Raw genomic sequence first — 72,089 nt, forward strand, 5'->3', positions numbered from 1 at the left:
ATACTAACTAGCTTCTGCTGGACCAAAGTGATGTTAGGGGAAACTGGTCAGCAGCTGTTGTACCGGTAGCTGGAACGTATTATCTCTGCGAGCGTTAGGCTTGCTTTCAATCTAACCATTCAAAGGAATATCTGTAGTTTGAGCACAAGTAGATTTCATAACCCCGACTCATTTGCCTAGGATCTCAGTTTTCTGTGAAAAAAGACATATTTTAGGATGTATTAATATAAATTTTCCTATGCTACAGGTTTCATATTTCCATATGCTTGAGTAGCATAGTTACCTGCGTTGCTAATCTGCTTAGTAGTCTATTTCTGTTTTATATCTTTTGTGTGAAGTATATTTGTGTCTATTGTACCTATGTGACGATATAGACAAAACAAGAAAAGTTTTATATCGCCTCGGTTCCGAGAGTTACGGAACCTGTACAGAAAACTGGAATAGAGATCAACATAAACATCACTTCCGCCCTTTTTATTGCTCATGAAAACCACACATTGCATGTTGCACCACCATACGGCGAGACCTTCAGAGGTGGTGGTCCAGATTGCTGTACACACCAGTACTTCTAATATCCAGTAGCACTCCCTCTTGCATTACAGCATACCTGTATTCGTTGTGACCTACTATCTATAAGTTCATCAAGGCACTGTTGGTCCAGATTGTCCCTCTCCTCAACGGCGATTCGGCGTAAATCCCGCAGAGTGGTTGGTGGGTAACGTCGTCCATAAACAGTGCTTTTCAATCTATCCCAGGCATGTTCGATAGGGTTCATGTCTAGAGAACATGCTGGTCGCTCTACTCGAGCGATGTCATTCACAAGATGTGCGCGATCGGGGCGCGAATTGGCGTCTATGAAGACGAATGCCTCGCTGATATTCTGCCAATGTGGTTGAACTATCGGTCGGAGGATGGCATTCACGTCTCGTACAGCCGTTACGGCGCCTTCCGTGACCACCAGCGGCATACGTCGGCGCCCCATATTTCCCCCCCAAAACATCAGGGAACCTTCACCTTGCTGCACTTGCTGGACAGTTTGTCTAAGGCGTTCACCCTGACCGGGCGATTGTCTGGTTGAAGGCATATGCGACACTCGTCAGTGAAGAGAATATGATGCCAATCCTGAGCGGTCCATTCGGCATGCTGTTGGGTCCATCTGTACCACCTTGCATGGTGTCGTGGTTGCAAAGATGGACCTCGCCATGGACGTCCGGAGTGAAGTTGCGCATCGTGCAGCCTATTGCGCACAGTTTGAGTCGTAACACGACGTCCTGTGGCTGTACGAATAGCATTATTCGACGTGGTGGCGTTGCTATCAGGGTTCCTCAGAGTCATAATCCACTGAAGTAGTAGCCCTTGGGCGGCCTGAGTGAGGCGTGTCATCGACAGTTCCTGTCTTTCTGTATCTTCTCCATGTCCGAAAACATCGCTTTGGTCCACTCTGAGACTCCTGGACACTTTCCTTGTTGAGAGCACTTCCTGGCAGAAGGTAACAAGGTGGACACAATCGAACTGCGGTATTAACCATCCAGGCTTGGTTGAACTACAGACAACACGAGCCGTGTACCTCCTTCCTGGTGGAAGCAACCGATCAGATGTCGGACCCCCTCCGTATAATAGGTGCTGCTCATGCATGGTTCTTTACATCCTTGGGCGGGTTTAGTGACGTCTCTGAACAGTCAAAGGGACTGTGTCTGTGATACAATATCCACTGTCAACGTCTATCTTCAGGAGTTCTGGGAACTGGGGTGATGCAAAACTTTTTTTTGATGTGTGTACTATGTAACAGGTCAAACGTGTGAACATTTTTTCGTTGCGTTAAGTCTGTATGTGACGAATAGTGGGTCTAGCGTCGCTAAATTCATTAAATAGTGTATTATTTTTTGTGGAGTAATTTGCAGTAGAAAAAGTTTTAGCATCAGTATTGCATTAGCATGTTGAGCTACAAAGTGGATAGGGGAACCCCATCACATGTTAAGTATGCAAGTGGCAAGACACATTCAATACCTTCGCGATAACAAAGGAAATGCTACTTACTGAAATACTTATGAATTGATGGGAAATATTCTTACATCTCCACACTTGATTATGAAAAGTGTCTTTCTACGAGAGTTGAATTTCTACTGACTTATTAAATGCCACATGACTATTGAAAGATGTTTTTATGCTTTGCTTTCTACATAGTTGCTTATTTCACTATCTGGTTTCCAGCTGTGTTGCAGCATTTGTTTTATAAAATAAAATTAAATGAATTTGCTAATGTGAAAACTTTCTGTCAACAGATCTGTTAAATAATGATTGTATGATCCACATTCTTCAAAAAAGGAGCACTTGGAAAGGAAAGAACAATAAGAAGGGACTAATAACAGCAACTGCATACATAATTTGGTTTTCAAGTACCTGGTATTTTTTTTGTAGAATAAGTTGTTGTGGTACACTACTTTAACGACATAGACATTAAGATGTGAATAGACATTTCCCTGATCTGGATTGTTGTCTTAGTGTACTAATTTTTTCTGCTTGTGGGTTTGTTAAGTTAAATATATGGTACTGCATTTGCAGAAGCTATTTGCCAGGCATAGTGCTACTGAATTTCACTTTGTATTACTCTGTTGAAGCCAGCTTTCCTACTGATTTATTTTTCTTGTTGCTCCACATTGGCTCATATTAGTTGTAATGTTGCATTTGCTCTGCTAATTTAGATTTACTGCTGCTTGCTTTGCCAACTCGCATTTGTTTGGCATTGCTGTTTGTGTTAATCGTTTTGTGATGCTGCATTGCTCATCCCTTAGTTTATGCATCTGAGCTCAGTAGATTTAAGTTAGCTTAAGATGGGGGGGGGGGGGTCTATATAAGAGTTGTGATGAATTGGAAGAAATGCATTGAATTGAGAAGCTATAAGAAAATGGTTTGATCAAAAAAGTAGTGTACAGTGGAGAATAATTATTTTGAAAGAGGATATGAACAAAAAAGTAGGGTTTAGTGACAACAGGCTTAGGTAGGATTCTCTTGGGAATAGATAATGAGGTAAGATAAGGAAACATAAATAATGAGGTGAGAAATATATGAACATATAAATACAGAAAGCATGCTTGGTGAGGAGTTTTTTATGTGTGAACAAATGTTGAAATAAGAGGAAAGATCTATGGAATGGAGTTTTGGGTTGGACTGCAGTACCAAATGTTACACTGAAAACAAACCCTGTCCTTTCCTTTTGTGTTATTCTGCTATGTGTTTGTGTACCCTTGTGTATTTGTGTTTTTCCTGTCTTTATGTGTTTAGCTAATAAGATTTATGTTGTAGAATATTTCTAATACTAAGCTACATTCACTATGATGAGGAATACTGTCATCCTCAAATATAATATGCATTAATAATATGTAACTTACTTTGTACAGATAGTTAGACATTATTTTCAAAAGCTATTCTGATCTTTTATGTATTTACTTATGTCATAATTCCTGTAACACTGATGTGCATGTTTATTTCTATTCTTTTGTAAAGCCTGTATTACTACAAATGTTATCTGTATTATTATGTTTTTAATGATGTTTTCTGTACCTTTGTAATTGTATTCTCATGTTATAAAATTGTAATTGACACTAGTTCATCAAATTAAGTAACTCGTAACCATTCGAATGACTCTGTTGTGGGTTTGCTCTGTTGTCGCCCATTACCTGTCTGCATGTCTAGAGTCAGCATTGACTTTCCGTTAGAAGGACAACACTACATCTTCAAGACTGCATGGAAATCCACTACTTACGTGTGAATTTTCTATTACTGCTCAGACTTTGAGAAAAAAAAAGAAAACTGTAATTACTATTGTGATGAATGATCAGGACAGTCTTTATGAGAACAATTTTAGCTTTTTACTAACATTGAATTGTTGGCCACTGCCCAAAACAATTTGTAAAAATTTTTTTGTGGGGAACATGGGGGCAATGTGAATAGGCTGTTTTGGTTATTATGTTGGTAACGCCACGTAGTGCTCTGTATGAAAATCACTGAATGTGCTGTGTTCAGCCTGTGGCTGGTTTGTATTGTTGGAATATTTGCTATTGTAGCGTTAGGCAGCGGAATGTGAACAGTGTGTAGGGTTGCGCAGTTGGAGGTGAGCCACCAGCAGTGGTGGATGTGGGGAGAGAGATGGCAGAATTTTAAGAGCGAATGATCTGGACAAGTGTCCGCCAGAAAGAGCAAATTTGTAATACAGGAAATCATGAACTGATATATATATATATATATATATATATATATATATATATATATATATATATATATATATATATATATACACTCCTGGAAATTGAAATAAGAACACCGTGAATTCATTGTCCCAGGAAGGGGAAACTTTATTGACACATTCCTGGGGTCAGATACATCACATGATCACACTGACAGAACCACAGCCACATAGACACAGGCAACAGAGCATGCACAATGTCGGCACTAGTACAGTGTATATCCACCTTTCGCAGCAATGCAGGCTGCTATTCTCCCATGGAGACGATCGTAGAGATGCTGGATGTAGTCCTGTGGAACGGCTTGCCATGCCATTTCCACCTGGCGCCTCAGTTGGACCAGCGTTCGTGCCGGACGTGCAGACCGCGTGAGACGATGCTTCATCCAGTCCCAAACATGCTCAATGGGGGACAGATCCGGAGATCTTGCTGGCCAGGGTAGTTGACTTACACCTTCTAGAGCACGTTGGGTGGCACGGGATACATGCGGACGTGCATTGTCCTGTTGGAACAGCAAGTTCCCTTGCCGGTCTAGGAATGGTAGAACGATGGGTTCGATGACGGTTTGGATGTACCGTGCACTATTCACTGTCCCCTCGACGATCACCAGTGGTGTACGGCCAGTGTAGGAGATCGCTCCCCACACCATGATGCCGGGTGTTGGCCTTGTGTGCCTTGGTCGTATGCAGTCCTGATTGTGGCGCTCACCTGCACGGCGCCAAACACGCATACGACCATCATTGGCACCAAGGCAGAAGCGACTCTCATCGCTGAAGACGACACGTCTCCATTCGTCCCTCCATTCACGCCTGTCGCGACACCACTGGAGGCGGACTGCACGATGTTGGGGCGTGAGCGGAAGACAGCCTAACGGTGTGCGGGACCGTAGCCCAGCTTCTTGGAGACGGTTGCGAATGGTCCTCGCCGACCCCAGGAGCAACAGTGCCCCTAATTTGCTGGGAAGTGGCGGTGCGGTCCCCTACGGCACTGCGTAGGATCCTACGGTCTTGGCGTGCATCCGTGCGTTGCTGCGGTCCGGTCCCAGGTCGACGGGCACGTGCACCTTCCGCCGACCACTGGCGACAACATCGATGTACTGTGGAGACCTCAAGCCCCACGTGTTGAGCAATTCGGCGGTACGTCCACCCGGCCTCCCGCATGCCCACTATACGCCCTCGCTCAAAGTCCGTCAACTGCACATACGGTTCACATCCACGCTGTCACGGCATGCTACCAGTGTTAAAGACTGCGATGGAGCTCCGTATGCCACGGCAAACTGTCTGACACTGACGGCGGCGGTGCACAAATGCTGCGCAGCTAGCGCCATTCGACGGCCAACACCGCGGTTCCTGGTGTGTCCGCTGTGCCGTGCGTGTGATCATTGCTTGTACAGCCCTCTCGCAGTGTCCGGAGCAAGTATAGTGGGTCTGACACACAGGTGTCAATGTGTTCTTTTTTCCATTTCCATGAGTGTATATATATATATATATATATATATATATATATATATATATATATATAATGACTTTTGAACATTATTATGTAAATACATTGTTTGCTCTATATCAGAATCTTTCATTTGCTGACTATGCCTATCAGAAGTTAGTGCCTTCAGTAGCTAGAATCTTCTATTCAGCTGGCAATAGTGGCACTCACTGTATTGCAGTACTTTGAGTAACGAAGATTTTTGTGAGGTAAGTGATTCATGAAAGGTATAGGTTATTGTTAATCAGGGCCATTTTTTGTAGGGATTTTTGAAAGTCAGATTGCATTGCGCTAAAGATATTGTGTGTCAGTTTAGTGTTGAACAGAATAAGTAAAGAGAGTAATGACTGAGTACATTCAGTTTAGCTCAGGTGTTTGAAAAATCATATAACGTAGAGGTTTATCAGGACAGTAATTCATTAATTTTTCAAAGGAGATGTTTCAAGTTGTGTGGAGGTGGCATGGTGGCTGACGTGTGTGTCTATCTCCAGGAGTGTGTCTATTTCCAGGACTCGGGGGCCAGGATGGCAGCAGGTATACGAGATGGAGTGGTAGCTGATGTGAGTGTCTAGTGCCAGGATCTGGGCCAGGGCAGCAGTAGGCATGAGGAGGTGTAGCAGTTGCTGATGTGTCTATTGGTAGGATCTGGGCCAGGGTGGCAGCAGGCTCGAGGAGGTAGAGTGGAGGCCGATGTGAGCGTCAACAGGGGTGACAAGGTGGAGCGGTGGTCGATGTGAGTGTTTATTGCCAGGGTCTGGGCCAGAGTAGCAGCAGGTGTGAGGAGGTGTAGCGGTGGCTGATGTGAGGACGTGGGCCCTCGTGGAAACACGTGTGGGGAGGTGGCATGTTGTCAGATGCTAGGACCTGGCCCAAGCTGGCAGTAGGAGCAAGGAGACGGCACAGTGGCAAATGTGAGTTTCTATTGCCAAGACCTGGGCCTGGATGGAGGCCAGGGAGGGGAGGTGGCACGGAAGTGGATGTGAGCAGCTATTCCAAGGACTGGGCCAGGGCGCAGCAGGCAAGATGAGGAGTGGTGGCTGATGTGAGTGAATATTGTCAGGACCTGGGTCAGGGTGACAGCAGGTGCAAGGAGGTTACGTGATTGCCGATGTGACCATCTATCGCCACGTCCTGGCCCAGGGTGGCAGCAGGTATGAGGAGATGGCGCTGGCCACAGTGAGCACCTATTGACAGGACCTGCGTTTATGTGGCAGCCGGCACGAGCATGTGGAGCAGTGGCCCACGTGAGCATCTATTGCAACGACCTGGGGAGAGTGGAAGCAGTTGTGTGGAGGTGGAACAGTGGCCGTTGAGCATCTAGTGGCAAGGTTGGCAGCAGACGCTAGGAGGTAGAGTGGAGGCTGATGTGAGTGTCTATTGCCAGGATCTGGGCCACTGTGACAGCAGGGGCGACGCGATTGAGCCGTGTTTACAGACAGGACTTGGGACAGGGTGGCAGCAAGTGTTGGGAGGTAGCGTGATATCAGATGTTAGCGTTCATTAACAGGACCTAGGCCAGGGTAGCAGAAGGCGTGAGAAGGTAGAATGGAGGCCGATGTGAGCACCTATTTCCAAGGCCTGGACCAGCGTGGCAGCAGGGGCGACGCGGTGGATCGGTGGCTGATGTGAGTTTTTATTGCCATGACCTGGGCCCGGGTGGAAGCACGTGTGGGTAGATGGTGTGGTGACAGATGTGACTGTCAATTGCCAGGGCCCAGGCACGGAAGCAGCAGGTGTGAGGAGGTGGCCAATGTGAGCGCATATTGCCAGGATCTGGGGCAGGGTAGCAGAATGGGCGAGGAGGTGGAGCAATGATTGATGTGAGTGTGTATCGCCAGGTACTTTGCCAGGGTGGCAGTAGGCGCGAGGAGTTTGCGTGGTTGCCGATGTGAGCGTCTGTTGCGAGGTCCTGGACCAAGGTGGCAGCAGGCAAGCGGAAAGGGAGTTGTGGCCAACGTAAACCTCTATTGCGAGGACCTGGACAGGGTGGCAGCAGGAGCGACAAGGTGTAGCGGTGGCTGACACAGTGTTTATTTCCAGGGAAGCAGCAGGTGCGAGGAGTTTGCGTGGTTTCTGATGTGAGTGGCTATCGCCAGGTCCTGGGCCAGGGTGGCAGCAGGCGTGAAGTGGTCACGCGGAGGCTGATGATAGTATTTATTGCCAGGATCTGGGCCAGAGTGGCAGCTGGCACAAGGAGGTTGCGTGGTTGCTGATGTGTGTGTCTATTGCCAATTCCTTTTCCATGGGGTCAGAGGGCATGAGGAGGTGGTGCAGTGGTAGATGTGAGTGTTTATTGCCAGAACCTGGGCCTGGGTGGAAGCAGGTGTTGGGAGGTGGTGTGGTGACAGATGTGAGGGTCAATTTCCAGGGCCAGGGTGCCAGGAGGTATGCAGAGGTGGAGAGGCAGCTAATGTGAGCTTCTATTGCCATGACCTGGTCCAGGGTAGTAACAGGAGCTAGGTGGTGGAGCGGTGGGTGATGTGAGTGTCTGTTGTGAGAACCTGGGCAGGTCACAGCAGCTGTATGAAGGTGGCATGGTGGCCGAAGTGAGCATCTATTGCCAGGACTTGGACCAGGGTGGCAACAGTATCGAGGAGGTGGATTGGTGCCTGATGTGACTGTCTATTTCAAGGGCCTGGGCCAGGGAGACAGCAGTTGTTGGGAGGTGGCTCAGTGGCAGATTTGAACGTCTACTGCCAGAAACTGGGACAGTGTGGCAGCGGGGGCAACGAGGTGGAGTGGTGGGCAATGTGAGCGTATATTGCCAGGACCTGGGCCAGGGTGGCAGCATGTGCAAGGAGGTTGCGTGGTTGCCGATGTGAGCATCTATCACCATGTACTGGACCAGTGTGACACCAGTGGTGATGAGGTGCTGCAGTGGCCGATTTCAGCATTTATTGCCAGTTCTTGGGCCAGTGAGGCAGCAGGTGGGAGGAGGTGGGCAATGTGGGCAATGTGAGTGTTTATTGCCAGCCCCTGGGCTTGCATGGAAGCAACTGGCGCGAGGTGTCATTGTGGCAGATGTGTTCATCAGTTGCCAGGGCGTGGGCCTGTGTAGCAGCAGGTGTGGGGAAGTGGAGCATTAGCCTCATGAGCGTATATTGCCATGACATGAGCTAGGGTGGCAGCAGTAGCAAGGAGGTGGTGGCTGATGTGACTGTCTATTGCCATGTCCTGGGCTATGGTGGCATCAGGCCCTAGGAGGTGGCACTGTTGCCGATGTGAGCGTCTGTCGCCATGACCTGGGCCAGGGCGGTAGCAGGTGGGCGGATGTGGATCGGTGGCCAATGTGAGTGAATGTTGCCAAGACCTGGCCCAGGGTGACAGCAGGTTTGAGGAGATGGTGCGGTGGCCAATATTAAATTATATTGACAGTATTTGGTCCAGTGTGGCAGCATGTTCGAGGAGGTAAAATGGAGGCCGATGACAGCCTCTATTGCCAGGACCTCTGCCAGGATGGTTGCAGGCGAGAGGAGGTTTTGCGGTGACTGAGGTAAGTGTCTATTGAAAGGGCCTGGGCCAGGAAGGCAGCAGTTGTTGGGAGGTGGCTCAGTGGCTGATGTGAGCGTCTATTGCCAGAACCTGGGCCAAGGTGGCAGCAGTTGTGGGGAGGTGGAGCGTCTATTGCCAGGACCTGGGCGAGGATAGCAGAAGGCAGGAGAGGGTGGCACAGATGCCGATGTGAGCGTCTATATCCAGGATGCGTGGCCAGGATTACAGCAGGCACAACGACGTGGAGCAGTGTCTGATGTGAGCATCTACTGTCAGGATTTGGTCCAGGTTGGCAACAGGCGCGATGAAATTGCGTAGTTGCCGATGTGAGCATCTATCGTTAGGTCGTGGACCAGGATGGCAGCAGGTGTGGGGAGGTGGCGCGGTGGCTGGGTTGAGCATATATTGCCAGGAGCTGTGTTAAAGTGGAAGACGACACATGCATGTTGAGCAGTGGCTAATGTGAGCGTCTATTGCGAGGGTGGCAGTAATTGTGTGTAAGTGGCATGGATGGCATCAGGCGCTAGGAGGTGGAGCAGTGGCTAATGTGAGCGTTTATTGCCAGGACCTGGTCCAGGGTAGCAGAAGGTGTGAGGTGGTGGAGTGTCGGCTGATGTGCGTGTCTATTGCTAGGATCTGAGCCAGGGTGATAGCTAACTCGAAGAGATGGTGCAGTGGCCTAAGTGAGCATCTGTTGCGAGGACCTGGGCACATTTGCAGCAGTTGTGTGGAGGTGGCACAGTGGCCGATGTGGACCTTATTGCCAGGACTCGGGGCCAGGATGGCAGCAGGAACAACGAGTGGAATGGTTGCCGATGTGAGCGTCTGATGCAAATATCTGGCCCAGGGTAGCAGGGCACACGAGGAGGTAGAGGGCAATGTGAGGGTCTATTGCCTGCATCTAGGACAGTGTGGCAGCAAGGGCGACGCAGTGGAGCGGTCGGCTATGCGAGTGTCTTTCGCTGGGTGCAAGCACTTGTGTAGCAGTGGCACGGTGGCCAATGTGAGCATTTATTGACATTATATGGGGCAGGGTAGCAACAGACACGAGGAGGTGTAGCGGTGGCTGATGTGAGTATCTATTGCCAGGACCTGGGCCTGTGTGGAAGCAGGGGCGACGAGATCGCATGGTTGCCGAAGTGAGCATCTTTCGCCAGGTCCTGAGCTACGGCGGCAGCAGGTATGAGGAGATGTCGTGGTGGCCGATGTGGGCATTTATTGCAAGGGCCTGGTCCAGGGTGGGAGCAGGTGTGGGGAGGTAGTGTGGTGGCACATGTGAGCGTCAATTGCCAGGGACTGGGTCAGGGTGGCAGCAGGTGTGAGGAGGTCGAGCGGTGGTGAATGTGAGTGTCTATTGCTAGGACCTGGGCCTGGGTAGCAGAAGGTGCGAGAGGTGGAGCAATGGCTGATATAAGTGTCTATTGCCAGGACCTGGGCCACAGTGGCAACAGGCGTGAAGAGGTTTCGTGGTTGTTGATGTGAGCGTCTATATCTAGATCCTGGACCAGGATGGCATTAGGTGTGAGGAGGTGGCTGATGTGAGTATCTATTGCTAGGACCTGCGTTAGGGAGACAGGCAGTACGAGCAGGTGGATCAGTGGCCAATGTGGGCATCTATTGCGAGAACCTGGGCAGCATGGCAGTGGTCGTCTAGTGCAAGGACTTGAGCTGACGTTGGCAGCAAGCATGACGAGGCGGAGTGGTGGTTGATGTGAGCTTCTATTAGCAGCGCATGGGATAGTGTGGCAGCAGAGGCGATGTGGTGGATCGGTGGCTGATCTGAGTGTTTATTACCAGGACCTGGGCCAGTGTGGCAGCACTGGAGGTCACATGATGGCAGATGTGAGCGACCACTGCTAGGGCCAGGGCCAGCGTGGCAGAGGGGCAAGGAGGTGGAGCAGTAGCTTATGTGTGTATGCCAGTAGCTGGGACAGGGTGGCAGCAGTTGGTTGGAGGTGTCGCGGTGGCCAATGTTAGTGTTTATTACCAGGACCTGGTCCTGGCTGGTAGCTGGTGTAGGGAGGTGGCGTGGTGGCAGATGAGAGCGCCACTTTCCAGGGCTGGGCCTGGGCCTGAGCCACAGTATAGGCAGGCATGAGGAGGTGTAGCATGGTTGTCGATAGGAGCGTCTATTGTGAGCACCTTGGCCAGGTTGGCAGCAGTGCGAGGAGGTAGCGTGGTTGACGATGTGAGAGTCTATTGATAGGATCTGGGAGAGGGTGGCAGCAACCCTGATGAGGTTGTGCAGTGGCTGACATGAGCGTCTATTGCCAGAGCCTGGGCCAGTGTGGCAGTAGGGGCAATGCGGTGTTTCGGTGGGTGATGTGAGTGTATACTGGAAGGACCTGGGCGTGGGTGACGTCAGGTGCAGGGAGGTTGCCTGATGGCAGATGTGGGTGACCATTGTCAAGGCCTGGACCAGGGATGGCAGCAGGATAGGGTGGTGGAGTGGTGGCCAATATGAGCATCTATTGCCATGACCTGGGCCAGGGTAGGAGCAGTTGTGAGGAGGTGTAGCAGTGGCTTATGTGTGTGTCTATAGTCAGGACCTGGACCAGGGTGGCAGCAGGTGCGAGGCAGTAGTGTGGTTGCCGATGGGTGTGAGTATTGCCAGGTCCTTGTCCAGGGTGGCAGCAGGCAGAAGGAGGTGGAGCGGTGGCCAATGTCAGCGTCTAATTTTAGGACCTTTGCCAGTGTTGCGGAAGGCGCAAGGAGGTGGAGCGATGGTTGTTGTGAGCGCCTATCGCCTGGTCCTGGGTCTCGTTGGCAGCAGGTATGAAGAGGTGGCGTCGAGGCCGATGTGAGCATCTATTGCCAGGACCTTGGCCAGGGTTGCAGCAGGCTCGAGGTAGTAGAGTGGAGGCTGTTGTGAGTGTCAATTGCCAGGTCCTGGACCAGTGTGGCAGCAGGAGCGACGACGTGGAGTGGTGGCCGATATTGGAGTTTATAGACAGTACCTGGGCCAGGATGGCAGTTGGCGTGAGGAGGTTGCATGATTGTCGATGTGAGAGTCTGTCGCCATTACCTGGGCCATGGTGGCAGCAGGTGTGATGAGGTTGCACAGTGGCCGACATGACCGTTTTATGCCACGCCCTTGGCCCGTGTGGCAGCAGGGGCGCTAAGGTGGATCGGTGACTGATGTGTGTTTATTGCCAGGACATGGGCCATCTTGGCAGCAGGCGCCAGGAGGTAGTGTGGTTGCCGATGTGAACGTCTATAGCCAGGTCCTGGGCCAGGGCAGCCACAGGTGTGAGGAGGTGGCACGGTGGCCGATGTGAGCATTTATTGGTAGGACCTGGGCCTGGGTGGCAGCAGGTGCGGGGAGGTTGCGTGGTTGCCGTTGTGTGTGTCTATCGCCAGGTCCTGAATGAAGATGGCAGCAGGAGGGAGGAGATTGCATGGTGGCCGATGTGAGAGTTTATTGCGAGGACGAGGCTGGGTGGATGCAGGTGTGGGGAAGTGGCGTCGTTGCTGATGTGAGCATCAATTCCCAGGGCCCGGGCTAGCATGGCAGCAGACTTCGATTGGTACCCAATGTCAGCATCTCTCTCTAGGCCTGGGAGAGGGTTGCAGCAGGCTCAAGGAGGTACAGTGGAAGCCGATGAGATCGTCTATTGCCATGACTTGGGCCAGTGTGGCAGCAGGAGCGAGGAGGTGGAGAAATGGCTGAAGTGAGTGCTTATTGCCAGGACCTGAGCCAGGGTAGCAGCAGCTGTGAGGAGGTGTAGCGATGGCTTAGGTCAGTGTCTATAGCCAGGACCTGTTCAAGGGTGGCATAAGGTGCGAGGAGGTTGTGTGGTTACTGATGGGGGTGTATATCGTCAGGTCCTGGTCCATGGTGGCAGCAGGCAGGAGGAGTTGGCGCTGTGCTCGATGTCAGTATTTATTGCCAGGACCTGGGCCTGGATAGAAGCAGGTGTAGGGAGGTAATGTGAAGGCAGATGTGAGTGTCAATTGCCAGGGCCTGGGCCAAAGTGGCAGTAGGTGTGGAGAGGTGGAGTAGTTTCCAATGTCAGTGTCTATTGCCAGCACCTTTGCCAGGGGGCAGCAACTCTAGGAGGTCCGTGGTTGTCGATAGGAGTGCCTATTGACAGGACCTGGTCCTGTGTGGCAGCAGGAGCGATGATGTGGAGCGTTGCCAATGTGTTTTTTTTTGCCAGGACATGGTCCAGGGTGGCTGCAGGCGCGAGGAGGTAGTGTGGTTGCCGATGTGAACGTCTATAGCCAGGTCCTGGGCCAGGGTAGCCACAGGTGTGAGGAGGCGGTGCGGTGGCTGATGTGAGGGTTTATAGGTAGGACCTGGACCTGGGTGGCAGCAGGTGCGAGGAGGTTGCGTGGTTGCCAATGTGTGTGTCTATTGCCAGGTCCTGAATGAAGATGGCAGCAAGTGGGAGGAGGTTGCATGGTGACCGGTGAGATTTTATCGCCAGGGCCTGAGCCAGGGTGGCAGCAGGCTTGACGAGGTAGTGGTTTCACAGGACCTCGACCAGTGTGGCAGCAGGGGCGACGAGGTGGAGCGGTGGCCGATTTTAGAGTTTATTGCCAGTACCTGGGACAGGATGGCAGGAGGCGCCAGGAGGATGCGTGGTTGCCAATTTAAGCCTGGTAGCATTGCTGAATACTGAGAGAATAATAGAAAGATAATCAGAAGTACAGAGGGAAAATTTTTGTTATCTGAATTTCTCGTATATGATGTTCCCAGTATCTGGGATAATATCGACAATGATGGTTATGACAACATGTTTATTGTTCACTGAAATCACTACCCATAATTAGTATAGAGCCTAATGACCTATGATGCAGATGTGGAGAATGAGAAAAGACAAATAATTGTGGGGAATGTGTTTTGCAAGCTCTGATTAAAACAATGCTGTGTGCACTGGACATCATTGTCCGTGATGCTTGCTTGTCCAAGATGGGACCATTGTAAGAATTTATGAAATATAAAATGAAAATGATTTCATAAATGATTTCATGTTCCAACAGTATTCCATCACTTTCCAGGGCCTCAGCCAGGGTGGTAGCAGCTGTGGGAAGGTAGTGCGATAGCCAATGTCAGTGTCTATTGCCAGGACTTGGGCCAGGGTAGTAGAAGGCGCAAGGAGGTGGAGTGCTGGTCGATGTGAGCATCTACTGCCAGGTTCTGGGCCCAGGTGGCTGCAGTCTCAAAGAGGTAAAGTGGACGCCGATGTGAGCGTCTATTGCCAGGACTCGGGGCCAGATATGCAGCAGGCGCGACGAGGTGCAGCGGTGGCCGATTTGAGCGTCTACTGCCAGGTTCTGGGCCAGGGTCTCAGCAGGCTCGAGGGGGTAAAGTGGGGGCCAATGTGAGCGTCTAATGCCAGGGCCTTGGCCAGGGTGGTAGCAGGTGTGGGGTGGTGGAGCATTGGCCAATGTCAGCATTTATTGCCACAACCTGGGTCAGGATGGCAGCAGGGGCGACAATGTGGTGCGGTGGCCGATATGAGAGTTTATTGCCAGTACCTGGGCCAATTGGCAGCATGCGCGAGGAGATGGCGTGGTTGCCGATGTGAGCATGGTAGCCTTGCTGAATAGTGAGAAAAGATTAGACAGGAAATCAGAAGTTAGGAGCGAACTCTTTAGTTACCCGAAATATTCGTATCTGATGTTCCCAGTATCTGCGATAATATCAACACCGAAGGTTACGATAACATGTTTACTGTTCACGGAAATCACTACCCACAAATAGTAAAGAACCTAATGAGCTATGTTGCAGCTGTGGAGAAACATAGCAAGACAAATAATTTTGGTGAATGTGTTTTGAATGCTCTGTTTAAAAGGAACTTGTGTGCACTAGACAACGTTTTCAGTGATGCCTGTTGTCCAACACGGGACCAATGTACTAATCGCTAAAATATAAAATAAAAATAATTTCATAAATGATTACGTACTTCATCAGTACTGCGTCAACTGCCAGGGCCTGGGGCAGGGTGGCTGCAGGTGTGTGGAGGTTGAGTGGACGCCAAAGTCAGTGGAGCGGTAGGAAATGTGTCTATCACCAGGTCCTGGGCCTGGGTGGCAGCAGGCTTGAGGAGGTCGCACAGTGGCCGATGTGAGCATTTATTTCCAGGATCTTGACCAGTGTGGCAGCAGGCGCGAGGTCGTAGCATGGTTTCCGATGTGTGTGTTTATCGCCATGTCCAAGGCGATGGTGGTAGCAGGCAGGAGAAAGTTGTACTGTGGCTTATGTGCGTGTTTATTGCCTTTACCTGGGCCTGGGTGGAAGCACGTGTCGGGAGGTGGTATGGTTGTGGATGTGAGCATGAACAATCAGGCCCTGAGCAGGGGTGGCAGAAGGCGCAAGAAGGTGGTGAAGTGGCTGATGTGAGTGTCTATTACCAGGACCTGGGCCAGGGTGGCAGCAGGCAGGAGGTTGGTTCGTGCTTGCCGATGTCAGAGTCTATCGCCAGGCCCTGGGCCAGAGTGGGAGCAGCCGTGACGAGGTTGCGCAGTGGCTGATGTAAGCGCCTATTGCCAGGGCCTGGACCACTGTGGCAGCAAGTGTAAGGAGGTGTAACGGTGGCTTATGTGAGTGTTTATTACTATGACGTTGGCCAGGTGCAAGGAGGTTGTGTGGTTGCCAATGTGGGTGTGTATCGCCAGGTCCCAGTCGAGGGTGGCTGCAGGCAGGAGGTAGTGACATGGTTTCCGATGTTAGTATTTATTGCCAGGACCTGGGCCTGGTGGAAGCAGGTGTGGGGAAGTAATGTGGCGCCAGATGTGACCGTCAATTGCCAGGGACGGGTGGCAGCAAGTGTGGGGAGGTGGAGCTGCTTCCAATGTCAGCGTTTATGGCCAGGACCTTAGCCAGGGTGGCAGCAGGCTCTAGGAGGTAGAGTGGAGGCGGATGTGAGCGTATATTGCCAGGACCTAGGCCAGTGTGGCAGCAGGGTGACGAGGTGGAGCATTGGCCGATATGAGGGTTTATTGCCAGTACCTGGACCAGGGTGGCAGCAGGAGCGAGGAGGTGGCGTGCTTGACGATATGTGGGTGTATGTGTGTGTGTGTGTGTGTGTGTGTGTGTGTGTATGTGTGTGTGTGTGTGTGTGTGTGTGTTGCCAGGTCCTTGGCCAGGGTGGCAGCTGGCAGGTGGAGATGGCGCAGTGGCTGATGTTAGTGTTTATTGCTAGGACCTATGCCTGGGTTGAAGCAGGTGTGGGGAGGTAATGATCTGGCAGATGTGAGCATCAGTTGTCGGGGCCTGGGCCAGCGTGGCAGCAGGTGTGTGGAAGTGGAGTGGTGGCCAATATCAGCATCTATTGGCACGACCTGGCCATGATGGCAGCAGGGGCAACAAGGTGGTGCGGTGGCCAATATGAGAGTTTACTGCCCGTACCTGAGCTATTCTGGCAGAAGGCGCGAGGAAGTGGCGTGGTTGCCGATGTGAGGATGGTAGCTTTGCTTAATACTGAGAAAAGTATATAAAGAAAAAGTATGGAGCGAACGCTTTAGTTATCCGAATTTATCGTATGTGGTGGTTGCAGTATCTGCGATAGTATCAACAACGTTGGTTATGATAACATATTTACTGTTCACTGAAGTCACTACCCACAATTAGTAAAGAACCTAATGAGCTACGTTGCAGCTGTGGAGAAGCATAGGAAGACCAATAATTGTGGTGAATGTGTTTTACATGGTCTGCTTAAAAGGGTGCTGTGTGCACTAGACAACGTTGTCTGTGATTCCTGCTTCTCCAGGACTGTACCATTTGAAGAACTGTTGAAATCTAAAATGGAAAAATGTTTCATAAATGATTACATATTCCATCAGTATTGCGTCAATTGCCAGGGCCTGGGCCAGGGTAGCTGCAGTTGTGGGGAGGTGGAGCAGTGGACAATGCGAGCGTCTATTGCCATTCAGTGGGCCAGGAGCGAGTTCGTTGGGTGGTTGCCGATGTGGGTGATTATTGCCAGGCTTTTGTCCAGTGTTGCAGCAGGCAGGAAAAGGTGGCGCAGTGGCCGATATTAGTGTTTATAGCCACACCTGGGCCTTGGTGGAAGCAGGTGTAGGGATGTAGAGCGGTTTCCAATCTCAGCGTCTATTGCCATGACATTAGCTAGGGTGACAGCAGTCTCGAGGAGGCAGAGTGCAGCCTGACGTGAGCGTCTATTGCCAGGCAATTGGCTAGTGTAGCAGCAGGGCAGATGCTGTGGCTCAGTGGCCATTGTGAGAGTTTATTGCTGGGACCCGGACCAGAGTAGCAGCAGGTGTGGGGAGGTTGCGTGGTGGCAGATGTGAGCGACCATTGCCAGAGGTTGGCCAAGGGTGGCAGCGAGTTTGGGGAGGTGGAGTGGTGGCCAATAGCGTCTGCTGCCAGGACCTTGCCCAGAGTAGCAGCAGACGTGAGGAAGTGTAGTGGGGGCTGATGTGAGTGTCTACAGCCAGGATCTGGTCCACGAAGGCAGCAGGCGCGAGGAGGTTGCGTGCTTGCCGACGTGTATGTTTGTGTATCGCCAGGTCCTTGGCCAGGGTGGCAGCAGGCAGCATTAAGCCGGCAGCAGGAGGTGACACGGTGGCCGACGTTAGTGTTTATTGCCAGGACCTATGCCTGGGTGGAAGCATGTGTGGGGACGAAATGTGGTGGCAGATGTTAGCGTCAATTGAAACTTGAAACTTGCTGGCAGATTAAAACTGTGTGCTGGACCGAGACTCGAACTCGAGACCTTTCTTTCAGAATCAATTGCCAATGCCTAGGCCAGTGTGGAAGCAGGTGTGGGGAGGTGGAGTGGTGGTCAATGTCAGCTACTATGCCAGGACCTGGGGCAGGATGGCAGCATGGGCGACGAAATGGAGTGGTGGCCGATATGAGGGTTTGTTGCCAGTACCTGGGGCAGAGTGGCAGCAGGCGTGAGGAGGTTGCGTGGTTGCCGAAGTGAGTGTGGTGGCTTTGCTGAATACTGAGAAACAAATTGAAAGATGGTCAGAAGTAAGGAGCGAACACTTAAGTTATCCGAATATCTCCTATCTGAAGGTTCCAGTATATGCGATAATATCGACAATGATGGTTACGATAACATGTTTACTGTTCATTGAAATCGCTACCCACAATTAGTAAAGAACCTAATGAGCTATATTGCAGCTGAGGTGAAGCATAGAAATACAAATAGTTGTGGTGAATGTGTTTTGCATGCTCTGCTTAAAAGGATGCTGTGTTCAGTAGACAACGTTGTCTGTGATGCTTGCTTGTCCAAGATGCGACCATTGTAAGAATTGTTAAAATATTAAATGAAAATGATTTCGTAAAGGATAACAAATTCCATCAGTATTGGGTCAATTCCCAGTGCCTGGGCCAGGGTGGCCGCAGTTGTGGGGAGGTGGAGCTATTTCTAATGTTAGCGTCTATTGCCATGACATTAGCTAGGGTGGCAGCAGACTCGAGGAGGTAGAGTGGAGGCCGACGTGAGCGTCTATTGCCAGGCAATGGGCCAGTGTGGCAGCAGGGCAGATGCGGTGGATCGGTGGCCGATTTGAGAGTTTATTCCCGGCACCCGGACCAGGGTGGCAGCAGGTGTGGGGAGGTTGCGTGGTGGCAGATGTGAGCGACCATTGCCAGAGCCTGGGCAAGGGTGGCAGCAGGCTCAAGGAGATAGAGTGGAGTCTGAAGTGAGCCTGTATTGCCAGTACTTGGGGCATGATGGCAGCATGTGGAGGAGGTTGCGTGTTTGCCGATGTGAGCGTGGTAGCTTTGCTGAATACTGAGAAATGAATAGAAAGAAAATCAGAACTAAGAAGCGGACGTTTTAGGTATTGGAATTACTTGTATCTGATGTTCCCAGTATTTGCGACAATATCGACGACGATGGTCATGACAACATGTTTACTGTTCACTGAAATTAGTATTCACAATTAGTAAAGAAACTAATGAGCTATGTTGCAGCTGTGGAGAAGTGTAGAAAGACAAATAATTGTGGTGAATGTGTTTTACATGCACTGCTTAAAAAATGATGTGTGCACTAGGCAACGTTGTCTGTGATGCCTGCTTGTCCAAGACGGGACCATTGTAAGAATTGTTGAAATATAAAATGAAAATGATTTCGTAAATGATTACATATTGCATCAGTATGGCGTCAATTGCCAGCAGGAGGGTTGGGGAGTTGGAGTGGTGGACAATATCACAGTCAATATACAGGACCTGTGCCGGAGCAGCTGAAGGCGCAAGGAGGCGGAGCGGTGGCTGAAGTGAGATTCTGTTGCCAGGTCCTGGTCGAGGGTGGTAGCAGCCGTGACGAGGTTCTGCAATGTCCGACGTCAGCATCTATTGCCGGGCCTGGGACAGTGTGGGAGCAGGGTCGATGCAGTGGATCGGGTACCAATGTGAGTGTTTATTGGCAGGACCTGGGCGAGTGTGGCAGCAATCGCGAGGTGATTGCGTGGTAGCAGATGTGAATGTCTATCACCAGGTTCTGGGCAGGGTGGTAACAGGTGTGAGAAGGTGGCACAGTGACTGATGAGAGCATTTAATAGCAGGTCCTACGCCAGGGTAGCAGCATGCGTGAGGAGGTGTAGCGGTGGCTGAAGTGAGTGTCTATAGCCAGGACCTGGGCCAGGATGGCAGCAGGCACAAGGATGTTTCGTGTTTGCTGATGTGTGTGTGTCACCAGGACCTTGGCAAGTGTGGCAGCAGGCAGCAGGAGGTGGTGCGGTGGAGGATGTTAGTGTTTTTTGAAAGGACCTATGCCTGGGTGGAAGCAGGTGTGGGCACCTAATGTGGTGGAAGATGTTAGTGTCAATTGCCAGGGACTAGGACAGGGTGGAAGCAGATGTGGGGAGGTGGAGCGGTAGCCAATGTCAGCGTCTATTGACCGGACCTGGGCCATGATGGCAGCAGGGGCGACGAGGAAGAGCGGTGACTGATGTGAGTGTTTATTGCCATTACCTGGGCCTGGGTGGAAGTAGGTGTGGAGAGGTAATGTGGTGGCAGGTGTGAGCGTCAATTGCCAGGGGCTGGTCCAGGGTGGCTGCAGTGGCGACGTGGTGGAGTGGTGGGTAATATGAGAGTTTATTGCCAATACCTGGGCCAGGATGGCAGCAGGCGCGAGGAGGTTGTGTGGTTGCTGATGTGAGCGTGGTAGCTTTGCTAAATACTGAGAAAATAATTGAAAGAAAATATGAAGTAAGAGGTGTACAATTAAGTTATTCGAATTACTCGTATCTTATGTTCCCAGTATCTGCGATAATATCGACAACGATGGTTACAATAACATGTTTACTTTTCACTGAAATCACTTCCCACAATTAGTAAAGAACCTAATGAGCTATGTAGCACATGTTGAGAAGCAAAAAAGACAAATAATTGTGGTGAATGTGTTTTGCATGCTCTGCTTAAAAGGATGCTGTATGCATTTGACAACGTTGTCTGTGATGCCTGCTTGTCCAAGACGGGACCATTGGAAGATTTGTTGAAGTATAAAATGAGAATAATTTCATAAATGATTACATATTCCATCAGTATTGCGTCAATTGCCAGAGCCTGGGCCAGGGTTGCAACATTTGTGAGGAGGTGCAGCGGTGGCCAATGTCATCATCTGTTGCCAGGACCTGGGGCAGCTTAGCAGAAGGTGCAAGGAGGTGAGCAGTAGCTGATGTGTCTATTGCCAGGACATGGGACAGGGTAGCAGCAGGGTGAGGATGTTGCGTGTTTGCTGATGTAAGTGTCTATCGCCAGTTACTGGGACTGGGTAGCAGTAGCCATGAAGAGGTGATGCAGTGCCCGAGTGAGCATCTATTACCAAGACTCGGTGGCAGTTTGGCAGCAGGCACGAGGATGTGGAGCAGTTGCTGTTATGAGTGTCTACAGCCAGGATCTGGGCAGGGTTGGTAGCAGGCTTGAGGCGGTTGTGTGGAGGCCAATGTGAGAATCAATTGCCAGGACTCAGGGCCGGGGTAGCAGCAGGTCCGAGCAGGTATAGCCGTGTCTGATGTGAGTGTCTATTCCCTGGACCTGTGTCTGTGTGGAAGCAGGTGTGGGCAGGTGGCGTCGTGGCAGATGCGAGCATCTATTGCCAGGATCTGGGGCAGGGTGTCTGAAGGTGCAAGATGGTGGCACGATGGCCGATGTGAGATTCTACGGCAATGACCTGAGCCATGGAGGCAGCCGGTGAGGGAAGGTGGCACGGTAGCTGATGTCAGCTCCAATTCTGAGAACCTGGATCAAAGTGGCTGCGGGGACGATGACTTTGCGTGGTTGCCGATGTGAGCGTGTATCGCCAGATCCTGGGCCATGATGGCAGCAGGCGTGAAGAGATGGCACTCTGGCTGATGTGAGCATGTATTGCCAGGGCCTGGGTTAGGGAGGCAGCTGGCATGAGCAGATGGAGCAAGGGCCAATGTGAGCATCTATTGCTCGGAACTGGACAGCAGCAGGCGGGAGGAGGTGGCGCAGTGGGCAATGTGGGCGCTTATTGCCAGTCCCTAGGCCTGGGTGGAAGCAGGTGTGGGGAGTTGGCATGGTGGTAGAAGAGTGCGTCAGTTGTCAGGGCCTGGGCCTGGGTGGCAGCAGGTGTGGGTAAGTGGAGCGTTGGCCAATTTGAGCGTCTACTTCCAGGACCTGGGCCAGGGTGGAGGCAGGTGTCGGGAGGTGGCATTGTGGCAGGTGTGTGCGTCAATTGCCAGGTCCTGGGCCAGGGAGGCAGCAGGTGTGTGGAGGTTGAGCGGTGACAAATGTCAATGTCTATTGTCATTACCTGGGCCAGTTAGCAGAAGGCGCAAGGATGTGGAATGGTAGCTGATGTGTCTATTGCCAGGACCTGGGACAGAGTGGCAGGAGGCGGGAGGAAATTGCGCGTTTGCTGGTGTGATCGTTTATCGCCAGATCCTGGGCCATTGTGGAAACATCTGTGGGGACGTGGAGCGGAGGCTAATGTGAACGTCTATTTCAGGACCTGGGCCAGGGTGCCAGCAAGAGTTGAAAGGTGGAGCAGTGGCCAATGTGAGCGTTTATTGCCAGGACCTGGGGCAGGGTAGCAGAATGAGCAAGGAGGTGGAGCAATGGCTGATGTGAGTGTCTATTGCCAGGCTTAGGTAGGATTTTCTTGGATATAAAAGATGAGGTAAGACAATGGAAAATAAATTATGAGTTAAGAAATATATGAACATGTAAATACAGAAAGCATGCTTTAATATGATTTTTTTTTGTGAGTGAGCAAATGTTGAAATAAGAGGAAAGATCTATGGAATGAAGTTTTGGTTTGGACTGCAGTACCAAATGTTACACTGAAAACAAATGCTGTTGTTTCCTTTTGTGTTATTTCGCTATGTGTTTGTGCACTCGTGTGTATTTGTGTTTTCCCTGCCTTTATGTGTTTTACTAACAAGATTTATGTTGTAGAATTTTTCTAATACTATGCTATATTCACAATAATGTGGAATACTGTTGTCCTAAAATATAATTTGCATTAATAATATGTTATTTACTTTGTAAAGATGGTTAGACATTGTTATCGAGAGCTATTCTGATCTTTTATGTATTTACTTATGTCATAATTCGTGTAACACTGATGTGTATGTTTATTTCTATTCTATTGTAATGTCTATATTACTACAAATATTATCTGTATTATTACGTTTTAATGATGTCTCCTGTACCTTTGTAGTTGTTTTCTCATGTTATAAAATATGCAATTGACACCAGTTCATCAAATTAAGTAACATTTAAGCATTCATTGCAGTGCACATATTTCTGTTGGTCATAGTATATGCACAATATGTGAGAAGTTGGGACTGTTAGTGTATGCACATGTGTTAATAATTCAGCAAGGGACTGGTTAACAGCATTGCTGGTTCTTAGGACAATTCGAAAAACTTTGTGAGTGTGTAAGTAGTGGTTTATGGACTTGCTATATTGTCCGCAAGACTCTTCAATGGGGATTGTGCACCTGCACAGCGGCAACAGATGGCTGCTGGCCGTCTCTATAAGGACTGCATGGGTCTGCACCTTTGATGGCCCACCATTACCATACTCTCTACCACGACTACAGTGGGTCTGCCCTGTGATGACCTACCTACCAATATTCTTCCAAATTTCGAATGAATCTGTTGTGGGTTTGCTCTGTTGTGGTCCAATACCTGTCTGCATGTCAAGAGTCAGCATTGTCTTTCCGTTGGAAGAACAGCAGTACTTCTTCAAGACTGCATGGAAATTGACTACTTCCGTGTTAATTTTCTTTTACTGGTCAGACTTTTAGGAAAAAAAAGAAAACTGTAATTACTATTGTGATGAATTATCTGCACTGTCTTTATGAGAACAATTTTTGCTTTTGACCAACATTGCATCAATAAGTGTGTGCATTTGATATCCTTTTTATTGTAATTATGTAAAATGTTATCAAATCGTTATTGGCCAACTGCTTAAAACAATTTGTAAAATTTTTGGTGTGGAGCATGGGGGCTATGTATGTAGGCTGTATAAGTTTTTATGTTGGTTACGCCACGTAGCGCTCTGTATGAAAATCACTGACTGTGCTGTGTGCAGCCTGTGGCTGGTTTGTATTGTTGGAATATTTGCTAATTTAGTGTTGGGTAGTGCAATGTGAACAGTTGGAGGTGAGCCACCAGCAGTGGTGGATGTGGGGAGAGAGATGGCAGAATTTTAAGAGCGGACGATCTGGACATGTCCGCCAGAAAGAGTAAATTTGTAATATTGGATATCATGAAGTGATATATATATATATATATATATATATTATGACTTTTGAAGATTATTAAGGTAAATACATTGATTGTTCTCTATCAAAAACTTTCATTTGCTGACTATGCCTATCAGTAGTTAGTGCCTTCAGTAGCTAGAATCTTTTATTTAGCTGGCAGTAGTGGCGAAGATTTTTAGGAGGTAAGTGATTCATGAAAGGTTCGTCAGGCCCATTCTTTTGTAGGGATTTTTGGAAGTCAGAATAGTTGCTCTAAAAATATTGTGTGTCAGTTTAGTGTAGATCAGAAAAAGGAAAGAGAGCAATGACTGAGTACATTCAGTTTTGCTCAGCTGTGGGGAGCTGGCGTGATGGCATATGTGAGCAACAATTGCCAGGGCCTGGGCCAGGGTCGCAGCAGGTGTGGGGAGGTGGAGTGGTGGCCAATGTGAGCGTCTATTGCCAGGACCTGGGCCACAGTAGCAGTAAGCAAGAGGAAGTGTAGCGGCTGCTGAAGTGAGTGTCTATTGCCAGGACCTGGGCCAAGGTGGCAGCATCAGCGAAGAGGTTGTGTGGTTGCCGATGTGTGTGTCTGGGTGGAGGTGGCACGGTGCCTGATGTTAGTGTTTATTGCCAGGACCTGGGCCTGGGTGGAAGCAGGTGTGGGGAGGTGGAGCGGTGGTCAGTGTCATTGTCTACTGCCAGTACTCGGTGCCAGGGTAGCAGCAGGCGCGAGGAGGTAGCGTGGTTGCCGATGTGAGTGTCTATCGCCACGTCCTGGGCCAGGGTGGCAGAGGACGTGAAGAGGTGGCGCGGTGGCCGATGTGAGCACCTGGGTTAGGGTGGCAACCGGCACAAGCAGGTGGAGCAGTGACCTATGTGTTGCGTCTATTGCCAGGACTCGGGGCCTTGGTAGGAGCAGGCGTGATGAGGAGTAGCAGTGGCCAATGTGAGCATGTATTGTGAGGACCTGTGCGGGATGTCAGCAGTTGTATGGAGATGGCACGGTAGCTGATGTGAGCATCTATTTCCAGGACTGGGAGCCTGGTTGGCAGCAGGCACGACGAGGTGGAGTGGTCTCTGATCTACATGTCTATTGCCAGGAGCTGGGCCAGGATGGCATCAGACCCTAGGAGGTGGAACACTGGCCAAAGTGAGCGTCTATTGCCAGCACCTGGTCATGGGTAGCAACAGGCACGAGGTGCTGGAGTGGTAGTTGATGCAAGTGTCTATTGCCAGGACATGGGTCAGGGCGAAAGCAAGCATGATGAGATGTCGTGGTTGTTGATGTGAGTGTCTGTTGTGAGGAGCTGGGCAGGTAGCAGCAGTTGTGTGGAGGTGGCACAGTGGCTGATGTGAGTGTCTATTTGCCAGGACTCAGGGCCAGGATGGCAGGAGGCACAACGAGATGGAGCGGTGGCTGATATGAGCGCCTACTGCCAGAATGTGGAACAGGGAGGCAGCAGGTGCGAGGAGTTCGCTTGGTTGCCGATGTGTGTGTCTATCGGCAGTTCCTTGGCCATGGTGGCACAAGGCGGGAGGAGGTCACACGGTGGTTGATGTGAGTGTTTACTGCCAGGACCTCGGTCAGGGTGGAAGCAGGTGCGGGGAGGTCGTGTGGTGACACATGTGAGAGTCAATTGCCAGGGTCTGGGATAGCGTGGCAGGATTTGCGAGGAGATGGCACAGTGGTTGATTTGATCGTGTATTGCCAGAACCTGGGCCAGGGTGGGAACAGGCTCGAAGAGGTGGAGAGGTGGCTGATGTGAGCATCTATTGTCAGGAGCTGGGCAACAGTGGAAGCAGGCAAGAGGAGTTGGAGTGGAGGCCAATTTGAGCGTCTATTGCCAGGACATGGCGCAGGGCGGCAACTGGTGAGAGGAGGTGGAACAGTGGCTGATATGTGCCTACTGCCAAGACCTGGGCTAGGGTGACAGCATATGTGAGAAGGTGGTACTGTGTCTGATGTGACCATCTCTTGCCATTACCTGGGCCAGGTTGACAGCAGTCATGATTAGGTGGAGTGGTGGCCAATGTCAGTGTCTATTGCCAAGACCTGGGCCAGGGAGGCGGCCGGCGCGAGGAGTTTGCGTGGTTGCTGATGTGACCGTCTATCTCCAGGTCCTGGGCCACGGTGGCAGCAGTCGTGAAAATGCGGTGTGGTGCCTGATGTGTGTGTCTATTGCCAGCCGGCACGAGAAGGTGCACAGTGGGCAATGCAAGCGTCTATTGCGAGGTCCTGGTCAGGGTGGCGGCAGTTGTGTGGAGGTTGCACGGTCGCCGATGTGAGTGTTTATTGCCTTTACCTTTGCCTGTGTGGTAGCATGTTTAGGGAGGTGACGTGGTTGCAGATGTGAGAATCAACTACCAGGGCCTGGACCAGGTTGGTAGGAGGTGTGGGGAGGTGGAGTAGTGGCCAATGTCAGCATCTATTGCCAGGACGTATGACAGGGTGGCAGCAGGCTTGAGGAGGTAGAGTGGAGGCCGATCTGATTTACTAATGCCAGCATCTGGGCCAGGGTGGCAGCAGGCATGAGGACGTTGCGTGGTTGTCGATGTGAGCATTGTACCTTCGCTGAATACTGAGAAAAGATGAAAAAGAAATTCAGAAGTAACTCTATAGCTATCCGAATTTCTCGTATCTGATGATCCCAGTATCTGCGATAACATCGACAACAATGGTTACAGTAACTGGTTTACTGTTCACTGTAATCACTACCCACAATTAGTAAAGAACTTAACAAGCTATGTTGCAGCTGTTGAGAAGCAGAAAAGACAAATAATTGTGGTGAATGTGTTTTGCATGCTCTGCTTAAAAGGGTGCTGTGTGCACTAGACAAAATTTTCTGTGATGAATACTTGTCCAAGTCGAGACCATTGTAAGAACTTTTGAAATAGAGAATGGAAATTGCGAGGGCCTGGGCCAGGGTGGCAGCAGGTTCGAGGAGGTAGAGTGGAGATCGATGATAGCGTCTATTGCCAGGACCTAGGCCAGTGGGGCAGCAGTGGCGACAAGGTGGAGTGTAGGCTGATATTAGTGTTTATTGCCAGCACTTGGGCAAGGGAGGCAACATGCGTGATTAGGTTGTGTGGTTGCCAATGTGTGTCTCCATTGCCAGGTGCTTGGACAGGGTGGTAGCAGGTGGGAGAAGTTGGCATGGTGGATGTTAGTGATGTTTATTGCCAGGACCTGGGCCTGGGTGGAAGCCGGTGTGGGGAGGTAGTTTGGTGGCAGATGTGAGCTCATTTGCCAGGGCCTGGGCTATTGTGGCAATAGGTGTGGCGAGGTGGAGCTGTGGCCAATGTCAGCGTCTATTCCCAGGACCTGGGCCAGGATAGCAGTTGGGACAAGGAGGTGGAGCAGTGGCCAATATGAGTGTCTACTGCCAGGTTCAGGGCCAGGGTGGCTGCATGCTCGAGGAGGTAGTGTGGAGGTGGATGTGGAGGCCCTAGACCAGTATGGCAGCAGGAGCAATGAGGTTGAGCATTGGCCGATGTGACTGTTTACTGCCAGGACCTGAACCTGGGTGGAAGCAAGTGTGAGGAGGTAATGTGGTGGCAGATGTGAGAGTCAATTACCATGGCCGCTGTCAGGGTGGCAGCAGGTGTGGGGAGGGGGAGCAGTGGCTAATGCCAGCATCCATTTCCAGTACCTGGGCCAGTGTGGCAGCAGGGGCGACGAGGAGGAGCGGTGGCCGATATGAGAGTTTATTGTCAGTACCTAGACCGGGGTGGCAGCAGGTGCGAGGAAGTTGGCTGGCTGCCGATGTGAGCGTCTATCGCAAATTCCTGTACCAGGGTAGCAGAAGGCGCAAAGAGGTGGAGCAGTGGCTGATGTGTGTCTGTTGCCAGGACCTGTTTCCAGGGTGGCAGCAGGCACAAGGAGGTTGTGTGGTTGCGATGTGAGGGTCTATTGCCAGGTCCTGTGCCACAGTGGCAGCTGGTGAGAAGAGGCGGCGTGGGGACCAATGTGAGCATCTATTGACAACCGGCACAAGCAGGAAGCGTAGTGGGCAATTTGAGCGCGTATTTCGAGGACCTGGGCAGGGTGGCGGCAGTTGTGTGGAGGTTGCACGGTGCCTGATGTGAATGTTCTTTGCCTCTACCTGTGGCTGTTTGGAAGCAGGTGTTGGGAGTTGGCGTAATTGAAGATGTGAGCATCAACTGCCAGAGCCCAGGTCAGAGTGGCAGCAGGTATGAGGAGGTGGAGAGGTGGCCAATGTGAGCGTCTATTGCCAGGACCTGGGCCAGGGTGGAAGCATGTGTGAAGAGGTGGGGGGTGGCCAATATGAGTGTTTATTGCCAGGTTCTTGGCCTGGGTGGAAGCAGGTGTGCAGAGGTGGTTTGTTGGCAATTGTGACCTCATTTGCTGGGGCCTGGGTCAGGGTGGCAGAAGGTATGCGGAGGTGGAGCGGTGGCCAATGTCAGTGTCTATTCCAAGGACCCTGGCCAGGGAAGCAGAAGGCGTGAGGAGGTGGAGCATTGGATTATGTGTATCTACTGCCACGTTCTGGACCAGGGTGGCAGCATGCTCGAGGAGGTAGCGTGTAGGCGGATGTCAGCGTCTATTGACTGGACCTAGACCAGTTTGGGAGCAGGGGCGATGAGGTGGAGCATTGGCCAATGTGACTGTTTATTGCCAGGTCCAGGGCCTGTGTGGAAGCTGGTGTAGGCAGGTAATGTGGTGGCAGATGTGTCAATTGCCAGGGCTTGGGTTCGTTAGTAGCTGGCACGAGCAGGTGGAGCATTGGGCAATTTGTGTGTCTATTGCGAGGATGTGTGCAGGGTGGCAGCAGTTGTGTGGAGGTGGCATGGTGGCCGATCTGGGTGTCAATTTCCAGGGCTGTGGCCAACGTGGCAGCAGGTGTGGGGAGGTGGAGTTGCAGATAATGTCAGTGTCTATTGCCAGGACCTAGGACAGGATGGCAGCAGGCTCGAGGAGGTAGAGTGGAAGCCGATGTCATTGTCTTTTGTGAGGACCTGGGCCAGGGTGGCAGAAGGCGTGAGGAGGTTGCATGGTTGTTAATGTGAACATCTATCGCCAGGTTCTTGGCCAGGGAGGCAGCAGGTGTGAAGAGGTGGCGCAGTGGCCGATATGAGCATCTATAGCCAGGACCTGGATTAGGGTGGCAGCAGGCACAACGAGGAGGAGTAATGGCTCATGTGAGTGTCTATGGCCAGAATCTGGGCCACGGTAACAACATGCTGGAGGAGGTTCAGTGGAGGCCGATGTTTACGTCTATTGCCACCACCTGGGCTAGTGTGACAGTAGTGGCGACAAGGTTGAGCGGTGGCTGATATGAGTGTTTATGGCCAGTGTACCAGCTGGTGTGAGGAGGTTGTGTGGTTGCCGATGTGAGCGTCTATCGGCAGGTCCTGGACCAGTGTGGCAGTAGGCCTGAGGATGAGGTGGCACAGTGGCTGATGTGAGCATCTATTGCCAGGACCTGGGTTAGGGTGGCAGCAAGCATGAACAGGTGGAGCAGTGGCTGATATGAGCGTTTGCTGAAAGGATCTGGGCCAGGGTGGCAACAGGTTCGAGGAGGTAGAGTGGAGATCGATGACAGTGTCTATTGCCAGGACCTGGGCCAGTGTGGTAGCAGTGGCGACAAGGTGGAGTGTAGATATTAGTGTTTATTGCCAGTGCCTAGGCAAGGGAGGCAACATGCGCAATTAGGTTGCGTGGTTCCCCATGTGTGTCTCTGGACAGGGTGACAGCAGGTGGGAGGAGTTGGCATGGCGGTTGTTGCGGGTATTTATTGCCAGGACCTGGGCCTGGGTGGAAACAGGTGTGAGGAGGTGGTTTGATGGCAGATGTGAGCTCATTTGCCAGGGCCTGGGCCAGGGTGGCAGTAGGTGTGGGAAGGTGGAGCTGTGGCCAATGTCAGTGTCTATTTCCAGGACCTGGGCCAGGGTAGTAGTTGGCACGAGGAGATGGAGGAACTAAGGATGAATGTCTACTGCCAGGGTGGCTGCATGCTCGAGGAGGTAGCGTGGAGGCGGATGTCAGAGTATATTGCCAGGCCCTAAACCAGTATGGCAACAGGGGCGACGAGGTCGAGCATTGGTCGATGTGACTGTTCATTGCCAGAACCTGGACCTGGGTGGAAGCAAGTGTGTGGAGGTAATATGGTGGCCGATCAGAGTGTCAATTGTCAGGGCCATGGCCAACATGGCAGCAGGTGTGTGGAGGTGTCGGGGTGGCCATTGTCGGCGTAAATTGCCAGTACCTGGGCTAGAGTAGCGGAAGGTGCAAAGAGGTGGAGCAGTGGCTGATGTGTGTGTCTATTGCCAGGACCGGGGCCTGGGTGGTAGCAGGTGTTGGGAGGTGGAGTGGTAGTTCATGTGGGTGTCTATGCCAAGGACCTTGGAATGGGTGAAGCAGGTGTGGGGAGGTGGTGTGATTGCAAATGTGAGCATCAACTGCCAGGGCGTGGGCCATGGTGGCAGCAGAGGCAAGGATGTTGCGTAAATGCTGATAATAGCATCTATTGCCAGGACCTGGTACTGGATGGCAGCAGGCGTGAGGAAGCTGCATGGGTGCTGATGTGTGAGTGTATCGCCAGGTCCTGTTTGAGGGTGTCAGCCGGTGGGAGGAGGTTGCACGGTGGACGATGAGAGCGTCTATCACCAGGTCCTGGGTGAGGGTGGCAGCAGCTGGGAGGAGGTTGTGCGGTGGCTGTTGTGAGTGTTTATTGCCTTTACCTAAACCTATGTGGAAGCAGGTGTGGGGAGGTTACGTGGTTGCAGATGTGAGCATCAACTATGAGGGCCTGTGCCGGTTGGCAGCAGGTGTGGGGAGGTGGAGCCATGGCCAACGTCAGTGACTATTGCCAGGACCTGGGCCAGGGTAGCAGAAGCCGCGTGGAGGTGGAGTGGTGGCAGATATGAGTGTCTATTGCCAGCTGGCACGATCAGGTGGAGCAGTTGGCGATGTGAGCATCTAATGCGAAGACCTGGGCAGGGTGGCAGCAGTTGTGTGGAGGTGGTAAGGTGACGGATGTGAGGGTCTATCACAAGGTCCTTGGCCCCGGTGGCAGCAGGCGTGGAGAGGTGGCGCGGTGAACGATGTGAGCATCTATTGCCAGCCAGCATGAGCAGGTGGAGCAGCCGGCAATGTCAGCGTCTATTGTGAGGGAAGGGTAGCCGAAGGGACCAGGCTGTGTAGCAATGACTGACGTGAGTGTCTATTGCCAGGACATGGCCCAGGGTGGCAGCAGGCGCGAGGAGGTGGCGTGGTTGCCGATGTGGGCGTGGTAGTAGAAGTAAGGAGCGAACATTTTAGTTATCCAAATTTCTTGTATCTGATAGTCCCAGGATCTGCAATAATATCGTCAACGATGGTTACGATAACATTTTTATTGTTCACTGAAATCACTACACACAATTAGTAAAGAACCTAATGAGCTATGTTGCAGTTGTGGAGAAGCAGAAATGACAAATAATTTTGGTGAATGTGTTTTGCTTGCTCTGCTTGATAGGACGCTGTTTGCACTATACAACTTTTTTTGTGACTCCTGCTTGTCCAAGATGGGAGAAAGTAAGAATTTTTGAAAGACAATTTTGGACTACTAGTGATGACTCATTTTGTGTCATCTCCTGTATTACAAAATGAGTATTTTGATAATTTTAACGATTCATAACTGTTTCTAGAGTGTTATTCACGGACAATTAACTGCCAGCAGCCCTTTCTCGTTCATTCTCTTACTCATCCCTGGGATAATGCCTTCGTTGATGGAATTTACATTTATGATGTGGTCATTATTTTTTTTATTGTTGACTGTAATTTCTCTATCAATTATGGACAATTCATGGCCAAAGTAAAAAGGAAATGTCAAAAACAAGGACTCACGTCGCAAAATCAATTTACATAGGTAGGCACTTTTGTGCTTTTCATCCGAATGGCAAACCCATGATTTTGACTGAAGGTTCATTGAAAACTCAAACATCCATCCCTATACAATTTGAAATAAATAAAAAATTTTATCACCTAAATGTAAATCAGGGTGACAGTAATGTCATGGTCATTCTTTTTACAATTAAGGTTTTACAATTAAGGTAAACACACTACATGTCACTGTTGCTGGACATTTATTTGTTTATGGTGTAAATGTCTTAATTATACAGTCCTAGCGATGTTTGCCCAAGTCCAGTGCTTGGCTTGTGTACAATTGTGTAAATCCACATAGAAGCAAAATTGACAAGTTCTCTCGATATTTATGTAATATGGAACGATCGTAGAAGTACTTTATGTATTAACCTAACATAGGCATTCAAAACATGACAATATGGACAAAATTTGTAAGTGAAATTAAATGATAACTAAAATCACACTTAAGACATAATACATAGATTGTCTCTGATTATCAAACATCAAAGTTAAAAAAAAAAAAAAAAGTCATTTCAGGATTGTCTGACTGTCGGCGTTAATTTATTTTTTATTTTTTTTTTAAATCGTATTTATGAGGGACAACTTGACCGCATTGGTGTCCAATTGTTTGTAGCTACACACACACCCTTATCTGTAATGTTTATGTGGCAGGAATAGGAGGAACGATGAAACTGGTTAGCACGATCAGGAGCACGTGAGAGCCCAGTGAGACCAACAATGGTAGCAAAATGTCGCCTTGGCGACCCATATCTTCTTGATGCGGAGGCAACAGTACCGGCTGTGCTGCTGCGTGAAGTGAGCTGCTTCCTGGCCCGACAGTTGGAAGGACTGCTGCCTCAATAGAGCTGGGCGTCGATGTCCCTCACACGAGAGACCGGTGATCCTCTGATTTGCCCTCATCTGCAGAGACCTGATGCAGACAGGCAGCAAGACGGAACTCCTTCTTCGGCTAGTGGTAGGTAGGGAGGAATGAAAGAGGAGAAAGACTAATTGAGTTCTGTAACAAGTTTCAGCTAGTAATAGCGAATACCCTGTTCAAGAATCACAAGAGGAGGAGGTATACTTGGAAAAGGCCGGGAGATACGGGAAGATTTCAATTAGATTACATCATGGTCAGACAGAGATTCCGAAATCAGATACTGGATTGTAAGGCGTACCAAGGAGCAGATATAGGCTCAGATCACAATATAGTAGTGATGAAGAGTAGGCTGAAGTTCAAGACATTAGTCAGGAAGAATCAATACGCAAAGAAGTGGGATACGGAAGTACTAAGGAAGGACGAGATAGTTTGAAGTTCTCTAACGCTATAGATACAGCAATAAGGAATAGCGCAGTAGGCAGTACAGTTGAAGAGGAATGGACATCTCTAAAAAGGGCCATCACAGAAGTTGGGAAGGAAAACATAGGTACAAAGAAGGTTGCTGCCAAGAAACCATGGGTAACAGAAGAAATACTTCAGTTGATTGATGAAAGGAGGAAGTACAAACATGTTCCGGGAAAATCAGGAATACAGAAATACAAGTCGCTGAGGAATGAAATAAACAGAAAGTGCAGGGAAGCTAAGACGAAATGGCTGCAGGAAAAATGTGAAGACATCGAAAAAGATATGATTGTCGGAAGGACAGACTCAGCATATAGGAAAGTCATAACAACCTTTGGTGACATTAAAAGCAACGGTGGTAACATTAACAGTGCAACGGGAATTCCACTGTTAAATGCAGAGGAGAGAGCAGATAGGTGGAAAGAATACATTGAAAGCCCCTATGAGGGTGAAGATTTGTCTGATGTGATAGAAGAAGAAACAGGAGTCGATTTAGAAGAAATAGGGGATCCAGTATTGGAATCGGAATTTAAAAGAGCTTTGGAGGACTTATGGTCAAATAAGGCAGAAGGGATAGATAACATTCCATCAGAATTTCTAAAATCATTGGGGGAAGTGGCAACATAACTACTATTCACGTTGGTGTGTAGAATATATGAGTCTGGCGATATACCATCTGACTTTCGGAAAAGCATCGTCCACACAATTCCGAAGACGGCAAGGGCTGACAAGTGCGAGCATTATCGCACAATCAGCTTAACAGCTCATGCATCGAAGCTGCTTACAAGAATAATATACAGAAGAATGGAAAAGAAAATTGAGAATGTGCTAGGTGACGATCAGTTTGGCTTTAGGAAAAGTACAGGGACGAGAGAGGCAATTCTGACGTTACGGCTAATAATGGAAGCAAGGCTAAAGAAAAATCAAGACACTTTCATAAGATTTGTCGACCTGGAAAAAGCGTTCGACAATATAAAATGGTGCAAGCTGTTCGAGATTCTGAAAAAAGTAGTAGTAAGCTATAGGGAGAGACGGGTCATATACAATATGTACAACAACCAAGAGGGAATAATAAGAGTGGACGATCAAGAACGAAGTGCTCGTATTAAGAAGGGTGTAAGACAAGGCTGCAGTCTTTCGCCCCTACTCTTCAATCTGTACATCGAGGAAGCAATGATGGAAATAAAAGAAAGGTTCAGGAGTGGAATTAAAATACAAGGTGAAAGGATATCAATGATACGATTCGCTGATGACACTGCTATCCTTAGTGAAAGTGAAGAAGAATTAAATGATCTGCTGCACGGAATGAACAGTCTAATGAGTACACAGTATGGTTTGAGAGTAAATCGGAGAAAGACGAAGGTAATGAGAAGTAGTAGAAATGAGAACAGCGAGAAACTTATCAGTATTGATGGTCACGAAGTCAATGAAGTTAAGGAATTCTGCTACCTAGGCAGTAAAATAACCAATGATGGACGGAGCAAGGAGGACATCAAAAGCAGACTCGCTATGGAAAAAAAGGCATTTCTGGCCAAGAGAAGTCTACTAATATCAAATACCGGCCTTAATTTGAGTAAGAAATTTCTGAGGATGTACGTCTGGAGTACAGCATTGTATGGTAGTGAAACATGGACTGTGGGAAAACCGGAACAGAAGAGAATCGAAGCATTTGAGATGTGGTGCTATAGACGAATGTTGAAAATTAGGTGGACGTAAAAAAAAAGAAAAAGGTAGGGAGGGTATACCATAAGACGTGAGCCATTGCCTGGCTCAGGTCCTAAGTGAAGGTTCTGCAGTAATGTTGCACCGCCAGACACGGCGAGCTACAAATAGAAGTTACCGATGATGCTTCTTCGAACTTGCCTCCCAACCACCGCGTGTATACAGGGACCAGGTGTACCCCAGCTGCACGTCATGGACCTCTGCATGTTAGCTTTCAGTGAGTGGCCGGTGTACCACAGCCACCGTCACTGCAGGAGTTGATCTGCATTTCATTGGCCAGCTGTTCTCTCATCTCCCGATTGCCACCGTCCTCGTTCTCGTGCCATCGAAAGTGTTGTGCGCCAATTTCCATATCGCCTCACTCTGAATTCTCTTCTGACACATTTACGTAATGACATTACATAAGGAACTTATTTATTTACAATAAGGGATGACCACTATTTCCATATTGGTCATGTACAAAATTTTACATACATTAATTTTTGTTTTACTGCACATACAACATAGATACGGAAAACATAGCATTAGAACAAAATGAAATCTCCTTATAATAATAAATCGTCTTGGTATCAATTTTCTTTTTTTTAAATCAGACTTGAGTGGAAAGGGAATCTCTGGATTCAGGGGATCGGGATTCCATCACCTTTCCAACTACCATTGAGAAATGGCCAGCTCTACAAACTACGAATGACTGTTGAACACATCGACTCCAGAGTTGGTATTTCTGTGGGTTCTGTGCACACAATCCTGCATGACGACCTGAAAATGCGAAAAGTGTCATCCAGGTGGGTGCCTCGAATGCTGACGGACGACCACACGGCTGCCCGTGTGGCATGTTGCCAAGCAATGTTGACGCGCAAGGACAGCACGAATGGGACTTTCTTTTCGTCGGTTGTGACAATGGATGAGACGTGGATGCCATTTTTCAATCCAGAAACAAAGCGCCTCTCAGCTCAATGGAAGCACACAGCTTCCCCCCCCCCCCCCCCCACCAAAAAAATTTCGGGTAACCGCCAGTGCTGAAAAAATGATGGTGTCCATGTTCTGGGACAGCGAGGGCGTAATCCTTACCCATTGCGTTCCAAAGGGCACTACGGTAACAGATGCATCCTACGAAAATGTTTTGAAGAACAAATTCCTTCCTGCACTGCAACAAAAACGTCCGGTAAGGGGCTGCGCGTGTGCTGCTTCACCAAGACAAAGCACCCGCACATCGAGCTAACGTTACGCAACAGTTTCTTCGTGATAACAACTTTGAAGTGATTCCTCATGCTCCCTACTCACCTGACCTGGCTCCTAGTGACTTTTGGCTTTTTCCAACAATGAAAGACACTCTCCGTGGCCGCACATTCACCAGCCGTGCTGCTATTACCTCAGCGATTTTCCAGTGGTCAAAACAGACTCCTGAAGAAGCCTTCGCCGCTGCCATGGAATCATGGCGTCAGCGCTGTAAAAAATGTGTACGTCTGCAGGGCGATTACGTCGAGTAGTAACGCCAGTTTCATCGATTTCGGGTGAGTAGTTAATTAGAAAAAAAATCGGAGGCCTTAGAACTTGAATGCACCTCGTAAGCAAATTAAAAAAAAATGTTTTATATACCACCAGTATTAGTCGATGCATTCTGGGGCTTTACACCAGGTCTAATGTCCCTACAGCAGTCTCTGTGCATCAAGCAGATACAACAAGATTTCTTATCTTACCCAATGATCCAGGTTTGTTCGGTATAGTTACACCTTCAGAATTCTCTTGCTCTTCTCCTGTTAGCCCTTGCCCATATTATGGTCTTTTTATACTTGTTGACAGGAATTTTACTAGTGTAGTGCCATCAAAAAAAAAGAAACAAACGCAACCCACTGCTCACACACGCAGTTCTCGAGAAAACTTAAATTTCTCGACAAGTATTCTTAAACACCGTTATTAATGTCTGCTCTTTCTGTGACTTCAACAAGCTATTCTCACAACGGCGTGAAGCGCGGTGTTGTCTTTTTTTTTATTTCTGTCCGCATTCGTTTCAAAATTTCTAAAATGTTCTCTAGACCTGGCTCATTTTGAATTTCTGTCCCCTGTGTCCTACAATGAGCACCGTTTCCCGTTAACCTTTCTGTGTCTAGAAACGTTATGTTTCCGTGCACCAGTCGGGTCGCTCCGGACTGAACCACTCGACTGCGATCGGAAATAATTCGTTTCAGTGGCACTATGACACCGCGGGCTGTATCCTCCATAATTATGGATTACGACATCAGCCTCCACATGCCTCGGTTCCTCAGCGTCGCAGTCGGACTCAGATCCTACTACCCACTGGGCTGAACCTACTATTATCATCACCTTCCGGCATCCCCATTTCACACTCGTCACTTTCGCTTGCAGTACCCTCGCAACTGTCACCCATTTTATCACTATTAGAGACGAGATTCTGCTCTGCTGTGGCCCTGGCTTTCGCTCTCGTCAACATGTGTAATGTAATGTGATTCGTACACTCAGCAACAACATATTTTAGCCTCAACAATAAAAAGGAACAAAATACCAATCACAAAACAAAATGCTAAACTGGGTGTGAGCAGAGAACAGAAACGCCACCAGTTTGTACTTGCTAATAGGATTGCCCCACAAATGGTTTTGCACTTACTGTTCAGCATTTGCTGAATTTACGAGCACAAAAAAAAAAAAAAAATAACTGCTTGCTGCATAGAAGCATAAAACACACAACTTATGCTACTTATTTTTATCCATGATTCTAGTATCAAAATGTTCATCTGCAGGTTTACTATAGTCCTTAGAACTTCATATTGATCATGTAACACAGAAATTCCATCGGGATTGAATACAAAATTCACATGGCCGACTTCTGTCCACGGGAGTAACGCATCAAAGAGTCTGTTTTTTGAGCCTTTCCTGGGAGACCAGTTTTAGATTCCGATGCACCACAGCAGGTTTACTGTAACTCATGGACATTCACATTGCCGAAGAATCACAAAATTGCACGAGGATTAAATACAAAATTCTTAATGCCAATTTCTGTCCACGGGAGAAGCAATTCAAAGAGCCTGTGCTTTGAAACTTCCCTGGGAGACCTGCGGTAGATTCGGATACACTACTGCAGGTTTAATGTAAACCTTACACCGTCACATTGTCAATGAAACACAGAAAGTGCATCGGGAATCAATACAAAATGCACAATGCCGATTTCTGTCCACGGGAGAAGCGCTTCAGAAAGCCTGTGTTTTGAACCATTCCTGGGAGACCAGTGTTAGATACCGCTGCACAACTGCAGGTATACTGTAAGCCTTGGACTTTCACATTGACGATGAAACACAGAAATTGCATCGGGATTAAATTCAAAATTAACAATGCCGATTTCTGTCTATGGGAGTAACGATTTAAAGAGTCTGTGCTTTGAAACTTTCCCAGGAGAGATGTGGTAGATTACGATGCTCCTCTGCAGCTTTACTGGAACCCTTGGACCTTCACATTGGCGATGAAGCACAGAAATTGCATCGGGATTCAATACAAAATTTTCAATAGCGACTTCTGTCCATGGGAGTGACACTTGAAAGAGTCTGCGCTTTGAGCCTTTCCTGGGAGACCAGAGTTAGGTACTGAGGCACCACTGCAGGTTTTACTGTAATCCTTGGGCTTCACATTGACGATGAAATACAGAAATTGCATAAAGAGTCAATACAAAATGCACAATGCCGTTTTCTGTAAACGGGAGTAACGCTTTAAAGAGTCTGTGCCCTGAAACTTTCAAGGGAGACATGTGGTAGATCCGGGTACACTACTGCAGGTTTACTGTAATCCTTAGACGTAGACATTGTCGATCAAAAACAAGAAGTGCATCGGGATTCAATACAAAATGCACAATTCCGACTTCTGTCCACGCGAGTAATTCTTCAAAGAGCCTGTGCTTGCATCCTTTCCTGGGAGACCAGTGTTAGATTCCGATGCACAACTGCAGGTATACTGTGACCCTTGGACCTTCCCATTGACGCCGAAACACAGAAATGGCAACGGGATATAACAGAAACTTCACAGTGCCAATTTCTGTCCATGGGAGTAACGCTTCAAAACATCTGTGCTTTGAGCCTTTCCTGGGAGCCCAGTGTTGGATTCCGATGCACCACAGCAGTTTTAATGTAACCCTTGTACCTTCACACTGACGATTAAACACAGAAATTGCATCTTGGTTGAATACAAAATTCACAATGCCGATTTCTGTCCACGGGAGTAAAAGTTCAGAGAATCTGTGCTTTGAACCTTTCCATTGAGACCAGTGTTAGCTTCCGATGCACCACTGCCTGGGTACTGTAACCCTTGGACTATCACATTGACGATGAAGCACAGATATTGCATCAGGGTTCAATACAAAATACGTAATGCCGACTTATGTCCACGGGAGTAACGCTTTAGAGAATCTGTGCTTTGAGTCTTTCCTGGGAGACCAGTGATAGATTCCGATGCACGACTGCAGGTTTACTGTAACCCTAGGACCTCCACATTGCCGATGAACCACAGAAATGCCATCAGAGATGAATACAAAATTCCCATAGCTGACTTCTGTCCATGGGAGTAACGCTTCAGAGAATCTGAGCTTTGAGCCTTTCCTGGAAAACCGGTGTTAGATCCGATGCACCAATGCAGGTTTACTGTAAACCTTGGACTTTCACATTGACGATGAATCACAGAAATTGCATCAGAGATGAATACAAAATTCACATAGCCGACTTCTGTCGACGGGAGTAATGCTTCAGAGAATCTGTGATTTCAGCCTTTCCTGGGAGACCAGTGATGGCTTCCGATGCACCACTCCAGGTTTGGAGTAACCCTTGGATATTCACATTGACGATGAATCACACAAATTGCATCGGGATTCAATACAAAATTCACAATGTCGATTTCTGTCCACGGGAGTAACGCTTCAAAGAGTCTGGGCTTTGGGCCTTTCCTGGGAGACCAGTGTTAGATTCTGATGCACCACAGCAGGTTTTCTGTATCCCTTGGACCATCACATTGGCGATGAAACTCAGAAATTCCATAAGGGTTGAATACAAAATTCACAGTGCCATCTTGTGTCCACGATAGTAATGCATCAGAGAATCTGTGCATTGACCTTTTCCTGGGAGACAAGTGTTACCTTCCGATGCACCACTGCAGGATGTAATATTATTGGGATTTCCGTAGTATGAAAGCTGTGAGTACCCTTGGAAAGGCATTCATCTATCTGTATATTAAATGATCAACCTATGAGATGAGAACTATTCTTTGAAATACATTTGTTTTATGTAATTTACGTAACTATAAAGATGCGCATCTAGCGTGGACGCTAATACATCGATTGCGCAGAGAAAGAAACATTTTAACAGAAGCTGAAATAACGTTCCGCTTCGATCTAAATAAAAGATGGCAGTAAAAAAAAACTTTTGTAGATCTTCAGATTTTAATGTAGTACTTCTGCTTGTAATGTGAAAACGTAAAAGAAGGTCGGCTTTAAGCTAGAAAAGTGAGCGGTCTTGCCAGCGTGCAGACAACATTATTAATTAATCAAATTCAAGTAATTTATGTTCGAAACTGTAAATCGGCAAGTTATTGTTATGAAGGTGCTGAACAGTGCAAGAATTGTCTTTAACGAAGGAAAAAAGTAATGACTGTAATTTGTGACAAAAACTTAAACCAAGGAGACAGCACAGGGCAGGCTGAAATCTGATCGCACCATACAGTTAGGGAAGTACTTATGTAAGCTATATTGTTTATAAATAAGCCCTAATTTGATAGTGAGAATTGTTTGAATATATTTAGTGTTTACCAGATTTCTTATTCTGTTCTTTTCCTTTATACTTTTTTAACCTCCATGCCATATTATTTTTTTTTATTATTCTGGATTTACAATGTGAGTACATTTTTCCAGCACCTATTCTAGATTACAGTAAGTCACTAATTATTGTTCTCCACTCTTCTCTATTTGTCCATAAATCTTCAGGAATGTTGTTCTTCCTCATTGCTGACTGAACTCCCTGTTTCCATGTATCAGGTGGTCGTCCCCTTTTTCTTCTTCCAGTTGGTACCCAGTCGATTATGCATTTTGGTAGCCTTTCCCGTTCCATTCGTCTGATGTCTCCATACCATTTAAGTTGTTTGTGCTCGATGAAATCAATAATTGAATTATTTTTATAAATGTCAAAATGCCTTTACTACAGCAGAGAATACTGCGGCATCCTGGTCGTGTACAGAAGGCCGCCCGGTACTTCAAAAGTAATTGTGAGCGAAATTCAATCTAATGAACATGCGGAAAACTAAAAGCAGCTTCTTTTTCTTGCCTCCTTAGGGAAGCTGCGGAACATGTTGGGGGCGATTTCATTAGAGGGCAAATCACCCTTATACGATATGACAATGACTGTGACTTACGAGATGACTTGCTGAAGGAGAATGACGTTTTGAATGGTGAGGATTTATGGGAGAACCAGGTTCAGGCATCCACTATGATTCATGATGTACCACTTGTCGCTATAATAGGTACTGGTGCCAATATCAATGTTTTGTCTTTATGTGTATATAAGAAAGTCTGTTCTGTAGCTAAAGTTCTGTCATTGCCAGTACAAGGGTGTACCGTATCCGGAGCTGTAGGCTCTCTAGTTCAAAAGGTGACGCTACAAATTCATGTACCAGTGAGATTTGCATCAGACACCGTACCATGTACTTTCCTAGTTGTTAACAACCTGTCAGTACCTTGCCTCCTAGGAATGGAGTTTCTACGTAAGAATCGTGTCATCATAGATTTGTGTGAAGGTACATGTACTCTCAGATGCAGTGATAAGAGTATAGTGATTCGACTTATGAGGACCAAAGTTAAGTTGTCCAGCCAAGAACATAAAGTAAAGCTCCGCAAGATCACATCTCGGCAACAATATTTCAATTATTTAGACGAGTCAGGAGATGCGGACGAAGACTTTGACTTATTACCGACACATGAAGAAATACTGACGAAGGCTAATGAATCTGAAGTATTAGGTGACCGACAAAGAAAGGAACTATACGACCTGTTGATACAATTTATCAATGTGTTTTCTAAGAAACCGGGAATCATAGCCAACTATGTATTCGACATGAAGGTTAAGCCCCACAGCACCTACTGTAAAACCACCTATGTAGTTCCGCAATCCCGCAAGGAAGCAGTACGACAGGAAATCCGCAAAATATTAAACTGGAAAATAATTGAGCCCTCTGACTCTCCATATTCGAGCCCATTATTGTCTATATTTAAACAGGACTGAAGTGTTAGGCTTGTTCTAGACGCTAGGAACATCAACAAAACTATTGTTCCTGTGTGTACCGGACCGGAAGCATTAGAAGAGCAACTACAAAGGTGTTATGGTATCAAATTCCTAACCTCAATCTTTCTTCGAAGTAGCTAATGGCAGGTGAAGTTGTCGACACTTAAAACCATTTCTCAACTGACGTAAAAATCGTAAGTGGCAACACCTATACGAAGGACCGTTTGTTGTAGTCAGGAAGCCACATGTTGGTTGTTACGTGTTGGCAGATCCAGTTAGTGGACGAATAAAAGGACTTTACCACCATCTACACCTACAGAAGTACCATGAAAAACATTAAAAAAATATCATTTATTACGTTAAGCTGCAACTTGAAACAAGAGTGTGATCTGTTTAGAAAGTATGTGAGTCAGCAGCGTGTACATGTATTCTGCAGGTGACGTAATCATTTGAGTGAGGTGGACACAAAGTAATGATGGAGCTTGAAAGATATGAAGTGATTGGAGAAGGTACTCTACGTATTTAGAAATTAAGATTTGCGTTAGTTTTAAGTTTCTTGAGCAATAGAGGACTGCAGTCGTTGAACTGAGTAAGGGATGTGCCAAAGTGCCACCTCCTGCTTCAGTATCAAGTTAAGGCAAATCACCTTTTTTTACCAAGTACTAAAGGTTTTCTTTAAATCCCTCATTCAGACCAGAATGTCAGTATAGGTGAAGTAACAATCTAAGTTAAGCTTTCAAAGGATTGATATTTCAAGTCGCTAGAACCATGTACGATGCAAAACTGATACATTGTAGTCTGTAGATTACACCGAGTATAAGCAGCAACATATAGTTAATGTACAAAGAAATGAATAATGATACTCGCAACTGGAGAGCAACTTTAATTTATTTATTACTATGAGTCAACCAGTTAAGAAATATGCATTTATAATGATAATTAGGTCCTGTATTGGAGAAACTTAGAGAAACTATTCCTATGTCACATGAGTATCATGCATAAATCTTCGATAATAAGATACCTAGTTGAGGACTGAGATAATCTGCTTATATTCTTCTGCTATGTCCGCATGCCGTGATTTTGAGATGTATTTGAAGATGCTTTGGAAGCGGATTTGTGCGACATTTTAATACTGAAGTCAAGTTATGCCACGTGGATGACACTAAAAACGGTAGAGCCGAAGAATGAATTTGCTCAACTGATTATTTCACCTATTATTTATCTTCGTATATTTCATTTCTTTGCACTATCCTATTGTAGTTTTCTTCTTTAGCATTCTTACCTTTCTACCCTACCCGGTAGGGTAAGAAATTTGGAAGTTGGTTCAAAAGACTTGACGTGTGTATATTGTGTGTATTGACGATCGTGGGTCGATGCTTAATATATGATGTAAATCTGATTTGCTGTGAGCAAAAGCATCCTAGGAAATAGGAATAATTTTCCCGATTTCTGTTAGATGAAGTTTTGAACGTGAACTGTTCGGCACGTCAAGGAGGGTATATTTTACTGATTATTGATGTAAACGAGTAAATGAACAAAGAAACAAAAAAAGACTGTTATAGAACAATAAGAAAAGGAAAAGAATCAGATTTAAAATACATATAAAATCTAACATGCTTTAGAAGCACCATTCAGAATAGCAAACACGTTTTTCGTTAGGTCTTGGACAGTAATTAAAAAAAACTATATATATTTTGTTTATGATCCTTTCATGATAAGTAATTTTAGCATTACCTGTACTACTCTGTAGTATAAAGACACCTAAATGGACACGTATGGATTGATGAGAATGACTCAGTGACAAACTGATGGACACGTGTGTAAAATCGTATTTTTGATACATGTATGGACACGAAAGAATGGTTATCTCTTGTGTGAATCAAAACTGTAATAAACTTATGGACACGAGTGATGTTCCGCGTGTGAAGTAGCATTACAAGTATTCTCACGTTGCAACGACGATACAGTGACTATCAGTGAAAGGATAGACAAGCTATTGTACTCACTGCAATAGGTGACAGTAGTCATTTTCATCGATGACTGTTCTTCGTCGCTGGTGTAGTCAATTTACCGTCCAGGTTGACCATGTCGCCTTGACGAGCTGCTCCAGTACCTACGATTCAACAGAATGCACAGGTAAAAAAAAAAAAAAAAAAAGAAGGGTTGGTAGTCACTGAACTGTCTGCCTCGTGCAGGACGCGGACTGCCAACGCTGTCAAACCGCCAGTTCGTTACCACGTGACTGTGAAGCACTGTGGCAACATTCAATGGCTGCTCGCCGGCCCGTACTCAACAATAAGCATTCCTCTCCATAACGGGCGCGAGCGTACTCCAGATTTGAGATGAAAATGGACATAGAAATAATAAAAGGTTGATAAACTAACCTCGATTTTACTATATTTAACTATGAAAATTGCTACGGCAATATTGCTAAATACATTGCTAGAGAAAGACCTGTACAAGACGAAACGTGTTTTGCTAATGTTTGCTAACGAAAGAATATAAAACCTAGACACAAACCATGAATAATATATAATGTATATGTACATAGTCTATGTAGTAATTTTTATTGTCTTAAATTCTTACTCTATATTCCCTTAGATTAAGATGCTAGTTAATGAGAAAGTCCTAATACAGATTTGTTTTCTGTATTTTCATCTGCTGAAACATGAATTGGAATGAGATTAAGACAGCCACCAAACTGACTCATTCGTCATTGAACCAGTCATCGACTTCACTGTTTCCCGATATGACCCGATGGATCGTCGAGTCAAGCAATATCACTTCCCCCTTCACATAGTGAAATTCCCAGTGTTTTCCACCAGAATGTGAAAAGGTGATCCCCAGTTATAGTGCAGTGAAAAGTGAAAGGAGATGAAAGAATTCCCCTGTGAAAATCACCAGAGTTCATGAGAAATACTCCCAGCCACAAAGTGAAGAGTGACGTCGCTACGAGAAAGACTGATAAAAGTTTTATGTTCTGTTCAAAATTGGCGGAAATGCACCAATACTGTAATCGAATTTTTTTTCTTGTCAATATTTATGTACGTATGTATCTGTATGTGTATTTGATTTGTACTTGTATCTATGTTAGTATTTCAGTGTTTCTATTGCCTCAATGAGAGTGATTCTTGAGAACACGCAAAAAATGGGAACTTACGTTAAATCCTTGAACACTTAAGATGGCACCATGCCACAACCAAGTTTGTTAATGATCAAGCAACTGTGAGTAGCTTTGACGACTTAGTGTGAAACGTATATAATTCTATGTCACTTATGTTATGTATGTTTTGCTCCCTACAACGAGAGATCCTTAAATACTTCATTCACTAAGTACGTGAATCCAGTAATATTACGACTGCGCGTGAGTCGTAACGATCTTTCAGAATCATTACTCCTCACGCGGGAAGCGATGTAATATTATTGGGATTTCCATAGTATGTAAGCTGTGAGTACCCTTGGAAAGGCATTCACCTATCTGTATATTAAATGATCAACTTATGAGATGAGACATATTGTTTGAAAGACATTTGTTTTATATATAATTTACGTTACTGTAAAGGTGCGCATCTAGCGCGGACGCTAATACATCGATTGCGCAGTGAAAGAAACACTTTAACAGAAGCTGAACTGACGTTCCGCTTCGATCTAAATAAAAGATGGCAGTAAATAAAAAACTTTTGTAGATCTTCAGATTTTAATGTAGTACTTCCGCTTGTAATGTGAAAACGTAAAAGAAGGTCGACTTTAAGCTATAAAAGTGAGCGGTCTTGCCAGCATGCAGACAACATTATTAATTAATCAAATTCAAGTAATTTATGTTCGAAACTGTAAATCGGCAAGTTATTGTTATGAAGGTGTTGAACAGTGCAAGAATTGTCTTTAACGAAGGAGAGAAGTAATGACTGTAATTTGTGACAAAAACGTAAACCAAGGAGACAGCACAGGGCAGGCTGAAATCTGATCGCACCATACAGTTAGAAAAGTACTTATGTAAGTTATATTGTTTATAAATAAGCCCTAATTTGCTCGTGAGAATTGTTTGAATATATTTAGAGTTTACCAGATTTCTTATTGTGTTCTTTTCCTATATACTTTTTTAACCTCCATGCCATATTACTCTTATAAATGTCAAAAAGCCTTTACTACAGCAGAGAATACTGCGGCATCCTGGTCGCGTACAGAAGGCTGCCCCTTGTCTTCTATACAACTCATAGCTGCCCCAATTAATAACGATTACATTGGCAAATGCAATTTTTTTTACTGTTCATTGTTAAAGGTGGAGAGGAGTTGGTGAAAAACCACTAAGTAAAGGATGTAAACTGTACTGGATAGGGAATGAGAGGGGAAGAAATGGAGTGGCAATAGTGGTCAGAGAGGGTCTGCAGGAGGAGGTGGAAGGTATCAATGACCGAATGATAAAAGCCAGAGTACGAGTGAAAGGAAAAAGCATTGAAATCATCCAAGCATATGCCCCACAGGTGGGGTGTACAAAAAAGGAGAAGGAGGAATTTGAAGATGACATGCAAAAGCAGCTAAATGGAGGTAATCAGATTATAATAGGGGACCTCAATGCACATGTTGGCACAGACAGGAAAGGATTCGAGGAGATAATGGGACCAGAGGGCTGGGGGAACCGAAATAGAGAAGGAAAATTGTTGCTGGAATTCTGCAAGAGGAATGGGCTGACGATCGCAAATTCCTGGTACAAGAAGAGAAGTAGTCACAAAATAACTTGGTACAGTGGGGACTGGTCCCAAACTTCAGTAGTAGACTATGTACTAGTGGATAGGCAGATGATGAGCAGCCTCACAGATGTTAAGGTCGTTCAATCTGAGGCCTTAGACAGTGACCATCGGCTGTTGGTAGCCACCCTGAGAGAGAAAAAAGATAGGAGGGCAACAGATATACAGGAGAAAAGGTTGAAGACATGGATGCTGAAAGAGGATGAACGGAGGACCCAGTACCAGACACTGATCAGGAAGAAGCTGCCAAAGGAAGATCAGAGAACAGTGGAAGAAGAATGGGGAGATTTTAAGAGGGCCCTAGTTGAGGCAGCTGAGATTGTGTGCGGAAGAACTAGCACAAAGAGGAGAAGTAAGGAAACCCCATGGTGGAACAACATATGTAAAGAGGCAGTACTTCGAAAGAACAAAGCCTTCAGAGAATGGTTCCAGACCCGAACAGAGGAAGCTAGGGTAAAATATAAGGAAAGCAAGAAAGCGGCACAGACCATAGTAAGGGCGGAGAAGAAGAAGTGGATGGAAAAATGGACAAGAATGTTAGAAGAGGACAGTGAAGGGAACAAAAAAGTACTTTACACCATGGTAAGAAATAAGAGGAAGGACAGAAGCGAGTGCCTGAGGATCATGGAAGAGTTGTGGAGGAAATGCATGAGCTCAAAAAGATTTGGAAGGAGTACTTTGAAGATCTGTTGAATGCCGCCAAGCGGGTAACTAACAGCGATGGAGAGCCTAAGGCAGCAGACGATGATAATAGTGGGGAAATTGATGATCTAACTTGGAATGAAGTGGAAGAAGCCATAAAGAGGATGAAAGGGGGCAAGGCACCAGGTTGGGACGAAGTAACAGTGGATATGATACGAGCAGCAAGAGAAGTAGGAACCCAGTGGCTATACAGAGTGCTGAGGGTGGTGTGGAAGGAGAACAGAATTCCTGAGGATTGGAAGAAAGGAATTATAGTCCCGATCTTCAAGAAAGGGGATAAAAGGAGATGTGAGAACTACAGAGGAATCACCCTGCTATGCCACTGTGGAAAAATATATGAAAAGATCCTGGAGAAGAGAATAAGAAGCAGTATTGAAAGTAGACTGCAAGAGGAGCAGTATGGTTTCAGACCGGGAAGATCAACAACGGACCTCATATTTGCGGTAAGGCAACTGCAGGAAAGGCACTATGAGTACGGGAAGGACTTAATCATGGCCTTTTTAGATATTGAGAAGGCGTATGACAGTATCTGTAGGGACAAGCTCTGGGATGTGCTGAACGCAAAAGGGATAGATGAAGAGATAACACGAAAAGTCAGAAAAATGTATGAGGGAAGTGAGAGTTGTGTGAAAGTGGGGAGGGAATGTACTGCATGGTTCAAGCTGGAAAATGGGCTGCGACAGGGAAGTGCACTTTCGCCTTTATTGTTTATTATTGTTATGGATGAAATCCTACAGCAAGTGTCAGATGCAATTGGAGATCATAAAATGAAAGCAGTGCTTTTTGCCGATGACCTGATGTTATGGGGAAATTGCGAGAAGGAGGTGCAAGAGCAGTTAGATGCATGGGAGGCAACGGCAGCACAATATGGAATGCATTTCTCTGCAAAGAAAAGTGAAATAATTGTCACAACAAGGAAGACGAATAGGCCAAATGTGGATATAACTTGTGGAGGGGAAAAACTACAAGTGGTAGAGAACTTCAAGTACCTGGGAAGCGTGATTGAAAGTAAGGGGGGAAACGCAATGGAAATAAATGAAAGGTGCAGAAAAGCAGGGCAGTTCTACAAATGCATTAGGGGGCTTATTTGGAGCAAGGAGGTGCCACAGAAATCCAAGGGAATTATATACCGAACCTACTTTGTCCCCATATTGGCATACGGAAGTGAGACATGGGTAATGCACAAAAGCGACAAAAGTAGAATACAGGCTAGCGAAATGAAGTTCCAGAGGAGCAGGTTGGGTGTAACAAGACGAGACAGATTGCGAAATGTGCATGTGAGGGAAAGACTAAAGGAGGAACCAGTACAGGACAGGATAGAAAAATCAAGACTGCAGTGGTATGGACACATGAAGAGAATGGATGAGGGAAGAATTCCAAAGAGGATGTTTGATCTGCAACTGGAGGGGAAGAGGCCCAGAGGAAGACCAAGAGATAGATGGGTGAAGGGAGTGAAGGAATGTGTGACGAGAAGAGGAGAGAACTGGACGAAGGTGGAAGAGGGGGAATGGTGGAAAGACAGAACACGATGGAGAGGCTTGTGTTCCCGACAGACCCAGCCAGTGACTGGAAACTGTCCAAGATGATGATGATGTTAAAGGTCCCTCAGGTAATTATAAAATTCATACTGATTACGTAAAGAAATCCGGGTTGTACTTTTCCAAATAATAGAAGTCTTTACGTAATCAAAAACTAGCCTCCTTCTGAAAACGATCAGGAGCCGACCAGAAGACGGACGTCTTCGACCGTTTTCGTGTCTCCTGTGGCAAAGCTGTGCCAAACTGGGAACACGACATGCCAGTACGAAACATAGATGTAATTGAAAGACTTGAAATATATTTAACCTAATTTTTTTTATCATACTAGAACCACTGCAGACTTACTGTGTGCCTTGGACCTTCACATTGATGATGAAAGATAGAAATTCCATCGGAATTGAATACAAAAGGCACAATGCCGAGTTAAGTACAAAGAGATTGACTCTTCTTTGAATCTGTGATTTGAGCCTTTCCTGTGAGACTAGTTATAGATTCCGATGCACCACTGCAGGTTTACTGTATCCCTTGTAGCTTAACACTGACGATGAAACACAGAAATTGCATCGGGATTGAATACAAAAGGCACAATGCCGAGTTAAGTACAAAGAGATTGACTCTTCTTAGAATCTGTGATTCAAACATTTACTGTGAGACCAGTTATAGATTCCGATGCACCACTGCAGGTTTACTGTATCCCTTGTAGCTTAACACTGACGATGAAACACAGAAATTCCATCGGGATTAAATACAAAATGCACAATTCCGACTTAAGTACAAGGGGAGTGACTCTTCTTAGAATCTGTGCTTTGAGCCTTTCCTGTGAGACAACTATTAGATTCCGATGCACCACTGTAGGTCTACTGTATCCTTTGGACCTTCACATTGACGATGAAACACAGAAATTGCATTCTGATTGAATACAAAACTCACAATGTCAACTTTAGTACAAGGGGAGTAACTCTACTTAGAGTCCGTTTGGAGCTTTTCCTGTGAGACCAGGATTAGATTCCGATGCACTACTGCAGGCCAACTGTATCGACTGGAACTGGACATTGACGATGAGACACAGAAATTGCATCGCGATTGCATCCAAAAGGAACAATGCCGACATAAGTACAAGGGGAGTGACTCTTCTTAGAGTCTGTGATTTGAGTCTTTACAGTGAGACCAGTGTTAAATTCCGATGCACCACTGCAAGTTTACTGTATCCTTAGGACCTTCACATTGACGATGAAACTCAGAAATTGCATCGGGATTGAAGGCAAAAGGCAAAATGCCGACTTAAGTACAAGGAGAGTGACTCTTCTAAGAAACTGTGATTTGAACATTTCCTGTGAGACCAGTATTAGATTCCGATGCACCACTGCAGGTTTCTATGTATCGCTTCGACCTTCACATGGACAATGAAACACAGAAACTCCATCGAGATTGATTACAAAAGGATCGATGTCGACTTCTATACACGTGGAGCAACGCTTCCAACTGTCTTTGATTTGAGATATTCCTGGGAACGTCAAAGTGATGTCCAACGGATACAGTAAACCTGCAGTGGTACATCGGAATCTAATACTGGTTTCACATTAAGGCTCAAATCACAGACTGTAAGAAGAGTCACACTCTGTGTACATAAGTCGCGAAGTGCCTTTTGTTTTCATTCCCGATGCAATTTCTGTGATTCATCGTCAATGTGAAGGTCCAAGGGATACAGTAAACCTGCTGTGGAGCATCGGAATCTAATACTGTTCCCACAGGAAAGGCATAAACACAGACTGCTTGAATTGTCACTCCCCGTGTAAGCATTGTGCCTTTAGTATTCAATCCCGATGCAATTTATCGGTTTCATCGGCAATGTGAAAGTCCAAGGGATACAGTAAAGCTGCAATGGTGCATCGGAATCTAATAGTGTTCTCACAGGAAAGGCATAAACACAGACTGTTTGAATCGTCACTCCCCATGTACAGAAGTTGGTATTGTGCTTTTTGTAAAATATCCCGATGCAATTTCTGTGTTTCATCGTGAATACCTGCAGTGGTGCATCGGAATCCAATACTGTCCTCATAGGACAGGGAAAAAGCACAGACTGTTTGTAGCGTCACTGCCCGTGTCGAGATGTTGGCATTAAGCCACTTGTATTCACTCCCGATGCAATTTCTGTGTTTCATCGTCAATGCGAAGGCCCAAGGGATGCAGTATACCTGCAGTGGTGCATCGCAATCTAATACTGTTCACACAGGAAAGGTTCAAAACACAGACTGTTTGAACCGTCACTCCCCATGTACAGAAATCGGTATTGTGCTTTTTGAATTCAATCCCGATGCAATTTCTGTGTTTCATCATCACTGTGAATGTCCAAGGGATACATTCAACCTGCATTGGTTCATCGGAATCTAATACTGGTCTCACAGGAAAGGCTCAAAGAACAGATTCTAAGAAGAATCACTCCCCTTGTACATAAGTCGGATGCAAGGACTACAAGGGGTGTGACTCTTCTTAGAGTCAGTGCGTTGAGCCTTTCCTGTGAGACCAGTATTAGATTGCGTAGCGCCACTGCAGGTTTACGTTATCAATTGCACCTTCACATTGAAGATGAACACAGAAATCTCATCGGGATTGATTACAAAATGCACAATGCCGACTTCTGTGCACGGGGAGTGACGCTTCAAACAGTCTGTGATTTGTGCCTATCCCTTCAGAACAGTATTGGATTCCGACGCACCACTGCAGGTTTACTGTATCCCTTGGACCTTCCCATTGACGATGAAACACAGTAATTGCATCGGCATTGAATGAAAAAGGCACAATGCCGACTTAAGTACAAGAAGTTTGACTCTTCTTACAATCTGTGATTTGAGCATTTCCAGTGAGACCAGTATTAGATTCCGATGCACCACTGCAGGTTGCATGTATCCCTTGGACCTTGACAGTGACGATGAAACACAGAAACTGCATCGGAATTGAAAACAAAAGGCACAATACTGACTTATGTACAAGGGGTGTGACTCTTCTTAAGTCTGTGATTTGAGCCTTTCCTGTGAAACCAATATTAGATTCCGATGCACCACTGCAGTTTTACTGTATCCCGTGGACCTTCACTTTAACGATGAACCACGGAAATTGCATCTTGATTGAATTTGAAAAACTCACTGTCGTCTTTAATACAAGGGGTGTGACTCTTCTTAGTGTCTGTGCTTTGAGCCTTTCCTGTGAGACCAGCATTAGATTCCGATGCACCACTGCAGGTTTACTGTATCCCTTGAACCTCACGTTGACGATGAAACACAGAAATTGCATCTTGATTGAATACAAATGGCACAATGTTGTCTTAAGTACAAGGGGAGTGACACTTCTTACAGTGCTTTGACCCCCTCCTGTTACACCAGTATTAGATTCCGATGCACCACTGCAGGTTTACTCTATGCCTTCGATCTTCACATTGACGATGAAACACAGAAATAGCATCGGGATTGAATACAAAAGGCACAACGCCGACTTAAGTAAAAGGGGGTGTGATTCTTCTTAGAATCTGTTCTTTGAGTCTATGCTGTGAGACGAGTGTTAGATTCCGATGCACCACTGCAGGTTGAATGTATCCCTTGGACCTTCACACTGACGATGAAACACAGAAATTGCATCGGGATTGAATACAAAAGGCACAATGTCGACTTAAGTACAAGAGGAGTGACTCTTCTTAGAGACTGTGCTTTGGGCCTTTCCTGAGAAACCAGTATTAGTTTCCGATGCCCCACTGGAGGTTTAATCTGTCCCTTGGACCTTAACATTGACGATGAAACTCAGACATTGCATCGGGATTGAATGCAAAAGGCACAATACGGACATAAGTAAAGGGGAGTGACTGTTTTTAGAGTCTGTGCTTTGAGCCTTTCCTGTGGGACCAGTATTAGATTGCGATGCACCACTGCAGGTTTACGGTATCCCTTGGACCTTCACATTGACGATGCAACACAGAAATTGCATCGGGATTTAATACGAAAGTCACAATGCCGACTTAAGTACAAGGAGAGTGACTCTTCTAAGAAACTCTGGTTTGAATATTTCCCTTGAGACCAGTATTAGATTCCGATGCACCACTGCAGGTTTCTCTGTATCGCTTGGACCTTCACATGTACATTGAAACACAGAAACTCCATCGAGATTGATTACAAAAGGATCAATAACGACTTCTATACACGTGGAGTAACGCTTCCAACTGTTTTTGCTTTGAGATATTCCTGGGAACATCAAAGTGATGGTCCAAGGGATACAGTAAACCTGCAGTGGTGCGTTGGAATCTAATACTGTTCTGAACGGTTAGGCACAAATCACAGACTGTTTGAAACGTCACTCCCCATGTACAGAAGTCGGCTTGTGCCTTTTGTATTAAGGGGCTCCGGAAAGGCTCAAAATCATGAAAAGTTCAATTTTTACTTTTTTGCGTTTTCTGAATAGATATATAATTTATTCAATTCCGAAGACTACAACTATTTTTAAATTTTTTTTTTAAATGTGTTCTACATGGAGGTGACCCACTGTGGCGCTGTTGAACTGCTGTCAAATGGTGTTATTATTAACGTCCGTGTTCATCAGGTACATTTTAGTGATGTGAGATAAAGTATGTGTTGTGGCTAACCTATTTTCAGAGACTTAGCAGCACCTGAACTGTTGAAAAAGTGTATTCATGGAAAAACTCAAAACCCCAATGAAAGTGTAAATAGTGTTATATGGTCGAGAATCCCCAAGAGTGTATTTGTTGGAATAGAAACACATCACTTTGGTGTGTATGATGCTGTTGCGTCTTTCAATGATGGCAACATTGTAAGGTGCAAGGTATTTAGAAATATGGGAATGAAGATAGGTTTAACATGGTACGAGCGGTGCTTGCTTTAGACAAGGAACGCCTTCGGGCTGCAGACAGGGCTGTAAAGAGTCTAGAAATACAAGCAAGAGTAAACAGGAGGAGGAACAAGAGGAAGCTGGAGGAGGAGTTTGCAGAGTATGAAGATAATCCATCCTATGGACCTGGAATGCACTAAAAAGTTAATCCAATCTTTGTCGCTCGATTCCCAAAACTTTTATTTTCTCATACTAATTACATGTTTTCTAAGGATCTTCCAAACATATTTGTTTAAAACTTTCAGTAAATGTTACACAGTACCTTCTGCATAATTTAACACAGCCTTTTTCCAAAAAACTGTATATTTTTGAATATATAAATAAAAAATTGCAAAAAAATGTGAATTTTCATTACAATTGAAAAAAAATCATCTTTAATAACTGAACTAAAATTTTGAAAAATCGCTGTGTTAAGTTGTAGCCCATATTCCAATAAAAAAATCTGTAAAAAGTTCAACTTCCTACCTCAAATACTTTGTGAGGAAAGATGGAATTTATAAGCGTTATTTTAACATTGCAAGTATAGGGCGTTCCGGAGCCCCTTAAATCCCTATGCAAATTTCATGTTTCATCGTCAATGTGAAGGTCCAAGGGATACAGTAAACCTGCAGTGGTGCGTCGGAATCCAATACTGTTCTGAAGGGATAGGCACAAATCACAGACTGTTTGAAGCGTCACTCCCCGTGCACAGAAATCGGCATTGTGCATTTTGTAATCAATCCCGATGAGATTTCTGTGTTCATCGTCAATGTGAAGGTGCAACTGATAACGTAAACCTGCAGTGGCGCTACGCAATCTAATACTGGTCTCACAGAAAAGGCTCAACGCACAGACTCTAAGAAGAGTCACACCCCTTGTAGTCCTTGCATCCGACGTATGTACAAGGGGAGTGATTCTTCTTAGAATCTGTTCTTTGAGCCTTTCCTGTGAGACCAGAATTAGATTCCGATGCACCACTGCAGGTTTACTGTATCCCTTGGACCTTCACATTGACGATGAAACACAGAATTTGCATCGGGAATGAATACACATGGCAGAATGTCGACATCTGTACACGGGGGGTGACGCTTCAAACAGAGTTTGCTTTGAGCCTTTTTTGGGAGATAGATTAGTTTTGGCGGATTAAATGGACCAGACTGCTACGGTCGTCAGTCCCTTGTTCCAAAACTTAAAAATACGCACGAAGAATAAAAACGGACAATGGAAAAAAGGCAGACGACACAGGACAAGAGATTCTTAGACAAAAACCAGACAAGACGAACTAAAATCACACAGAATGTGACCGTAGTTGGCTGACGATAGAAACAAAAAAGGAAAAGCCATCCACTGAGAAACACATTAAAAAATCAGACGAAAATCGTAGGCCACAGGCCAGAATCAACACAAAAGGGCAAACGCTTACATTAAGCGATAAAATCCCCCTGCCCGAAGAAAATGCAAAACTGAGTCCGCCATGGCAGAGTCATCTGTTAAAAGGGCAGGGAGCGCATCAGGCAGCGCAAATGTCTGCCTCAGCACAGCTAAAAGCGGACAGGACAATAAAATGTGCACCACCGTCAAAACCGCCCCGCAGCGACAGAGAGCCCGGTCCCAACCGGCAGACGACACAGGACAAGAGATTCTTAGACAAAAACCAGACAAGACGAAATAAAATCACACAGAATGTGACCGTAGTTGGCTGACGATAGAAACAAAAAAGGAAAAGCCATCCACCGAGAAACACATTAAAAAATCAGACGAAAATCGTAGGCCATAGGCCAGAATCAACACAAAAGGGCAAATGCTTACATTAAGCGATAAAATCCCCCTGCCCGAAGAAAATGCAAAACTGAGTCCGCCATGGCAGAGTCATCTGTTAAAAGGGCAGGGAGCGCATCAGGCAGCGCAAATGTCTGCCTCAGCACAGCTAAAAGCGGACAGGACAATAAAATCTGCACCACCGTCAAAACCGCCCCGCAGCGACAGAGAGCCCGGTCCCAACCGCTCAGTAAATATCCATGCGTCAGCCGGGTGTATCCAATGCGGAGCCGACAAAGGACGACTGCGTCCCTGCGAATGGCTCGTTTGGATGATCGTCACACAGCTGTCGTCTCCTTGACAACACGGAGTTTATTATGTGTGGTCAGTTCGCGACATTCATCGTCCCATAGCGCAAAAACTTTGCGGCATAAGAAGGCTCGCAAATCAGTCTCCGGGAGGCCAACGTCCAGAAATGGTTTACTGGTGGCCTCTTTCGCCAGGTGGTCAAAATTTTCATTGCCAGGTATCCCAACATGGCCTGGGGTCTACAAGCAGACCACAGAGCGGGCGCAACGTGCAAGAGTATGCAGGGACTCCTGGATAGCCATCACTAGACGAGAACGGGGGACACACTGGTCGATAGCTCGTAAGCCGCTCAGGGAATCGCTACAGATAACGAAGGATTCACCGGAGCAGGATCGATTCACTCTAGGGCACGATAGATGGCAATCAGCTCAGCAGTGAAAGCGCTGCAGCCAGCTGGCAATGAATGTTGTTCATAGTGGTCCCCTAGAGTCAGAGCATAACCGACACGACCAGCAACCATCGAGCCGTCAGTGTAAACAATGCCATACCCCTGATACGTTGCAAGGATGGTAAGAAAGCGGCAGCGGAAGGCCTCCAGAGGGACTGAGTCCTTCGGGCCCTGTGCCAATTCAAGCCGAAGGCCTGGGCGAGGCACACACTATAGGGGTGTACGCCGAGGTGCCTGGAAAGGAGGCGGAAGAGGTAAAACCCCAAGCCCGGAGAGAAGCTCCCTGACGCGGGCCGCGATCGTACAACCGGCCCGGGGCCGACGTTCTGGGAGATTGACGTGCGACTGTGCGTATAGTATATGATAGGATGCCAGGCAAGCTGCAAACATGCATAGCATAAGCGGCCAGCAAAAGGTGGCGCCGTAACCGCAGTGGAGGGACACCCACCTCCACAAGTATGCTGTCCACAGGGCTGGTCTGGAAAGCACCAGTCACAAGGCGTATCCCGCTGTGTAGGATTGGGTCTAGCACCCGCAACGCACGTGGGGATGCTGAGCCATAATCCAGGCTCCCATAATCCAGACGGGACTGGATTAACGCCTGGTAGAGCCGTAAGAAGGTAGATCGGTCGGCGCCCCACCTGGTGTGGCTCAAGCATCGCAGAGCATTTAGATGTCCCCAACACATCTGTTTAAGCTGCCGAATATGAGGCAGCCAAGTCAACCGGGCATCAAAAACCACACCCAAAAACTAATGTGACTCCACCACAGCAAGAAGCTCGCCATCAAGGCAAAGCCGCAGCTCCAGATGAACAGTGCGTCGCCGGCAGAAATGCATAACGCAGGTCTTGGCTGCCGAAAACTGAAAGCCATGCGCTAGAGCCCAAAACTGCGCCTTGCGGATAGCGCCCTGCAGCTGACCTTCAGCAGCTGCAATGCCAATAGATAGAGCTATAGCAAAGGCAGAAGTCGTCAGCATACAAGGACGCTGAGACAGACGTTCCCACCGCCCTGTGGCACCCCGTTCTCCTGAACTCGGGAGGAACTATGAGAGGCCGCGACTTGCATGCGGAAGGTACGATGCGCCAGAAAATTGCGTATAAAAATCGGCAGCAGACCCCAAAGACCCCAATCATGAAGTGTAGAGAGGATGTGATGGCGCCATGTAGTATCGTACGCCTTCTGCATGTCGAAAAAGACAGCGACCAGGTGCTGACGGCGGGCAAAGGCCGTACGGATGGCGGACTCCAGGCTCACCAGATTGTCGGCGGCAGAGCGGCCTTTACGGAACCCACCCTGAGGCAGAACCAGGAGGCCCCGTGACTCAAGTACCCAACTCAACCGCCGGCTCAGCATCCTTTCGAGCAACTTGCAAAGAACGTTGGTGAGGCTAATGGGGCGGTAGCTGTCCACCTTCAAAGGGTTCTTGCCAGGTTTCAAAACGGGGATAAAAATGCTTTCCCGCCACTGCGATGGAAACTCACCATCGACCCAGAGACGGTTGTAAAGGTCGAGGAGCCGTCGCTGGCAGTCCACTGAAAGGTGTTTCAGCATCTGACAGCGGATGCGATCTGGCCCAGGAGCGGTATCAGGGCAAGCGGCTAGGGCACTGTGAAATTCCCACTCACTGAATGGAACATTGTAGGATTCAGGATGGTAGGTGCGAAACGAAAGGCTCCGTCGTTCCATCCGCTCTTTAATGGAGCGGAAGGCCAGTTGGTAATTCACAGTAGCGGAACTCAGAGCAAAGTGCTCTGCCAAGCGGTTGGGAATTACGTCGGAGTTACTACGGACTGTTCCATTCAGTGAGAGCGCAGGGATGCTGACAGGGGTCCGATAGCCATAAATGCGTCTAATCTTGGCCCAGACCTGCGATGGAGAGACATGGAGGCTAATGGTGGACACATACCGCTCCCAGCACTCCTGCTTGTGTTGGCGGATAAGGCGGCGGGCCCGCGCACAGAGCCGTTTAAAGGTGACAAGGTTTTCCAAAGAGGGATGCCGCTAGTGACGATGGAGCGCCCGCCGGCGATCTTTAATCGCCTCGGCGATCGCAGGCGACCACCAAGGCACAGCCCTCCGCCGAGGGGACCCAGAAGAACGGGGAATGGCAGATTCTGTGGCAGTAACGATTCCGGTGGTGAACCACCGCATCAATGGCGGCATTAGAGAGAGGCTCAATAGCTTCAATGGAGGAGAACAAGTCCCAGTCAGCCTTATTCATAGCCCATCTGCTAGGGCGCCCAGAAGAGTGACGCCGTGGCAGTGACAGAAAGATCGGAAAGTGGTCACTACCACACAGGTGGTCATGCACAGGTGGTAGGTAAGAGGCTGGGGCTGCAGATCGAAATGTCGATGGGGGAGTACATGCCATGTGCCACACTAAAGTGTGTGCAGGCACCATCATTTACAATCGAAAGATCGAGCTGTGCCAATAAATGCTCAATGGTGGCGCATCGACCTGTTGCCACTGACCCACCCCACAGAGGGTTATGGGCGTTGAAGTCGCCCAGTAACAAGAAAGGTGGCGGCAATTGGGCTATCAGCACAGCCAGGGCTATCAGCACAGCCAGGTCTTTGTAGAGGGACAGACTCGCTGTGAAGAGAGTGAAGGACATAGATGCAGACGCCACCAGACACCCTTTCATAAGCTGCCTGGTTCTTATAATAACCCCGATAGCGGTGGCGGGCGGGGGTTCACATTGCTGGAAACCACGTTTCCTGAAGAGCAATGCAGAAGAAAGGGTGAAGGCTGATAAGTTGTCGGAGCTCAGCTAGATGGTGGAAGAAACCGCTGCAGTTCCACTGGAGGATGATACTGTCCATGGCTGAGAAAGGCGTGAAGGGACTGGGAAGGCAGATTACTCCGCTGGATCACCTGCTGCCTCCGATTGAGCACCTGTGCTAGTGCTATCCATGGTGTCTGAGGGACCGGCGAAATCGAGGCCCTCAGTGGACTCCAGAATCTCCACCTCGTCCTCGGACACAGAGCTTGTAGGAAGTGGTGGGATGGGTGCCAACGCAGTGTCGTTATTCTTGGGGACTTTCATCTTATTCTGTTTCTCTCGCTGTGCCTTCAGTGGTTTCAGATTTGGAGGGCTTCACTGGGTCAGTCTCAGGGATGGACGACGACTGTGAGGCCCTATGACCAGCGACTGGTGGTTGTTTCAGCCACTTGTGGGTGCCCGCTTTTCCACTGGTCGGAACGTGCGAAGGGAGGTCCCCAAGGGACCCCTTCCTGGCGAGAGGAGCCGAAGAAGTCTTACTCTTCTCCAGCTGGGAAGGGGGAACTGATGTCCCTGATGATTTCGGGGGTGTTGCTTCTGAAGTAGATGGAGCAGGAGCAACAGGGTGTGAAGTGCACCCCACAATCAAGGGGCTACTGGATTCTGACCGATTATACATCCAACCAAACGGGACGACACAGGATATGGGAGAATCGTCGTTGCAGCAGTGGCGTAGGACGACGTCATTGGCACAGGATGGAGCATCTCATAATTCCGCCTAGCCTCAGAGTAGGTTAGGCGGTCCAGGGTCATATATTCCATTATCTTCCATTCTTTCTGGAATATCCTACAGTCCGGCGAGCAGGGGGAATGGCGTTTTCCGCAGTTAACACAGATGGGGGGCGGAGCACATGGAGTATTGGGATGAGAAGGACGTCCAATATATCGACATGTGATGCCGGAAATACAGCAGGATGACGTGTCCGATCTTCCAGCATTTAAAATACCGCATTGTACGAGGGATATATGGTTTCACACCACACGGTAAACCATCACCTTGACCTTTTCGCGTAAGACGTCACCATCGAAGGCCAAGATAAAGGCACCGGTGGCTACCTGATTATCACTCGGACCCCGATGGACGCGCCGGAAAGGCTCAATGCCGACTTCTATACACGGGGAGTGCGCATCAAACAGTCTCCGCCTTGAGCACTTCTTGGGAGAACAGTATTAGATTCCGATGTACCACTGCAGATTCACAGTATCCCTTGGACATTCACATTGACGATGAAACACAGAAATTGCATCGGAATGGTACACAAAAGGCACAATGCCGACTTCTGTACACGGGGAGTGACGGTTCAAAATGTATGTGCTTTGAGCCTTTCCTGGGAGAACAGTATAAGATTCCGATGCACCACTGCAGGTTTACTGTATCCCTTGGACATTCACATTGACGATGAAACCCAGAAATTGCATCGGGATTGAACACAAAATGCAGAATGAAGACTTCTGTACATAGGGAGTGACGCATCAAACAGTCTCTGCTTTGACCCTCTCCTATGGACCAGTATCAGATTCCGATGCACCACTGCAGGTTTACTGTATCCCTTGGGCATTCGCATTGACAATAAAACACAAATATTGCATCGGGATTGAACACAAAAAAGACAATGACGACATCTATATACGGGGAGTGACGCTTCAAACAGTCTGTGCTTTGAGCCTCTCCTGGGAGAATAGTATTAGATTCCGATGGACCACAGCAGGTTTACTGAATCCCTTGTGCCTTCGCATTGACGATGAAAAACAGAAATTGCATCGGGATTGAATACACATGGCACAATGCCGACATCTGTACACGGGGAGTGACGCTACAAACAGTCTGGGTTTTTAGCCTTTCCTGTGAGAAGATTATTAGATTCCGATGCACCACTGCAGGTTTACTGTATCACTTGGACCTTCATATGGACGACTAAACACAGAAATTGATTCAGGATTGAACACAAAAGCATAATGCCGAGTTCTGTACCCGGGGAAAGACGAATCAAAACGTCTGTGCTGTGTACCTCTCCTGGGAGAATAGTATTAGATTCCAACGGACCACTGCAGGTTTAGTGTATCCCTTGGACCTTCACATTGACGATGAAACCCAGAAATTACATCGAGATTGAATACAAAATACAGAATGAAGACTTCTGTACATGGGGAGTGACGCTTCAAACAGTCTTTGCTTAGATACTTTCCTACGGACCAGTATCAGATTCCGATGCACCACTGCAGGTTTACTGTATCCCTTGGACCTTTACATTGACGATGAAACACATAGATCGGCGCGGGATTGAATACAAAATGCACAATGCCGACTTCTGTACATGGGGAACCACGCTTCAAACAGTTTCAGCTTGAAGCCTTTCCTATGAGACCAGTATAAGATTCGGATGCTCCACTGCAGGTTTACTGTAGCCGTGGGCCTTCACATTGGTGATGACGATCAGGTATTGGATAGGCAGTCGATACAATAGGGTCAATGCCGACTTATGTACAAGGGCAGTGACCCTTCTAAGAGTCTGTGATTTCAGCATTTCCTCGGAGACCAGCATTAAATTCCGATGCACAACTGCAGGTTTACCGTACACCTTGGACCTTCACATTGGCGATGAAACCCGGAAATTGCATCGGAATTGAATACAAAATGGACAATGCCGACTTCTGTACATGGGGACTGACGCTTTAAACAGTCTGTGATTTGAGCCTTTCCTAGGAGAACAGTATTAGAATCCGATATACCAGTGCAGGATTACTGAATCCCTTGGGCCTTCGCATTGACGATGAAAAACAGAAATTGCATCGGGATTGAATACACATGGCAGAATGCCGACATCTGTACACGGGGAGTGACGCTACAATCAGTCTGGGTTTTGAGTCTACAGGTTTACTGTATCCCGTGGACCTTCACATTGGCAATGAAACCCAGGAATTGCATCGGGATTGAATACAAAATGGAAAATGCCGACTTCTGTACATGGGGAGTGACGCTTCAAGCAGTCTCTGCTTTGAGCCTTTCCTATGAGACGAGTATTAGCTTCCGATGAGCCACTGCGGGTTTACTGTATCCCTTATATCTTCACATAGACGATGAAACACAGAAATTCCATGGGGATTTAATACAAAAAAAAAACAATGCCGACTGAAGTACAAAGTGAGTGATCTTCTAAGATTCTGTGCTCTCAACCTTTCCTGGGAGACCAGTATTAGATTCCGATGCACAACTGCAGGTTTACTGTATCCCTTGGACCTTCACATTGACAATGAAACCAAGAAATTGCCTCGGGATTGAATACAAAATGCACAATGCCGATTTCTGTACATAGGGAATGACGCTTCAAACAGACTGTGCTTTTGAGCCTCTCCTGGGAGAACAGTATTAGATTCCGATGCACCACTGCACGTTTACTGTATCCCGTGGAACTTCACATTGACGATGAAACATAGAAATTGCGTCGGGATTGAATACAAAATCAACAATGCTGACTTCTGTACGTGGGGACTGACACTTCAAACAGTCTGTGATTTGAGCCTCTCCTGGGAGAGCAGTATTAGATTCCGATGCACCACTGCAGGTTACTGTATCCCTTGGACCTTCACTTTCACGATGAAACAAAGAAACTGCATCGGCATTCGACACAAAATTCACAATGCCAATTTCTGACCGCAGGAGTAACCTTTCGAAGAGTCTGTTCCTTGGGCCTTTCTTGGTAGACCAATGTTAGATTCCGATGCAATACAGCGGATTTACTGTACCCCTTGTACCTTCACATTGACAATGAAACCAAGAAATTGCATCGGGATTCAACACAAATTTCACAATGCTGATTTCTGTCCTTAGGAGTAACGTTTCGAAGCGTCTGCCCGTTGGGCCTTTCCTGGGAGCCCAGTGTAAGATTCCGATGCACAAATGCAGTTATACTATATCCTTTGGACGTTCTCATCAACGATGAAATTGCATCGGCATTTAAATCAAAGTTCACAATGACGATTTCTGTCCACAGTAGTAACGTTCCGAACAGTCTGTTCCTTGGGCCTTTCTTGGTAGCCCAATGTTACATTCCGATGCATACTGTACCCCTTGTACCTTCACATTGACAATGAAACCAAGAAATTGCATCGGGATTCAACACAAATTTCACAATGCTGATTTCTGTCCTTACGAGTAACGTTTCGAAGCGTCTGTCCGCTGGGCCTTTCCTGGGAGCGCAGTGTTAGCTTCCGAAGCACCACAGCAGGTTTACTGTAACCCGTGGACCTTCACATTGACAGGAAAAGAAAGAAACTGCATCGGGATTCAACACAAAATTCACAATGCCGATTTATGTCCACAGGAGTAACGTTTCGAAGAGTCTGTTACTTGGGCCTTTCTTGGTAGCCCAATGTTACATTCCGATGCAATACAGCAGGTTTACTGTAACGCTTCGACCATCACATTGACGATGAAACACAGAAATTGAATCGGGATTCAATACAAAATTCACAATGCCGATATCTGTCCACAGGAGTAAAGTTACGAAGCGATTGTTCTTTGGCTCTCCCATGTGGGCCCAGTGTTAGACTCCGATGCACCACAGCAGGTTTACTGTAACCCGTCGACAATCACATTGTTGTTGTTGTTGTTGTTGTTGTTGTGGTCTTCAGTCCTGAGACTGGTTTGATGCAGCTCTCCCTGCTGCTCTATCCTGTGCAAGCTTCTTCGTCTCCCAGTACCTACTGCAACCTACATCCTTCTGAATCTGCTTAGTGTATTCATCTCTTGGTCTCCCCCTACGATTTTTACCCTCCACGCTGCCCTCCAATACTAAATTGGTGATCCCTTGATGCCTCAGAACATGTCCTACCAAGCGATCACTTCTTCTGGTCAAGTTGTGCCACAAACTTCTCTTCTCCCCAATCCTATTCAATACTTCCTCATTAGTTATGTGATCTACCCATCCAATCTTCAGCATTCTTCTGTAGCACCACATTTCGAAAGCTTCTATTCTCTTCTTGTCCAAACTATTTACCGTCCATGTTTCACTTCCATACATGGCTACACTCCATACAAATACTTTCAGAAATGACTTTCTGACAGTTAAATCTATACTCGATGTTAACAAATTTCTCTTCTTCAGAAACGCTTTCCTTGCCATTGCCAGTCTACATTTTATATCCTCTCTACTTTAACCATCATCAGTTATTTTGCTCCCCAAATAGCGAAACTCCTTTACTACTTTAAGTGTCTCATTTCCTAATCTAATACCCTCAACATCACCCGACTTAATTCGACTACATTCAATTATCCTCGTTTTGCTTTTGTTGATGTTCATCTTATATCCTCCCTTCAAGACACCATCCATTCCGTTCAACTGCTCTTCCAAGTCCTTTGCTGTCTCTGACAGAATTACAATGTCATCGGCGAACCTCAAAGTTTTTATTTCTTCTCCATGAATTTTAATACCTACTCCGAATTTTTCTTTTGTTTCCTTTACTGCTTGCTCAATATACAGATTGAATAACATCGGGGAGAGGCTACAGCCCTGTCTTACTCCCTTCCCAACCACTGCTTCCCTTTCATGTCCCTCGACTCTTATAACTGCCATCTGGTTTCTGCACAAATTGTAAATAGCCTTTCGCTCCCTGTATTTTACCCATGCCACCTTTAGAATTTGAAAGAGAGTATTCCAGTCAACATTGTCAAAAACGTTCTCTAAGTCTACAAATTCTAGGAACGTAGGTTTGCCTTTCCTTAATCTTTCTTCTAAGATAAGTCGTAATGTCAGTATTGCCTCACGTGTTCCAGTATTTCTACGGAATCCAAACTGATCTTCTCCGAGGTCGGCTTCTACTAGTTTTTCCATTCGTCTGTAAAGAATTCGTATTAGTATTTTGCAGCTGTGGCTTATTAAACTGATAGTTCGGTAATTTTCACATCTATGGGATTGGAATTATTATATTCTGAGGGTATTTCGCCTGTTTCATACATCTTGCTCACCAGATGGTAGAGTTTTGTCAGGACTGGCTCTCCCAAGGCCGTCAGTAGTTCTAATGGAATGTTGTCTACTCCCGGGGCCTTGTTTCGACTCAGGTCTTTCAGTGCTCTGTCAAACTCTTCACGCAGTATCGTATCTCCCATTTCATCTTCATCTACATCCTCTTCCATTTCCATAATATTGTCCTCAAGTGCATCGTCCTTGTATAGACCCTCCATATACTCCTTCCACCTTTCTGCTTTCCCTTCTTTGCTTAGAACGGGGTTTTCATATGAGCTCTCGATGCTCATACAAGTGGTTCTCTTATCTCCAAAGGTCTCTTTAATTTTCCTGTAGGCAGTATCTATCTTACCCCTCGTGAGATAAGCCTCTACATTCTTCCATTTGTCCTCTAGCCATCCCTGCTTAGCCAATTTGCACTTCCTGTCGATCTCATTTTTGAGACGTTTGTAGTCCTTTTTGCCTGCTTCATTTACTGCATTTTTATATTTTCTCCTTTCATCAATTAAATTCATTATTTCTTCTGTTACCCAAGGATTTCTACTAGCCCTCGTCTTTTTACCTACTTGATCCTCTGCTGCCTTCACTACTTCATCCCTCAGAGCTACCCACTCTTCTTCTACTGTACTTCTTTCCCCCACTGCTGTCAGTTGTTCCCTTATGCTCTCCCTGAAACTCTGTACAACCTCTGGTTTAGTGAGTTTATCCAGGTCCCATCTCCTTAAATTCCCACCTTTTTGCAGTTTCTTCAGTTTTAATCTACAGGTCATAACCAATAGATTGTGGTCAGAGTCCACATCTGCCCCTGGAAATATCTTACAATTTAAAACCTGGTTCCTAAATCTCTGTCTTACCATTACATAATCTATCTGATACCTTTTAGTATCTCCAGGGTTCTTCCATGTATACAACCTTCTATCATGATTCTTAAACCAAGTGTTAGCTATGATTAAGTTGTGCAGTTTCTTCAGTTTTAATCTACAGGTCATAACCAATAGATTGTGGTCAGAGTCCACATCTGCCCCTGGAAATATCTTACAATTTAAAACCTGGTTCCTAAATCTCTGTCTTACCATTACATAATCTATCTGATACCTTTTAGTATCTCCAGGGTTCTTCCATGTATACAACCTTCTATCATGATTCTTAAACCAAGTGTTAGCTATGATTAAGTTGTGCTCTGTGCAAATTTCTACCAGGCGGCTTCCTCTTTCATTTCTTAGCCCCAATCCATATTCACCTACTACATTTCCTTCTCTCCCTTTTCCTACACTCGAATTCCAGTCACCCATGACTATTAAATTTTCGTCACCCTTCACTATCTGAATAATTTCTTTTATATCATCATACTTTTCTTCAATTTCTTCGTCATCTGCAGAGCTAGTTGGCATATAAAATTGTACTACTGTAGTAAGTGTGGGCTTCGTATCTGTCTTGGCCACAATAATGCGTTCACTATGCTGTTTGTAGTAGCTTACCCGCATTATTAAACCTACTCCTGCATTACACCTATTTGACTTTGTGTTTATAAACCTGTAGTCACCTGACCAGAAGTCTTGTTCCTCCGGCCACCTAACTTCACTAATTCCCACTATATCTAACTTTAACCTATCCATTTCCCTTTTTAAATTTTCTAACCTACCTGCCCGATTAAGGGATCTGACATTCCACGCACCGATCCGTAGAACGCCAGTTTTCTTTCTCCTGATAACGACATCCTCTTGAGTAATCCCCGCCCGGAGATACGAATGGGGGACTATTTTACCTCCGGAAAATTTTACCCAAGAGGACGCCATCATCATTTAATCATACAGTAAAGCTGCATGCCCTCGGGAAAAATTACGGCCGTAGTTTCCCCTTGCTTTCAGCCGCTCGCAGTACCAGCACAGCAAGACCGTTTTGGTTATTGTTACAAGGCCAGATCAGTCAATCATCCAGACTGTTGCCCTTGCAACTACTCAAAAGGCTGCTGCCCCTCTTCAGGAACCACACGTTTGTCTGGCCTCTGAACAGATACCCCTCCGTTGTGGTTGTACCTACGGTGCGGTTATCTGTATCGCTGAGGCACGCAAGCTTCCCACCCAACGGCAAGGTCCGTGTTCATGGGGGGGGGGGGGGGGGGGGGGGGCGAGGACCATCACATTGACGATGAAAAAAAGAAATTGCATCGGGATTCAATACAAAATACAAAATGCCGATTTCTGTCCACAGAAGTAACGTTTCGAAGAGCCAGTTCTTTGGCTCTACCCTGGGGCCCCAGTGTTAGATTCAGATGCACCAAAGCAGGTTTACTGTAACCATTGGACCATCATGTTGACGATGAAACACAGAAATTGCATCTGGATTCAATACAAAATTCACGATTGCAGATTTCTGTCCACAGGAGTACAGTTTAGAAGAAACTGTTTTTTGGCTCTTCCCTGGGGGCCCAGTGGTAGACTCCCATGCACCACAGCAAGTTTACTATAACTCGTCGACCATCAAGTTGACGATGAAACACAGAAATTGCATCGGGAATCAATACAAAATTCACAATAACGATTTATACTGACGAGAGTTACGTTTCGGGGAGTCTGTGTTTTGACTCTTCCCTGGGGGCTCAGTGTTAGACTCAGATGCACCACAGCAGGTTTACTGCATCCCTAAGACCATCACATTGACGATGAAACACAGAGATTGCATCGGGAATCAATACAAAATTCACAATACCGATTAATATTGACGAGAGTTACGTTTTGGAGAGTCTGTTTTTTGGCTCATCCCTGGGGGCTCAGTGTTAGACTCCGTTGCACCACAGCAGGTTTACTGTTTCCCTTCGACCATCACATTGACGATGAAACACAGAAATTGCATCGGGAATCAAAACAAAATTCACAATACCGATTTATATTGATGAGAGTAATGTTTTGGAGAGTCTGTTTTTTGGCTCTTCCCTGGGGGCTCAGTGTTAGACTCCGATGCACCACAGCAGGTTTACTGCATCCCTTAGACCATCACATTGACGATGAAACACAGAAATTGCATCGGGAATCAAAACAAAATTCACAATACCGATTTATATTGACGAGAGTTACGTTCCGGGGAGTCTATTTTTTGGCTCTTCTTTGGGGGTCAGTGTTAGACACCGATGCACCACAGCAGGTTTACTGCATCCCTTAGACCATCACACTGACGATGAATCACAGAATTTGCATCGGGAATCAATACAAAATTCACAATAACGATTTATATTGACGAGAGTAAAGTTTCGGGGAGTCTGTTATTTGGCTCATCCCTGGGGGCTCAGTGTTAGACTCCGTTGCACCACAGCAGGTTTACTGTATCCCTTCGACCATCACATTGACGATGAAACACAGAAATTCCATCGGGAATCATTACAAAATTCACAATACCGATTTATATTGACGAGAGTTACGTTTCGGGGAGTCTGTTCTTTGGCTCTCCCCTGGGCGCTCAGTGTTAGACTCCGATGCACCACAGCAGGTTTACTGCATCCCTTAGACCATAACATTGACGATGAAACACAGAAATTGCATCGGGAATCAATACAAAATTCACAATGCCGATTTATATTGACGAGAGTAACGTTTCGGAGAGTCTGTTTTTTGGCTCTTCCCTGGAGGCTCAGTGTTCGACTCAGATGCACCACAGCAGGTTTACTGCATCCCGTAGACCATCACATTGACGATGAAACACAGAAATTGCATCGGGAATCAATACAAAATTCACAATACCGATTTATATTGACGAGAGTTACGTTTCGGGGAGTCTGTTTTTTGGCTCATCCCTGGGGGCTCAGTGTTGGACTCCGTTGCACTACAGCAAGTTTACTGTATCCCTTCGACCATCACATTGTCGATGAAACACAGAAATTGCATCGGGAATCGATACAAAATTCACAATACCGATTTATATTGACGAGAGTTACGTTTCGGGGTGTCTGCTCTTTGGCTCTTCCCTGGGGGCTCAGTGTTAGTCTCCGATGCACCACAGCAGGTTTACTGCATCCCTTAGACCATCACATTGACGATGAAACACAGAAATTGCATAGGGAATCAATACAAAATTCACAATATCGATTTATATTGACGAGAGTCACGTTTCAGGAAGTCTGTTAATTGGCTCTTCCCTGAGGCTTCAGTGTTAGACTCCGATACACCACAGCTTGTTTACTGTTACCCTTAGACCATCACATTGACGATGAAACACAGAAATTGCATCGAGAATCAATACAAAATTCACAATACCGATTTATATTGACGAGAGTTACGTTTCGGGGAGTCTGTTCTTTGGCTCTTCCCTGGGGGCTCAGTGTTAGACACCGATGCACCACAGAAGAATTACTGTATCCCTTAGACCATCACATTGACAATGAAACACAGAAATTTCATCGGGAATCAATACAAAATTCACAATACCGATTCATATTGACGAGAGTAACGTTTCGGAGAGTCTGTCTTTTGGCTCTTCCCTGGGGGCCCAGTGTTAGACTCCGATGCACCACAGCAGGTTCACTGCATCCCTTAGACCATCACATTGACGATGAAACACAGAAATTGCATCGGGAATCAATACAAAATTCACAATGCCGATTTATATTGACGGGAGTAACGTTTCGGGGAGTGTGTTTTTTGGCTCTTCCCTGGGGGCTCAGTGTTAGTCTCCGATGCACCACAGCAGGTTTACTGTTAGCCTTAGACCATCACATTGACGATGAAACACAGAAATTGCATCGGGAATCAATACAAAATTCACAATACGGATTTATATTGACGAGGGTTACGTTTCGGGGAGTCTGTTTTTTGGCTCTTTCCTGTGGGCTCAGTGTTAGACTCCGATGCACCACAGCAGGTTTACTGCATTCCTTAGACCATCACATTGACGATGAAACACAGAAATTGCATCGGGAATCAATACAAAATTCACAATACCGATTTATATTGACGAGAGTTACGTTTCGGGGTGTCTGTTTTTTGGCTCTTCCCTGGGGGATCAGTGTTAGACTCCGATGCACCACAGCAGGTTTACTGCGTCCCTTAGACCATCACATTGACGATGAAACACAGAAATTGCATCGGGAATCAATACAAAATTCACAATGCCGATTTATATTGACGAGAGTAACGTTTCGGGGAGTCTGTGTTTGGCTCTTCCCTGGGGGCTCAGTGTTAGTCTCCGATGCACCACAGCAGGTTTACTGTTAGCCTTAGACCATCACATTGACGATGAGATACAGAAATTGCATCGGGAATCAATACAAAATTCACAATACCAATTTATATTGACGAGAGTTACGTTTTGGGGCGTCTGATCTTTGGCTCTTCCCTGGGGGCTCAGTGATAGACACCGATGCACCACAGAAGTATTACTGCATCCCTCAGACCATCACATTGACGACGAAACACAGAAATTGCATCGGGAATCAATACAAAATTCACAATACCGATTCATATTGACGAGAGTAACGTTTCGGAGAGTCTGTTCTTTTGGCTCCTCCCTGGGGGCTCAGTGTTAGACTCCGATGCACCACAGAAGGTTTACTGCATCCCTTAGACCATCACATTGACGATGAAACACAGAAATTGCATAGGGAACCAATACAAAATTCACAATATCGATTTATATTGACGAGAGTCACGTTTCAGGGAGTCTTTTTTTCTGCTCTTCCCTGAGGTCTCAGTGTTAGTCTCCGATGCACCACAGCATGTTTACTGTTACCCTTAGACCATAACATTGACGATGAAACACAGAAATTGCATCGAGAATCAATACAAAATTCACAATACCGATTTATATTGACGAGAGTTACGTTTCGGGGAGTCTGTTCTTTCGCTCTTCCCTGGGGGCTCAGTGTTAGACACCGATGCACCACAGAAGAATTACTGTATCCCTTAGACCATCACATTGACAATGAAACACAGAAATTGCATCGGGAATCGATACAAAATTCACAATACCGATTCATATTGACGAGAGTAACGTTTCGGAGAGTCTGTCTTTTGGCTCTTCCCTGGGGGCCCAGTGTTAGACTCCGATGCACCACAGCAGTTTCACTGCATCCCTTAGACCATCACATTGACGATGAAACACAGATATTGCATCGGGAATCAATAGAAAATTCACAATGCCGATTTATATTGACCAGAGTAACGTTTCGGGGAGTCTGTTTTTTGGCTCTTCCCTGGGGGCTCAGTGTTAGTCTCCGATGCACCACAGCAGGTTTACTGTTAGCCTTAGACCATCACATTGACGATGAAACATAGAAATTGCATCGGGAATCAATACAAAATTCACAATACCGATTCGTATTGACGAGAGTAACGTTTCGGAGAGTTGTTTTTTGCCTCTTCCCTGGGGGCCCAGTATTAGACTCCGATGCACCACAGCAGGTTTACTGCATCCCTTAGACCATCACATTGACGATGAAACACAGAAATTGCATCGGGAATCAATACAAAATTCACAATGCTGATTTATATTGACGAGAGTCACGTTTCAGGAAGTCTGTTTTTTTACTCTTCCCTGAGGTCTCAGTGTTAGACTCCGATACACCACAGCTTGTTTACTGTTACCCTTAGACCATCACATTGACGATGAAACACAGAAATTGCATCGAGAATCAATACAAAATTCACAATACCGATTTATATTGACGAGAGTTACGTTTCGGGGAGTCTGTCTTTTGGCTCTTCCCTGGGGGCCCAGTGTTAGACTCCGATGCACCACAGCAGGTTTACTGCATCCCTTAGTCCATCACATTGACGATGAAACACAGAAATTGCATCGAGAATCAATACAAAATTCACAATACCGATTTATATTGACGAGAGTTACGTTTCGGGGAGTCTGTCTTTTGGCTCTTCCCTGGGGGCCCAGTGTTAGACTCCGATGCACCACAGCAGGTTTACT

Source organism: Schistocerca cancellata, chromosome 10 (genome assembly GCF_023864275.1).
Source record: "Schistocerca cancellata isolate TAMUIC-IGC-003103 chromosome 10, iqSchCanc2.1, whole genome shotgun sequence".
Classification (NCBI taxonomy): domain Eukaryota; kingdom Metazoa; phylum Arthropoda; class Insecta; order Orthoptera; family Acrididae; genus Schistocerca; species Schistocerca cancellata.